Source organism: Elephas maximus, chromosome 8 (assembly GCF_024166365.1).
Source record: "Elephas maximus indicus isolate mEleMax1 chromosome 8, mEleMax1 primary haplotype, whole genome shotgun sequence".
Lineage (NCBI taxonomy): Eukaryota > Metazoa > Chordata > Mammalia > Proboscidea > Elephantidae > Elephas > Elephas maximus.
In genome coordinates this window covers 7,688,639-7,759,333 of record NC_064826.1, presented here as the reverse complement: position 1 = coordinate 7,759,333, position 70,695 = coordinate 7,688,639, and the positions used below count along the sequence as shown (strand labels likewise).

Here is a 70,695-nt window from a genome sequence, read left to right as displayed (position 1 = left end):
TCCAGAGCTTGTCCCTGCCATGCGCCTCCTGTGCGCTGTGGTCCTGGCTGTCCTGGGGGCAGGTGCGTCCTGGGCAGGACCCTCTCCTCTCCTATGACTTCCAGGTCATTCCCCAGCCTTTCCCTTTGGCACCAGCTTTGGTCTCTGTCCCCACAGGGCACACGGAAGCTGGCATCACCCAGAACCCGAGACACAAAATCACCAGGACAGGAGGGAACGTGACCCTGCAATGTACCCAGAACATGGACCACAACGCCATGTACTGGTACCGACAAGACCCGGGACTGGGGCTGAGGCTGATCCACTACTCTGCCGGTTTTGGTGAGGCTGAAAATGGTGACATCCCCGAGGATTACAGCGTCTCCAGATCAAAAAAGGAGCACTTCCCCCTCACGCTGGGGTCGGCCGCCCCCTCGCAGACAGCTGTGTACTTCTGCGCCAGCAGTTACTCCACAGTGCTGCAGGGTCACATCAGCCCCTCACAAAAAAGGCTCACGAGGCCCCCTTAGCGGGCTCAGACCTGGGGCCTCAGAGCTGGAGTGAAAGGTGCGGGGCGCACTGTTCCTGCTGAGGTCCACTGTCAGCCAGCCTAGACCTGGGGATGGGACTCAGTCACGTGTCTCTGGGCTAGCAGCAATCACACAGAGCTGCAATGTGTCCTGCCCCGGGGCCCCTCACCTGACACGCATGCTCCCCACAAAGGAAAGGGAGTTTGAGACTACAGTGTCCAGTTAATGAAAGTAGACTTATTTTAGTGAGCATGGAACACCTGGGGGTTCTTCTAGCAGTGAAATGAGGAGCTGAAACCCCTGTAACAGCCTTGTGGGTTCTGGAAGCATCAGGAGACGCTCTAGAGCATGTTACACACCACTGTTTCTGGACGAGGAGCCTGAGTCTCCTTCCACAAGGAAGAGGAGAGGAACCTTTTCTGTGGCATGGAGACTGGAACAGAAGGGCTTTGCCATGGGTCCTGGGGAGAGTCCTTCATGGAGATGAGAGAACTCAGGGGACATTGGTCTCTGACAGGCAAAAGGAATAGAAGCTCCGGACTCAGACACTGACCCAGGCATCACTTCGTCTCCTGTGTCCCTGGATACCCCAGTGACTTCAAGCTCGTCCATGCCCAGCCGAGTCAGCCCCCAGTGCCCACCCTGCCTAAGGATGGGGATGCTGAGCAGTGTGGCCAGGAAGGTGGAGGGGCCATGGAAGGCAGGAACACATAGACCATGGGATCGTCCTCAGTCAGGCATTTGAGGTGCTGGAGGTGGGTCACAGTGAACATGCCTGGCAAACGAGGAGAGTGGTGAGGGAAAAGAGGCACTTAGAGCTGTGTGTGTCTCATTTCCAGACAGTCCGGGGGCTCTGGGCCAGCACCCATGAGGTGATGTTTTCAAAAAGGAGCTTGTACATATTCAAATCCGTTGTCAAAGTGTGTTATAATCTGATCTCGTTTCTGGAGGCCTTGGAGACTGATGAGACAGTGACATGACCTGCATTCTGTGGGGAAGGATGTCTCCCTCCTCTGCTCATGAGCACAAAAACTCTGACCCAACAAACCCTCCAGGTATACAGGACCCACCATGGGCTCCCGGGTCACCTACTGGGTGGCCCTCTGGCTCCTGGGGGCAGGTGAGTCCCTGGACGCCAAGTATTTCCAGTGTGTATATGTGTGCATGTGTGTCTATGCATGGGGGGCATGCGTGAGTGTGTGTGTGAGTGGTATGTACGGTGTGTATATTTGCTGTGTGTGTCTGTCTGTGTGGCGATTCCCATCATTGTCCCCATTCTGTTCCCAGCATCTGTCTCCTCAGGTCACATAGATGCCAGAGTCTTCAAGGCCCCTGGCACAGTGTCACAAAGAGAGGCAAGGCCATAGCCCTCAGGGACACAAGTGCCTTTACTGGTACTGACAGAACCTGGCATTTTTGATGTAGTTCCAAAACAAGGAGGGAGCAGACACGTCAGGGATGCCTGAGGCTCAGTTCTCAGTGGTGAAGTCTGACGGGAAGTCTTCCACGCTGAGGACCCAGGCTGTGGAGCCAGGGGACTCGACCGTGTACCTCTGTGCCAGCAGCTTAGCCACAGCGTGGCATGGCCACCTCCTTCCTGTGCACAAACCACGTACATCTCCTCTCTCCTTGCTGCTCCTAGAGCCTGAGCAGAGCCTTCCTCTGTCCTCCACTCCCCAGGGAAAGCAGTAGACTAGGACAGCAGCTGACCTTTGTGTAGGAGGCCAGACCACAGGAGAACTCCTGAAGTGCTGTGGCTATTGGCTGGTGGATAGAAATCATTAGACAGTAACAGAAATGCCTGCTCAGCCCTCAGCTGATCTGTGTTTACTCGAGTTACCTTGATGGGCTCCTGTGTGTGGTGGTGGTAAGGGCTTCTTGGTATATCTTCAGTAATGGAGAGAAAAAGAAACCCTACTCTCAAGTGCTGGGGTTTTTTTTTTCCCCTATTTTAGACTAGGTACTATTTCCTTCTATCCCCAGGTCTATCCCTCTCCCTTTCAGGACATGGTTTTAAGGGAAGAAAATCCCAGTTAGATGATAACTGTCAGACATGCCATAGGATTTAAATAGAATGAGTAGATTAGGGATGTTAAACATGGTAAGTTGAAGGAATAGAGTTAGGGAGTTTAGGCTGGGTTCTCTAGAGGAGCAAAACCAGTGAAGTGTATGTATAAATATATATAGAAAGATTTATTTCAAGGAAATGGCTCACACAATTGTGGAGGCTGGCAAGTCCCAAATCCATTGGTCAGGTGTCAGGCTGAAGGCTTCTCCACGAACCAGAGGTCAATCATGAGACGAGTACAGGATCGAGAGAGAGAGAATGTGCTTTTCCAGAACATCCACATACATTGGATGCAGGCCACACCCCCAGGGAAACTGCCCTTCCAACTGATTGGCTGCTCACATCAGATCACAAAACAGAGAATGATTAAATAACATCTGCCAAACCATGAGAACCATGGCCTAGCCAAGTTGACAGATAACATTAAGCGTCACGTAGGTCTAGGAGCAGTGTTGGGATTGGGGTTAGAGGATGTTGATTGTAAAGCTTGAAGAATCTTCTGGAATATGCACCCTGCCATGTATGCAGAGGTCCCTGAGTGGGGCACAAGTTTATGCTCAACTACTAATTGAAACTTTGGTGGTTCTAATCCGTCCAATAGAACCCCAGAAGAAAGGGTTGCAGAGCTGCTTCCATAGAGGTTACACCCTGTGGAGCTCAGTTCTACTCAGTAACACGTGAGGTCTTCAGAAGCTGAAATCAACGACAATGCTTAGATGTCTGGTTTTCAATATGCAAACACTTCCCAGTAATTTTGGGGCCAGTGCCCAATAACCAAAACCCAACGCCATCGAGTTGATTCCGACTCACAGCGACCCTATACGCCAGAGTAGAACTGCCCCATAGAGTTTCCAAGGAGCGCCTGGCGGATTAGAACTGCCAGCCCTTCGGTTAGCAGCTGTAGCACTTAACCACTAAGCCACAATGATGGTGATTCCCATTTTCGGCCACAAGATGGCACTGTGGCGCTACTGAGAATTCGGAGTCCTGGGTGGTGCACATAAGCTGCCCAGGAGGTGAAGGGTTAACAAAAACTTCATTGATCCAATATTAGGCAGGTGTTTGAGGCTTTTGGAAACCCTGGTTGCATAGTGGTTAAGAGCTCTGGCTGCAAACGAAAAGACTGGCAGTTGGAATCTTCCAGGTGCTCTTTGGAAACCCTGTGGGGCAGTTCTACTCTGGCCTATAGGGTCCCTAAGATTCCAAAAGGACTGGAGAGCAATGGGTTTGGTTTCGGTTTTGTTTTGAGGCTCTCAGTCACTGCCAGGATACCTACAGCCCTGTGGGAGGTGTTAAAAAAAAAAAAAAAAAGCCCCTCTAATTCCTAATGAGAACCACAGAGGGAGAACTGTGGGTCCACAGCCTTGATGCCAGGGGGAGGTGCAAGGAGAGGAAGATGAGAAATCCTGGGGTGGGGTCTATCCTGAAATCAGAGCTCTGCCCCTCAGCTTGTCCTTCCTGCAATCAGAGGGGCCTAAGCCTGATACCCTGCAGGAAGGCTGATCCAACTGTCTACTGGAGGAGGGGCTCTAAGGAAGAGGAGGAGGAGGAAGGAGGGAAAAGAGGAGAAGAAACACAGGAGGAAGAACCACCTCTGTCCCCTATCAGACAAAAATGCTCTGGTGGGAAAACAGAAGTCAATTGCAAACTATAACAGCTACAAGGGAACAAACTCCCCAGGGGAAATGTTAATACATGGAGCACACAGCAGCACTCGACCTGGAGATAAAAAAAAAAAAAACCCAAACCGGCAGCCCTTGAGTTGATTCTGACTCACAGCCACAAGCTGGTAGAATTATCAGCCAGAGACTGTAAGCTAAGTCTCTACCAAGCACCTGTGGGCATAGGGCAGGTTTTGAAGGGTTCTGAAAGTATCTCAAGGGTCGATTAAGGAAGGAACTGAAATAACCATTTCTTTTTTTTTTTTTTTTTTGGCTTGAGCTAAAACCCATGAGCTCTTCCCATTTTTTCTTATAAAAGATAACAAAGTAATATCGGGCATTAAGTTTCTTCTCCTCCAGCACACATAGTTCCTGGCACTTTACAGGTGGACACCCACACCCCAGAGCCAGTTGTCTTAACATGGATGAATGAACTCCAGGACTAGGAGGTCCAGAGGTGGGCTTCCCAGGGAACAAAGGCACATGCAGGAAGATTGTGGGTGTCCGTACCCATCTCCCCAGGCCACAGTTGTTTTTAGGTGCCCTCGAGTCTGCTCTGACTCATACCAACCCTATATACCACAGAAGGAAGCACTGCGTGGTCCTGTTGCAAGCTCACAATTGTTACGCTTGAGCCCATTGTTGCAGCCACTGTGTCAGTCCATCTCATTGAGGGTCTTCTTTTCTACTGACCCTGTACTTTACCAAGCATAATATCCTTCTCAGGGACCGACCCTTCCTGGCAACATGTGCAAAGCATGTAAGATGCAGTCTCACCATTCCTGCTTCTAAGGAGCATTCTGGTTGTACTTCTCAGATACATTCGTTCATTCTTTTGGCAGTCCACGGTATAGTCAATATTCTTCGCCAGCACCACAATTCGAAGGCATCATTCTTCTTCAGTCTTCCCTATCAATTGTTCAACTTTCTCATGAGCATCATGTAATTGAAAATACCATGGCTTGGGACAGGCCCACCTTAGTCTTCAAGGTGACATCTTTGCTTTTCAACACTTTAAAGAGGTCTTTTGCAGCAGATTTGCCCAGTGCAATGCGTCTTTTGGTTTCTCGACTGCTGCTTTCATGGCTGTTCATTGTGGATCCAAGTAAAATGAAATCCTTGACAACTTCAATCTTTTCTCCGTTTATCATGATGTTGTTCATTGGTTCAGTTGTGAGGATGTTTGTTTTCTTTATGTTGAGGTGTAATCCATTCTGAAGGCTGTGGTCTTTGATCTTCATCAGTAAGTGCTTCAAGTCCTCTTCACTTTCAGCAAGCAAGGTTGTGACCTCTGCGGAATGCAGGTTGTTAATGAGTCTTCCTACAATCCTGATGCCCCGTTCTTCTTCATATAGTCCAGTTTCTTGGATTATTTGCTCAGATTGAATAGGTATGGTGAAAGGGTACAACCCTGACAAAAACCTTTCCTAAATGAAACCACACAGTGTCCCCTTGTTCTGTCTGGAAAACTGCCTCTTGATCTGTGTTCAGTGTCCTCATTAGCACAATTAAGTGTTCTGGAATTCCCATTCTTCACAATGTTAACCGTAGTTTGTTATGACCCACACAGTCAAATGCCTTTACCTAGTCAATAAAACGCAGATAAACATCCTTCTGGTATCCATCTGCAATCAGCAATGATATCCCTGGTCCCATGTCCTCTTCTGGATCCGGCTTGTATTTCTGACATTTCCCTGTAGATACACTGCTGCATCCGCTTGGAATGATCTTCAGGAAAATTTTCCTCGCTTGTGGTATTAATGATGTTGTTCAATAATTTCCACATTAGATTGGATCACTTCTCTTGAGAATAGGAATAAATATGGATCTCTTCTGGTCAGTTGGCCAGGTAGCTGTCTTCCACATTTCTTGGCAGAGACGAGTAAGCAATTCCAGAGCTGCATCCATTCGTGGAAACATGTCAGTTGATATTCTGTCAATTACCGGAGCCTTGTTTTTGCCAATACCTTCAGTGTGGCTTGGACTCCTTCCTTCAGTACCATCGGTTCCTGATCATATGGGACCTCCTAAAATGGTTGAATGCAGACAAATTCTTTTTGCTGTATGACTCTGTGTATCACTTCCATCTTCTTTTGAAGCTTCCCGTGGCGTTTAATATTTTCTCCATAGAATCCTTCACTATTGCAACTTGAGCCCTGAATTTTTTCTTCAGTTCTTTCCGCTTGAGAAATGCTGAGCGTATTCTTCCCTTTTAGTTTTCTATCTCAGCTCTTTGCACATGTCATTATAATATTTTACGTTTTCTTCTTCAGGCGCCCTTTGAAATCTGTTCAGTTCTTTCACTACATCAATTCTTCCTTTTGCTTTAGCTGCTCAAATTTCAAAAGCAAGTTTCCGAGTTTCTGCTGACATCCATTCTGGCCTTTTCCTTCTTTCCTGTCTTTTTAATGACCTCTTGCTTTCTTCAGGTATGATATCTTTGATGCCATTCCACAGCTCCTTTAGTCTTTGGCCATTAGCGTTCAATGCTTCAAATCTATTCTTGAGATGGTCCCTAAATTCAGGCTGGATATACTCAAAGTCATACTTTGGCTCTTGTCTACTTGTTCTAAATTTCTTCATTTTCAACTTGAACTTGCATAAGAGGAATTGATAGCTTATTGCACCTCGGGCCCTGGCCTTTATCTGACTGATGACATTGAGCTTTTTTCCATCATCTCTTTCCACAGATGTAGTTGATTTGATTCCTGTGTATTCCATCTGGAGAAGTCCATGTGTATAGTTGCCGTTTAGGTGATGAAAAAAGTTATTTTCATTGAAGAAGTCGTGGGTCTTGCAAAATGCCATCATGCGATCTTCGGCATCATTTCTATACCCAAGGCCATGTTTTCCAACTACCGATCCATCTTCTTTGTTGCCAACTTTCCCATTGCAATCATCGATAATTATCAATGCCTCTTGATTGCATGTATGATCAAATACAGACTGCAGAAACTGGTAAAAATCTTCAATTTCTTCAGTTTTGTACTTAGTGGTTGGTGCCTCTATTTGAATAATAGTTGTAATCACTAGGCTCCTTTGTAGAAGTATGGATATTATCCTATCACTTACAGCGTTGTACTTAGGGGTAGATCTTGAAACATTCTTTTTGACAATGAATGCAGCAGCATTTCTCTTCAAGTTGTCGTTCTCTGCATAGTAGACCGTAGGATTGTCTGGTTGAAAATGGCCAATACCAGTCCATTTAGGCTCACTAATACCTGGGATATTGGTGTTTATGCCTTCCATTTCATTTTTCACCATTTCCAACTTTCCAAGATTCATAATTCGTACATTCCACTTTCTGATTATTAATGGATGTTTGCAGCTCTTTCTTTTCTTTTTAAGTTGTGCCGAGTCAACAAATGAAGGTCCTGAAAGCTTGACTCCATCCATGTTATTAAGGTCGACTCTGCTTTGAGGAGGCGGCTCTTTCCCAGTAGTCTTTTGAGTGCCTTTCAACCTGAGGAGCTCAACTTCCGTCACTATATCAGACAATGTTCCGCTGCTATTCATGAGGTTTTCACAGGCTGATTCTTTTCAGAAGTAGACTGCTTCTTCCTAGTCTGGATGCTCAGCTGAAACCTGTCCACCACAGGTGACCCTGCTGGTATCTGAATACCAGTGGCATAACTTGGGTTTATTGTTTTTGCTACAAGGGGTTTGAAAGCAAAGAGCTGGCCTCTGACTCCAGCTTCTGAGTCTTCTCTGACAGACTGCATCATGCTGTTATCACCAAGATCCTAGTACACCTGGTAGCAAAAGGAGAAATGACACCATTAGCATGTGCCCTGGGCCTGAGACATAGGTAGGTGGCTGCATCCCAAGACCTACAGGAGACACAAACTCTGCTTCTCTGCTATAAAGTGAGGTCCGCACTCTAAAAATGCCTCTGATAGTTTCTACTCCATTGGGTTGGGGGTTTACCCTTCTCTTCTGTGCAGTAACAGAGATAGGCGCTTTGGGCACCCCTTTTCTAGGCACAGGCATACCTCTTTCTCCAAAACTGACTCTCCTAGGAGCCCTGTTGCAGGTCCTGACTGGGATCTCACTTGTCCTCCACATGAGGTTGTGAATTAAAAGGTTAATCTCACTCTCCATCTGGAAACTCTTTTCTTCCCCAACTCCAATGATGAATTGATTCTGGTTCAGCTCTTGCATCCTTGACTCTGCTTTTTTTAACATCTTTTGAGGACTCCTTGGGAGTGGGGTTTAGTCCTGTTGTTGTGAGTGGTCATTCATCCAGCTCTGACTCAGGACAACCTTAGGTGCAACAGAACAAAACATTGCCTGGTCCTGTGCTGCCTTCAATGTGGCTTTCCATGAGGGATGCCGAGGAGCCCTGGTGGCACAGTGGTTAAGTGCTCAACTGCTAAACAATATCTTGACCGTTCGAACCCACTAGCTACTCCATGGGGGAAAGATGTAGCAAACTGCTTCTTCAAAGATTGTAGACTTTGAAATCCTATGGAGGCAATTCTGCCCTGTCCTGTGCAGTAGCTATGAGTCGGAATTGGGTCAACATCAACAGGTTTGGTATTTATGCCTATTTCGTTTATCTTCTCACTTTCAATGTCATGCATGAATCCTTGGTTTTTTTTTTTTTTTTCTTTTTCTCAGTCTTCAGGTATTACCTATGCGAGGGTGATTTTGAGTTGCGTACTTCCGTTCAGATCTCTGATCTGCAGAACATCATGTGAACTTTCCAGCTAACGTCCTCACCCTGCATTCCACGGACCCACTGAGTCAGCACAGGCACTGCACCCTCTCCATTCTGCACAGAGAGCCTCTCAGCAGAGCACAGTAATGTGCTCATTCATTTGATCAATGTGTTTGCTCACTGACTAGAAAATGAGCGTGGTACTAAACATGCCCCAAGGCCCTTACAAGGAGCTTTGGTGGAGCAGTGGTTACAGTGCTTGGCTGCTAACCCAAAGGTCTGTGGTTTGAACATATAAGCCTTTCCTTCTATAAAGATTGCACCCTTGGAAACCTTAAGGGCTGTTCTACTCTGTCCTGTACAGTTGGTATGAGTCAGAATAGGCTCAATGGCAATTCTTTTTTTTTTTTTTTTTGGCTATGTCAGCAGAAAGGCAGAGTCTTAGCTGTGTCCAGAAGTCCACATGGGAGTCCTGTGGGGGTGCTGTGGGACCACTGATCCCCAAAGTCGGGGGCGGGGCTGACAGAGGGCTGCCTGTCAAGGGAGGGTTAAGGAGAATCTTCTGTGGTCTTTTCATCAGCTAGAGGCTGGATGGCAGAGACATAGAGAGGCTAAGGTGCAGGTGTTCTGTCCCAGTGGGAAGCCATGAACATCAGCCTTAGGGAGACTCTGAACTGCCAGAAGGGAAAAAAGCAGGGCTGTGCTGGGCCGCCTGGATGCCCTGTTAGGGACCGGCAGAGGAAGAAGAGCACAAAGGCCCTGGGGACAGACAGGTGGCCTGGAGCCTCAGGCCTGGACGCATCGTGCAGTCCACCTGCTATGAGAGCCCAGGGATAGGGGCTGGGGTTCTAGGAAAACTGGACGAGGGCTGGCAGGGAGGATGGGTGCCCTAGCCAGTTCGGACAGTGGTGTCAGGGAGGTGACGTCACAGCTGCATCTCCAATCATAAGAGGGGCACTAGCTCCAGGAAGGGGGCCAAAACCCTGGAAGGGAGACACCACCTGTTCTACCTGTCCTGCCATGGTCTCCAGGTTTCTTTGCTGGGTGGCTCTCTGTCTGCTGGGAGCAGGTGAGTACAGGGCACCGGTGGGAAGGTGCCCATCTGCCTTTATCACCCCTAAAGTTCAAGAACACAAGGAGGCTGCAGCCGGGCCCCCTGCACTCTGTCTTCAGCTTCTATCCCCCTACCCCACACAGGCCCAGTGGGTTCCGGTGTCACCCAGACCCCAAGACACCTGATCAAAGCACCAGGACAGCAGGTGACACTGAGCTGTTCCCCCCATTCTGGACACCTCTCTGTGTTCTGGTAGAAACAGGCCTGGGGCCAGAGCCCCCAGTTCCTCCTTCAATACTATGACGGGAAAGAGAGAGAAAGGCAATATTCCTCATCAATTCTCAGGCCAACAGTTCCCTGACTACCACTCAGAGCTAAACCTGAGTGAGCTGGAGGTGGGGGACTCAGCCATGTTCCTCTGTGCCAGCAGCTTGCACAGCCCTGCAGAGCCCCCTCCAACCTGTTCACAAAGCCCTCTGCCTGGCTCAGGAAGTGAGAGAGCAAGGGCACCCCTCAGGCTGAGCTCAGGGATGCTAAGCTGGGGGCTCCCCAAGCGCTCTTTGCTGTGCTCATACCTGTAACCTGTGTCAGTGCTGACAGAAGTGTGCTGAGGAAGGACTGTGTGACGGTTTGTTCAGCTACAGAACTACAACTGACAGAGGTGAGGCCACTCTCCTGCAGGCAGAGGTCACAAACAGCAGAACAAGAGGCACACTGGCCTCCGTTCCTCTGGCACCTGTGGGCCCCCCGACCCCACTCTGCAGAGCTATTCCTGCCTTCATTTCTCCTTTCCAGGCCCAGCTGTGCAGGAGCAGGAAGGTCATAGGTCATGCACCACATGGAATTGTCGTGCCTCTCCCCTGACAACTTCAGGGCAGAGATCCCCCGTGATTCCTACAGGTGACAAGAGAGAAAGATACACCTTTCTGCCCTGGAGCCATCATTCAGTCCCAGGCTTGTGCCATCTTCCATGAAGGCTGTCCCTGGGTGGTACAAACAATGACAGAGCTCAGCTGCTGACAGAAAGGTTGGAGGTTCCAGTCCATTCAGGGGTAACTCAAAAGAAAGGCCTGGCTATCTCCTTCTGAAAAATCATCCACTGAGAACCCAAAGGAGCACAGTTACACTCTGACATGCATGGAGTCGGCACAAGTTGGAGTTGACTCAATAGTACATGGTTTTGTTGGGTTTCTGTGAGTGGGGAGATTCCAGCAGTGCCTTCCTAGATGCACACGGGAGGGGGCCGGGTGGCAGATTTGCTAAAGAATCTTCCTGTTCACGGTGCAGCCTACCAGGAGAGAAAGGACGTAAAGAATTGGCATTCGTTAGTCATTTTACGTTATTTGTCCCACACTTTAGTGCCCTTTACTTTGTACAAGATTTGGAATCACATGAAATAGGAAAGGGAACTTAAAATGACATAGGCCTCTTTCTTGTTTGGGGGTTCCAGGGTCTCCAATGCTAAAGGTACAATATTGACCTTAAACATCTGCCTGTTTCTGTGGAAACTTCTGTCTCATGAGTCACAGGCCAATTACAGAATGCAGGTGGTCAGGGCACTACTGTGCATGCAGGGTCCAGCTCTGCTCCCTGGAGAAGGTTCCAGAAGAAAACACTCATGGGCAATTTCACCAGTTACGAGCTGTTTTCAAGTTGAGTCTGACTCATAGCGACCCCATGTGTGTCAGAGTAGAACTGCTCTATGGGGTTTTCAAAGGCTGACTTTCCAGAAGCAGATCGCCAGGCCTTACTTGTGGGGCACCTCTGGGTGCACTCAAACCTCCAACCTTTTGCTTAGTTGCTGAGGGTGTTAACCATTTGCACCCCCAGGGACTCTGTCCAATGATTAGCAACCTTAATTCCCTCTACAGCCTTAATCCCCCCACCATGAAATCTAATAAACTCACAGGCTTCAGGGATTCGGACGTGCACATGTTTGGGGACCATTCTTCTGCCGACCACATCCAGGAAGCAGGTGCCCTGATGTATCTAGCTAGGTGTGGGCAGGTGTCCCTGCAGTCAGTGAATGGATAAGGAACTGAGTGAAACCTTCCTGAGTGCTGGTTGAAGAGGTGCCCTGGGATCTGGAGCCCTGACTCCAGAGAGGGTCTTTGCAGGTGGAAGGAGGTTAACAGGAGGGTGGGCAACCAAGCAAATGAGGAAAGGACTCTTGGAGGAATATCTGGGACACATGAATGATAAATGGCACCAGGAAGCCCTAAAGATCTCCCCTGACCTCTGGACTGCAGGGGTAGTTAGGTAAACAAAAGCCAGTGAGTCAAGGAGGAATTCCACAAACTGTTTACCGGAAGCCAGGAGACTCATCTCCTCATAAGACTTGTACAAATCAGAGGACTGCATTCCTCCCACTCTGAGCTGCTGGATGCATGTTTGTTTTTGACTTGAGGTTTGGGAAGGGAGCGGGCGTGACCACTGGGGCAGGCTGCTTTGGGGTCAGGCTGAGAAAGGAGGGTGATATCTCAGAGGACCTCTCCAGAGTCCGTTCCTGCCATGCGTCTCCTGTGCACTGTGGTCCTGCCTGTCCTGGGGGCAGGTGGGTCCTGGGCAGGATCCTCCCCTATCCTGGAATTTCCCAATCCTGCCCCAGGCTTTTCCTGTGGCCTCAGCACCAGCTTTGGTCTCTATCCCTACAGGGCACATGGATGCTGCAGTCACCCAGACTCTGAGGCACCAGATCACAAGGACAGGAGGGAATGTGACTCTGTAGTGTGCCCAGGACATGAACTACTACTCCATGTACTGGTACCGACAAGACCTGGGACTGGGCCTGCGTCTGATCCACTACTCTACCGAAGTTGATGATACCAACAAAAGTGACATCCCAGATGGGTACAGTGTCTCCAGATCATACAAGGAGTACTTTCCCCTCACGGCGAAGTCAGCGGTCCCCTCACAGACAGCCCTGTACTCCTGGGCCAGCAGTGCCTCCACAGTACTGCACAGCCACCCGAGCCCCACCCCAGGAGGCCATTACAGCCTACTCAGCCTGGGGACCTCAGAGTTGGGGTGGCAAGTGCAAGGACATCTGTACCTGCTGAGGTCCACGTCCAGGCCCCTCTCAGCCAGCCAGGACCTAGTGATGGGAAAAGCACAGAGCTGCATTGCATTCTGCCCCTGAGCCTCTCACCTGGCTCCCAAATGCTAGGCCTTCTCCAACCCTGCTCCCATGCTTCCCCTGACGGAAAGGGAGTTTGTAACTATATAAAAAAAAAAATACTGTCCAGTTAATGAAAGTGGACATATTTTAGTAACCATGGAACACCTGGGTGTTCTCCTAGCAGTGAAATGAGGAGTTGAACCCCCTCTAAGAGCCCCACGAGTTCTGGAAGCACAGGGAGATGCTCTAGAGCATATTACACACTGGTGTTTCTGGATGATGAGGCTGAGTCTTCTTCCATAAAGAGCATGAGAGGAGCCCTTTCTGTGGCACGGAGACTTGAGTGGCAGGGCTTTGCTGTGGGCCGTGGGGACAGAGTCCTTCATAGAGATGAGAGAACACAGGTGATGTAGGTCTTTGACCAGAAGAAGGCTTAGGAGCTCCAGACTCAAACACTGGCCCAAGCAGCACTTCCTCTCCTGTGCTCCTGGATACGCCAGTGACTTCAAACTCGTCCCGGCCCAGCCAAGTCAGCCCCCAGTGCCCGCTTTACCTAAGGATGGAGATTCTGAGCGTGTGGCCAGGAGGATGCATGTACTGTGGCATACACGGACACCTGGCCCATGGGATCGTCCTTGGTCGGGCATTTGAGGTGCTTGAGGTGCGTCACAATGAACGTGCCTGGCAGACGGGGCAAGTGGTAAGAGAGAAGATGTGCTTATAGACATGGTGTGGGGTCTCCCTGTCCAGACAGCCCAGGAGCCCTGGTTTAGCACCCATGGGACCATGTTTTTCAAAAGGAGCTTATACATATTCAAATCGGTCATCCATCCATATGTGTTATAATATGATCCCATGATCCTGAGGTTGCGGGGACTGATGAGACAGTAACATCGTCTGCCTTTTGGGGAAAAGGACACTCCCTCCTCTGCTCATGTTCACAAAGACCCTGAACCAGGAAATCCCACGGTCTTGTCTGACCCACCATGTCCTCCAGGCTCCCCTGTTGGATGGCCCTCTGCCTCCCGGGGGCAGGTGAGCCCTTGCATGCCAGGTAGTTCTAGAGTGTGGGTAGAGTATGTGTGAGTGTGTGTATGTGAACATATATGGTGTGTGTATGTCTGTCTGTCTGTTTGATGATTCCCTTCACTGTCCCCATCCTTTTCCCAGCGTCTGTCTCCTCAGGTCACATTTTGCTGCAGTTTTGCAGGCTCCCAGGCACACGGTCATAAAGAGAGACCAGGCCATAGCCCTCAGAAGTGATCCAGTTGTGGGACACAACCGCCTTTACTGGTACCAACAGGCCCTGGGCAGAGCCTGGTGCTTTGAAACAATGTTTGAAACAGTGATGCAGTAGACAAGTGGGGATGCCTGAGGCTCAGTTCTCCCTGGAGAGGATTGATGGGTCCTCCTCCACACTGAGGATACAGCCTGTAGAGCCAGGGGACTCGAACATGTACCTCTGTGCCAGCATCTTAGCCAAAGCACGGCATGGCCACCTCCTTCCTGTGCACAAACCACATATTCCTCCTCTCTCCTTTCCACTCCTAGAAGACTGAGCAGAGCCTTCTTCTGTCTTCCACTCCCCAGGAAAAACAGTAGACTAGGACATCGGCTGACCTTTGTGTAGGAGGAGGCCCGACCACAGGTGAACTCCTGAAGTGCTGTGGCTCTAGGTGGGTGGATGGAAATCATTAGATGGTAACAGAATTGTCTGCTCAGTCTTCTGCTGAGCTGGTTTAGTCGAGTTACCTTGATGTCTCACGTGTGGCCAGGGTAGGGCATTTTTGTGTGTCTTCAGTAATGGACGTAGAAAGAAATCCTACTCTCAAGTTCTGTGTTTTTCTTCCTGTTTTAGAGTAGATATTATTTCCTTCTATCCCCAGGTCTATCCCTCTCCCTTTCAGAACATGGTTTTAAGGGAAGAAAATCCCAGTTAGACGATAACTGTCATATATGCCATAGGATTTAAGTAGAATAGGTAGAATAGGGATGTTAAAAAACATGGTAACTTGAAGGAATAGAGTTAGGGTGCTTTAGGCTGGGTTTTCTAGAGGAGCAAAACCAGTGAAGCGTGTGTATAAATTCATACAGAAAGGTTTATTTTGAGGAAAGGTCTCATACAATTGTGGAGGCTGGCAAGTCCCAAATCCACCAGTCAGGTGTGAAGCAGGAGGCTTCCCCGACTCACGTGGTTGCAGGAGGTGGTGAATCCAAAATCTGCAGGGTAGGTGGCAGGTTGTTGGCTTCTGCAGGAAGTGGAGGTCAATCATGAGATAAGTGCAGGATCGAGAGAGAGAAGGAGCTTTGCCAGAACATCCATGTATATTGGATGCAGGCCACACCCCCAGGGAAACTGCCCTTCCAACTGATTGGCTGTTCCATTCAGATCACAAAATGAAGGATAATTACATAACTTCTGCCAAACCACTGAGAACTAGGGTCTAGCCAAGTTGACACATAACATCAACCACCACATTGGGTTAGGACTGGTGTCGGGATTGGGGTTAGAGGATGCTGATTGTAAAGCTTGCACAATGTTCTGGAATATGCACCCTGCAAACTATGCAGAGGTCCCTGGGTGGCACACAAGTTTATGCTCAACTACCAACAGAAAGGTTGGAGGTTCAAATCCATCCAATAGAACCACAGAAGGAAGGGCTGAAAATCTGCTTCCATAGAGATCACAGTCAAGAAAACCCTGTGGAGCTCAGTTCTACACAGTAACACATGAGTTCTTTACAAGTTGGAATCAAAGGCAATGGTTTGGTGTTTGGTTTTGAATATGCAGATACTTCCCAGCATCCCTTGGGCCAGAGCAGAAGGGATAAACTATGATGATGCTTCCCTTTTTGGACAAAAGATGGTGCTGTGGTACCACTGAAATCTCGGGGTCCTGGGTGGGTCCAGATGTGCTGCCCAAGAGGGGAAGGGTTAAGGAAAACTTCACTGATCCAATATTAGGCAGGTGTTTGAGGCTCTCAGTTAATGCCAGGCAACCTACAGCACTGTGGGAAGTGGGAGGTCCCTCAAATTGCTAACAAGAACCACAGGGGGAGAACTGTGGGCCCACAGCCTTAATGCCAGAGGGAGGTACAAAGAGAGGAAGATGAGAAACCATAGGTTGGGTCTACCCTGAACTCAGTGCACTGGGCCTCACCCTGTCACTGCTGCAGTCACCGGGGCCTGGGCCTGATACCCTGGGTGAAGGTTAATCCAACTCTCCATTGGAAGAGGGGCTCTAAGGAAGAAGAGAAGGAGGAAGGAGAGAAAGAGGAGAAGAAATAGAGGAGGAAGAACCACCACTGTCCCCTATTAGACAAAAATTCTCTGGAGGGAAAACAAATGTCAGTTGCAAACTCTAACACCTACAAGGATGCAAACCGCCCAGGAGAAATGTTAATAGATGGAGCAGACAGCAGCCTTGACCTGGAAATAATCAGCTAGGAGAATTATCACCCAGAGACTGTCACCTAAGTCTCCACCAAGCACCTAAAATGGTTCAATGTTGACAAATTATTTTTCATGTAGTGACTCTGTATATTCCTTCCATCTTTTTTTGATGCTTCCTGTGTCATTTCATATTTTCCCCATAGAATCCTTCACTATTGCAACTTGAGGCTTGAGTTTTTCTTCAGTTCTTTCAGCTTGAGAAATGCCAAGTGTGTTCTTCCCTTTGGTTTACAATTTCTAGCTCTTCACACATGTCATTATAATACCTTAGTTTGTCTTCTGAAGCGACCCTTTGAAATCTTCTGTTCTGTTCTTTTTACTTCAGCAATTCTTCCTTTTTCTCTAGCTGCTCGACATTCAAGAGCAAGTTTCAGAGTCTCTGCTGACATTTGTTTTGGTCTTTTCCTTCTTTGCTGTCTTTTTAATGACCTCTTGCTTTCTTCAAGTATGATGTCTTTGTTTCATTCCACAACTCCTCTGGTCTTTGGTCATTAGTGTTTGACTCATCAAATCTATTCTTGAGATGGTGTCTAAATGCAGGTGGGATATACTCAAGGTTGTACTTTGGCTCTTGTCGACTTGTTCTAATTTTCTTCAGTTTCCATTTGAATTTGTATAAGAGCAGTTGATAACCTCTTCTACAGTCGGCTCCTGGCCTTGTTCTGACTGATGATATTGGGCTTTTCCATCATCTCTTTCCCCAGATGTAGTCAATTTGATTCCTGTGTATTCCATCTGGTGAAGTCCATGTGTATAGTTGCCGTTTATGTAGAAGAAAAAAGATATTTGCCATGAAGAAGTCATTGGTCTTCCAAAATTCTATCATGTAATCTCTGGCATCATTTCTATCACCAAGCCCATATTTTCCAACTCCAATCCTTCTTCTTTGTTTCCAACTTTCACATTCCAATCACCGGTAAGTATCAATGCATCGTGGTTGCATGTTCGATCAATTTCAGACTGCAAAAGCCGGTAAAAATCTTCAATTTCTTCATCTTTGGCCTTACTGGTTGGTGCGTAAATTTCAATAATTGTATTAACTGGTCTTCCTTGTAGGTGCATGGATATTTTCCTATCATTGACAGTGTTGTCCTTCAGGATAGATCTCGAAATGTTCTTTTTGACAATGAATGCAACAGCGTTCCTCTTCAAGTTGTCATTCTTGACATAGTGGACCGTATGATTGTGTGATTCGCATTGGTCAAAATCAGTCCATTTCAGCTCACTAATGCCTAGGATGTTGATGTTTATGCCTACCATTTCATTTTTGACTGACCATTTCCAATTTTCCTACATTCATACTTTGTACATTCCAGGTTCTGATTATTAATGGATGTTTGCAGCTGTTTCTTCTCATTTTGAGTAGTGCCATATTAGCAGATGAAAGTCCCGAAAGTTTGACTCCACCCACGTTATTAAGGTCAACTCTACTTTGAGGAGGCAGCTCTTCCCCACTAGTCTTTTGAGTGCCATCTAACTCGAGAGGCTCATCTTCTGGCAGTATATCAGACAGTGTTCCATGGCTATTCCAAAGGCTTTCACTGGGGGATTCTTGTCAGAATAGACCGCTTCTTCCTAGTTTGTCTTAACCTGGAAGCTCAGCTGAAACCTGTCCACCATGGGTGACCCTGCTGATATCTGAATACCAGTGGCATAGCTGCGGTTTATTTTGTGTGCTACGAGGGATTTTAAAGCAAAGAGTTGGCTTCTGACTCTAGCTTCTGAGTTTTCCCTCACAGTCTGCATCACACTGTTATCACCAAGATCCTAGGACAGCAAAAGCTGCTAGCAAAAGCAGAAGCGATGCCATTAGCACGTGCCTGGGCCTGAGACACAGGTAGGTGGCTGCATCCCAAGACCTACAGGAGGCACAAACGCTGCTTCTCTGCTATAAAGTAAGGTCCACACGCTAAAAATGCCTCTGATAGTTTCTACTCCATTAGCTTGGGGGGTTCACCCTTCTCTTCTGTGCAGTAACAGAGGTAGAGTGCTGTGTTCACCTCTTTTCTAGGCACACACATCCATTTTTCTCCCAATCCGACTCCTAGGAGCCTTGTTGCAGGTCCTGCCTGTATTCGTTCTCCCTTGTCTTCCACAGGAGGTTGTGAATTAACACGTTAATCTCACTCCCCTCCTGGAAACTCCTTTCTTCCCCAACTCCAATGATGAGTTGACTCTGGTTAGGCTCTTGTATCTCTGACTTGGTTCTTTTCAGTGTCCTTTGAGGACCGCTTTAGTCCTGTTGTTGTGAGTGGTCATTGAGTCGGCTCTGACTTAGGACTAACCTTACGTCCAACAGAACGAAACTTTGCCTGGTCTTGTGCTGTCTTTCAATGTGGGTTTTTATTAGGAATGTTGAGGAGCCCTGGTGGTACAGTGATTAAGCGCTCGGCTCCTAACCAAAAGCTTAACTATTAGAACGTACCAGCTGCTTCACAGGAGAAAGACGTAACAATTTACTTCCTCAAAGATTACAGTCTTGGAAATCCTGTGGGGGAATTCTGCCCTGTCCTGTGGGGTAGCCATTAGTCGGCATTGAATCAACAGAAACAGGATTTTTTTTTTTTTTAATTAGGGATGCCTACTCAATTCATTTGTCTTTTCACTTTCAATGTTGTGCATGAATTATTGTTTATTTTCTCAATCTTCAGCTATTACCTATGTAAGGGTGATTTTCGGTTGCGTAGTTCCGTTCAGATCTCTGATCTGCAGAACATCGTGTCAGCTTTCCAGCTGAACATCCTCACCCTGCATTCTATGGACCCACAGACTCAGCATGTGCTCTGCACTTGCGCCTTTCTGCTCGGGGAGCCTCTCAGGAGAGTCTGGTGTTACATATTCAAATCATTCATCTAAGTGTGTTATAATATGGTCACATGATCCCGAGGCCATGGGGTCTGATGAGACAGTGATATCACCTGCTTTGTGGGCAAAGGGACACCCCCTTCTCTGCTCATGCGCACAAAATCCCAGGCCCAGCAAACTCTCCAGTCCTGCCCGACCCACCATGGAGTCCAGGCTCCTTTGCTGGGCAGCCATCTGCCTCCTGGTGGCAAGTGAGTCCCTGGACACCAAGTAGTTCCAGTGTGTGTGTGTGTGCACATGGGGGTATGTGTGAGTGTGCATGTGTGTGTGGTACATATGGTGTGTGCTTTCATGGGCTGTGAGTGTGAGGTATATGTGTGTCATGCGTGTGAGCGTTGTGTGTGATGTCTGTGGGGAGTGTGTTTGTGTAGTGTATGTGATGAGTTTTATGTCCGTGTCCATGGTGTGTGTGTTGTGTGTATGCGTGTGTGTGTGGTGTGTGTCCCTATAGGGTGTGTATGTGTGCATGTGTGGTTTGTGTGTGGCTGTATGCGGTGAGTGTATGTGTGGTATGTGTGATATGTGTGTCAGTCTGTCTGTGTGCTGATTCTCATCACTGTTCCCATTCTGTCCCAAGCATCTGTCTCCTCAGGTCAAACAGGTGCTGGAGTCTCCCAGGCCCCCAAGCACAGGGTCACAAAGAAGGGCCAGGCTGTAGCTCTCACGTGTGATCCAATTTCTGGTCATGTTGGCCTTTTCTGGTACCGACAGACCCTGGGGCAGGGCCTGGTGCTCCTGACTTATTTTCAGAATGAAAAGGAAGCAGACAAATCGGGGATGGCTGACGATCGGTTCTCTGCGGAGAGGCCTGAGGGGTCGTCTTCCACGCTGAGGATCCAGCCTGTGGAGCCCGGGGACTCGGCCTTGTACCTCTGTGCCAGCAGCTTAGACACAGCGTGGCATGGCTACCTCCTTCCTATGCACAAACCACATACTCCTCCTCTCTCCTTGCTTCTCCTAGATGCCTGAGCAGAGTCTTCCTCTGTCCTCCACTCCCCAGGGAAAGCAGTAGACTAGGACATTAGCTGACCTTTCTGTAGGAGGAAGCCAGACCACAGGAGAACTCCTGAAGCTCTTTGGCTGTAGGTGGGTGGATGGAAATCATTAGAAGATGGCAGAAATATCTGCCCAACCCTCTGCTGATTTCTGTTTACTGGGGTTACTTTGATGATCTCCTGTGTGTGGCAGACGACAGGGATTTTTTGTATATCTTCAGTAACGGAGAGAAAAGGATTTCCTTCTACTTCAAGTGCTGGGTTTTTCTTCCTATTTTAGACTAGGTAATTATTTCCTTCTATCCCTCATTCTATTTTTCTCCCTTTCAGAATGCGGTTGTAAGGGAGAAAATCCCAGTTAGTTGATAACTGTCAGATATGCCACAGGAGTTAAGTAGAATGAGCTTGGGGTAGTAAACATAGTAACTCGAAGGAATAGAGTTTGGGTGTTTTCGGCTCGTTCTCTGGATGAACAAAACCAGTGATGGGTATATATAAAGACATATGGAAAGATTTATTTCAAGAAAAGGGCTCACACAATTGTGGAGGCTGGCAAGTCCCAAATCCAAAGACTGATCTCTCCTGACAAAAACTCGAACTTATGTGTGGCATAGTCTCTCCATCGTTTCTTCTAAGGAACATTCTGGTTGTACTTCTTCCAAGACAGATTTGCTTGTTCTTTTGACAGTGCAGGGTATATTCAATATTCTCTGTCAATGCCACATTCAGCAGAATGTTACAGGTTTTGTTAAAAATACTGTAACTGCTGTTTGTTGTTTTTTTGTTTTGTTTTGTTAAAAAGGGTTGTTCCTTTTTTAAAGACAAAATATATTCTCCATGCCTCATTCTCACCTGTACGAGTAGGGACCTTGGTGGTTCAAGTGGTTTTCATTCAGCTACTAACCTGAAGGTTGTTAGTTTGAACCCACCCAGTGATATGGTGATGATCTGGTCATCTGCTTGTGTAAAGATTCCTTCCAAGAAAACCCTATGGAGCAGTTCTACTGTGTAACACATGAAGTCACCATGTGTCATAATTGACTCACTGGCAATGAGTTTGGTTGTTTTCATTTATTTGCTTGTTTGCTTAGGTCTATCAGTCAGGATCCTGGCAGGATTGAGGAAAAGCAATGAAGGGACTATTTGAAAAGTTGTGGTCGGGTTAGACAGGGGAAGAAGAAGTAGCCTAGAGGGCTAGCACAGGTGTGTGTTTCCTACCTGTGTTGGTGTGAAGGAAGGAGAAGATGGTGTGGTTTCCCTGGCAGCTGAGCGTTGTGGCTTTGGGAGAAGGCTGCCTGTTAGGAAAGATGGCCTTAGAGGAGAAAAGTAACCAATATAAAATGAAGCCCCACAAGAAGTGAGCCAGCCAGCCAGGGAAAGAGATAGTATAATCATTTCCACTTCTAATTAGGGTGACCATATGTCTTGGTTTGCTCTGAACAGGCCTGGTTTTAGCATTGAAAGTCCCCTAACCCAAGAAACCCTTTAGTCCATAACCCAGGTTTCTTGGTCATCCTGCCACCTTCTCCTTTCCTGCCATTATCTCCCTTCAGCCTCACTCAGCCATGAGGAAGAGGAGAAAGGACCAGGGGGTCGGCCTCCCATAGCACCAATTTGGTGGGTATGGGCGAGCCAGCACAAACCACTCAGAGCCCACTGCATGGGGGGCTGAGGGAAGCAAGCCCCGAGGGCCTAGTCTGTGCTGAATGGTAGAGTCACAGAGGCCTTTCTGGGGAATCTGCACCCCTCAAGCTCACACATCCTGGCCCCTGGTTTGCACTTGATTACTAACCTAAAGTTCAGTGGTTTGAACTTACCCAGGGTGCCGCCGAAGAAAGGTCTGTCAATCACCTTTGTAAAGAATGTTCCTGTTATTTGTGGTTGGGTGGGTTCCAAATCATAGTTACCCCAAGTCTACAGAGCAGAACAGCTCCAGAGGGTTTTCAAGACAGTACATAACTTTTCAGAAACAAATCACCAGGCCTGTCTTCTGAGGTGTCTGTGGGTGGGTTAGAATCACCCACCTCTAGGTTAGTGTCTATGAGCAAACTGTGTCACTTAGGGACCTTTTCTAGATGTTTGAATGGATGGGTGGGTGGATGGATGGATGGATGGATGGATGGATGGATGGATGGATGGATGGATGGATGGATGGATGGATGGATGGATGGGGGGGTGGATGGGTGGGGGGGTGGATGGGAGGGGGCGTGGGGGGTGGGGGGGTGGATGGGTGGGTGTGTGGATGGGTGGGTGTGTGGATGGATGGATGGATGGGTGTGTGGATGGATGGTTGGCTAGGTGGTTGGGTGGTAGGTAGAGAGGTATGTAGATAGGAGATAGAGAGAGAGATAATAGACAGACAGATAGATAGATACATGGATACACAGATACATAGATAGCTGTGGTTGAGTAGATTCTGACTCATGGTGACCCCATGTGTGCAAAGTAGAACTGCTTCATAGAGTTTTCAAGGCTGTGACCTTTTGGAAGCAGGGCCTCTCTGGGTGGATTTAAACTGACATCATTTTGGCTGGTAATCAAGCCCTTAGGTGTTTGTGCGACCAAGGGACTCCTTCTGTAAAGACCACAGCCACAAAAACCCTCTGGAGCAGTTCTAGTCTGCACACCTAGGGTATCCATAGTTGGAATAGATTCAGTGGCTATGGGTTTGGTTTTTTTAATTTAGACTTCTTTGGACTTAATTATGTGGCCCACATCCTAGTTCGCCATGCAGGGCTGGACGACTGCCTGGGACAGGTAGTCTAAACACAAACCTGGTTGAGACCAGCACTGGGAGATGAGTTTAGTCAGGGATCCTCCCTCACAGCAGGGCACAGGCCTCTGACTCTAGAGTGGAGGACTTCAGGCTTTCATGGGAGGAGGAGTGGAAAGTGGAACAGGGGCAGTCGGAGAAGCAAAGCCTCAGAGACACACCAGAAATGCTGTGTGTGTACTTGGCCCCCACTATAAAAAATTATTCAGATGATGCAGGAGTCTGTGGAATGGCGAGGCACTGGAAGCCTCAGCCTGCAGGGACAATGGCATCAGACAGGAGTGTCACAGGGCGTCCTCCAATCAGGAAAAAGAGGCTGAGGACACCAGCTCTCACCCCCAGAGGTCCAAGGCCCCATTGAGCTGTGATATTTCCCATGCCTGGCTGGCCCTGGGCTCCTGACTCTGCTGCTCAGTGCTCAGAGCTGTTTTGCCTTCTGGGGGCAGATGAGTCCTGTGAACAGTTGGTCTCTGCACTCAGAGCTGGGCCTCCCCTGGAGGTGCACCATCAGCTGCTCCTGCACTCACCTCTGCCACTTTCCCCACAGGCCCAGTGAGTTCTGGAGTCACACCCTTCCCCAGTCCCAGAGATATCTGATCAAAGCACCAGGACAGCAGGTGATGCTGAGCTGTTCCCCCCTCTCTGGGTACCTCTCTATATCCTGGTATCAACAAGTGCAGGGACAGGGCCCCAGTTTCTACTTTAGCATTACAGCAAGAAAGAGAGAAAGAAAAGTAACACTTCAGACCAGTTCTCACGCCAACAGTTCCCTGACTTCTTCTCAGAGCTGAATCTGAGTGCCCTTGATAGGTGGGACTTGGTCGTGTTCCTCTGCCAGCAGCTTGCACAGCCCTGCAGAGGCCCAGCTACTCTGTGCACAAAGCCCTCTGCCAGCTCAGGAAGTGACCATAAAAGAGCAGGCAGACTTCCCCAAGCAGCTGATTACAAGCGTACAATATTTATATAACTGTTAATATTTGGTTTATTAGCAAACACGCACTTTATCAACTCTACTCCACTTAGGACTCAAGCAGTCATCTTGGCTGCAGTGTGCTGGGCATCACTGGGCTTTTTAGGACCTTCCTGAACAATTACTAATAAAGCTCACACTGACCCTGAAGAGGGCACTGTTGTTGCCTCATCTTCAAGTGAGAACACTGGTTTGTTGAGCTGACTCCCTAGCATCCACATGGGGCAGGATGCCCCCTTAGCCCAGAGCTGTGGGATATTAAGCCCACTTTCTCTAGCACCACATCTTTTATTTTCTGCTTTAACATAGAGAAATTCATTTTCTCACAGTCTAGTAGGCTAGAAGTCCAAATTCAGGGCATCAGCTTCAGGGCAAGGCCCTCTGTCTGTAGTCTCTGCAGGAAGGCCCCTTTCGTCAATCTCCCTGGACTAGGAGCTTCTCTGTGCAGGAACCCCAGGTACAAAGGATGCACTCTGCTCCCAGTGCTTCTTCCTTGTCAAACAACACATCGTAAAACATGTACATTAAAAGAGGGCCTCGTCTGTGGTTGTACACTATTTCTATATAAAAATCATTCATCCTAGATCAACCTTGCTGGGTGATCGTACTCTGGAGGTTTGGGGAGGACCATTTTATTTAAAATACTCACCCAAATCACTGAAAGTACCCTAATGATTTAACCTGAGCGTCTAAAAGACAGAAATACTTGGAGAGTTGAAAACATAGGAGAAGTTGTTTCATACTGGAAATAATAATGAGCTCAAAGGTCCAAACTGTCTTGGGAGGAGGTCAAAGACAGCACACCCTCTTGGGAGAAATGTCCAAATTTCACTTATTCTGGGATATGCCCTTGTGTACACTGAGGAGGCCCTGAGCCAAGAGCCCGGCTGGGACAATGACATCACTGAGCAATTCCAAGAGAGCCCAGGTCCCATTTTCTCAGCACACTGCCTGACGAGACCCTCCTCTCCCTTCCCTGGGCCCCGACCAGCCATGCGCTCCAGGCTCCTCTGCTGCACGGCCTCTGCCTCCTGGGTGCAGCTGAGCCTTCAGACCACCAAGTAATCCCATTGTTTGTGTGTGGATGTGGGTGTGTATCTGTGCGGAAGTGTGGTGTATGCATGTGGATACATGTTTGAGATATGTGGTATATGGTGTGTGCATGTGTATAATCTATGAACATGTGTGTATGTGTGCAGTATGTGGTGAATGTGTGTGCCTGTGTGTCCCATATGGCGTGTGGTGCGTGCATGTGGGTGTTGTATGCATGTGTGTGATGTGTGCATGTATGTGGTGTGTGCCCAAGGTTCGACACCCCGATCCCTCCCATGTCCATAGCTGGAGATCCAGGTGTTGAGTCATCTGTAAATGAAGGAAACTTTTGCTTTGTAAATGGGCTCGGATGCAGCTGTGTGCCAGAGAACATCTTCCGCTCTGGTGAAGTTTAGGTCCAGGATCAAGTTTGGGGCCAAGGTTCTTCAGATTCCGCACATGGACCAAGATCTTGGTTTGTATACGTGTAGGATTTCAGTGCCAAATTCAGGTGTGGTCAGGCCAAGCCTCAGTTAGAAACCACGGCTTGGCAGGCTACAAGGGATGGGGAAACTCTGGAGGAGTGGGTGATGTCTCTGCGGCAGCTTCAACATCACAAAATGATCCTATCAGGGAAAAGGGGTGCAGACCATTAGAGTGCTAGGCCTAGGACACCCCACCCTGAGTGGGAAACACTGCCCACCCTGCCTGGCCCGCCATAAGCTCCAGGCTCATCTGCTGAGGGAACCTCTGCCTCCTGGGGGCAGGTGAGTGCTGGCCACAGGTGGGAAGGCATCAGCCTGCCTTTACCATCCCCGAAGTTCAAGCCCAATCATGAGGATGGCTGCAGCCAGGCCCCCTGCACTCTGTCCTCAGCTTCTTCCGTGTCCCCCCTTATACAGGCCCAATGGGTTCTGGAGTCACCCAGTGCCTGAGACACCTGAGCAAAGCATAAGGACAGCAGGTGATGCTGAGCTGTTCCCCCCTCTCTGGGGACCTTTCTGTGTACTGGTACCAGAAGACCCAGGGCAAGGGCCCTCAGTGCCTCCTAGAATATTGACAGGAAAGAGAGAGACAAAGGTGACATCCGGCATAAGTTCTCAGGCCAACTGACTACCTGACTACCACTCGGAGCTGAACCTGAGTGCCCTGGAGCGTGGGGGACTTGGCTGTGTTCCTCTGTGTCAGCAACTTGCACAGCCCTGCAGAGCACTGGCCTCCGTGTACACAAAGCCCTCTGCCCAGCTTAGGAAGTGATGGTGAGAGTGAGGGCGGCATCCAGGCTGAGCTCAGGACAGCTGAGCCGAGGGCTCCCCAGATTCTATTTGCTCATCCCTGTAACCTGTGTCACTGCTGACAGAAGTGTGTTGAGGAAGGACTGTGTTACAGTTTGTTCAGCTGCAGAACCACTACTGACACGGGTGAAGGTACTCTCCTGCAGGCAGAGGTCACAAATAGCAAAGTGAAGAAGCACACTGGGCTCCATTCCTCTGGCATCTGTGGGCCGCAGATCCCCCTGCAGAACTATCCCTGCTTCAGCTTCTCCTCTTCAGGCCCAGGTGTGCAGGAGCAGGAAGGTCATAGGTCATGCACCACGTGGGATTATCAAGCTGCCTCCCTGACAACTTCAGGGCAGAGACCTGCATGGATCCTACAGGTGACAAGAGAAAAGGCGCACCTTTCTGCAGTGGAGCCGTCGTTCATACCCAGACTGTGTGCCTTTTTTGATGAAGGTTGTCACTGGGAGGTGCAAGCAGTGACCACACTCAGCTGCTAACCAGAAGGTTAGAGGCTCCAGTCCACTCAGAGCTACGTCAAAACAAAGGCCTGGCAATCTACTTCTGCAAAAGCATCTACTGAAAACCCTATGGAGCACAGTTATACTCTGACACATATGGAGTCACCGTGAGTTGGAGTTGTCTCAGTGGCAGCTGGTTTTGTTGGGTTTTGTGTGAGCTGGGGGGTTCCAGTGGAGTCTTCCCTGTTGCACACAGAGAGGAAGGGGGGTTTGCTAAGGAGCCTTCCTGTTCATGGTGCAGCCTACCAGGAGAGAAAGGACATAAAGGGTTGGAATTCGTTAGTCCATTTCCTTTATTTAACCCACATTTTTGTGCCCTCTACTTTGTACAAGATTTGGGATCACATGAAATAAGAAACTTAAAATGAAAGTAACTCTGTATCTTGCCTCGGGAGCTCCAGGGTCTACAATCCTAAATGTCCAATATCGATCCTAAACATCTACCTGTTCCTGTGGAAATTTCTGTCTCATGAGTCACAGGGAATTACAGAATGCAGGGGGTCAGGGCACTACTGTGCATGCAGGGTGCAGCTCTGCTCCCTGGAGAAGGTTCCAGAAGGAAACACACATGGACAATTTTATCAGTATCTGGCTGCATCCGAGTAGACTGTGACTTACAGCAACCCCATCTGAGTCAGAGTAGAACGTCTCCACGGGGTTTGCAGTCGCTGAATTTCATAAGCAAATCTCCAGGCCTTACTTTGGAGGCACCTCTGGGTGGACTTAAACCTCCAACCTTTTGGTTAGCGGCTGAGTGTGTTAACCCTTTGCACCACCAGGACCTCAGTCCACTGATTAGCAACCTTAATTCAATCTACAGCCTTATTCCCCCACTGTGAAGTCTAATACTCTTACAGGCTCCAGGGCTTCGGATGTGCACATCTTTGGGGAACTTTCTCCTCCCGACCACGCCCAAGAAGCAGGTGCCCGGATGTATCTAGCTAGGTGTGGGCAGGTATCCCACCAGTCGGGGAATGGATAAGGAACTGAGTGAAACCTTCCTGAGTGCTGGTTGAAGAGGTGCCCTGGGATCTGGAGCCCTGACTCCAGAGAGGGTCTTTGCAGGTGGAAGGAGGTTAACAGGAGGGTGGGAAACCAAGCAAAAGAGAAAAGGACTCTTGAAGGAATATCTGGGACACATGAGTCATAAATGGCACCAGGAAGCCCCAAAGATCTCCCCTGGCATTCTGGACTGCAGGGTTAGTTAGGTAAATAAAAGCCAGTGAGTCAAGGAGGAAATCCACAAACTGTTTTGTGGGAAGCCAGGAAAGACTCATCTCCTCACTAGATTTGTGCAAATCAGAGGACTGCATTCCTCCCACTCTGAGCTGCTGGCTGCATGTTTGTTTTTTACCTGAAGTTTCCAGGGGGTAGGGGAGGGGGCGTGGCCACTGGGGCAGGCTGCTCTGGGGCCAGGCTGGACAGGAGGGTGACATCTCAGAAGGGCCCTTCCAGAGTTGGTTCCTGCCATGCGCCTCCTGTGCACTGTGGTCCTGGCTGTCCTGGGGGCAGGTGTGTCCTGGGCAGGAGCCTCCCCTCTCCTGGGATTTCCCAATCCTGCCCCAGCTTTTCCCTGTGCCCTCGGCACCAGCTTTGGTCTCTGTCCCCACAGGGCACACGGATGCTGGCATGACGCAGACCCCAAGGCACACGATCACAAGGACAGGAGGGAATGTTACCCTGCAATGCACCCAGGACATGAACCAGAACTCCATGTACTGGTACCGACAAGACCCGGGACTGGGCCTGCGGCTGATCCCCTACTCTAATGGTGTTCCTGATACCTACAAAGGCGATGTCCCCGAGGGGTACAGTGTCTCCAGATCAAACACGAAGGACTTCCCCCTCACGGTGGGGTCGGCCGTCCCGTCGCAGACAGCTGTGTACTTCTGTGCCAGCAGTGTCTCCACAGTGCTGCACAGCCACCTCAGCCCCTCACAAAAAGGGTTCAGGAAACCCATGCAGCCCGCTCAGCCTGGGGACCTTGGAGCTGGGGTGGCAGGCGCAGGGGCCTCTGTTGCTGCTGAGGTCCAGCTTAAGGCACTCTCAGCCAGCCAGGACCTAATGATGGGACTCAGCTGTGTGTCTCTGGGCTAGCAGCAATCACACAGAGCTGCAGTGTGTCCTGTCCCTGAGACCCTTGCCTGGCTCCCAAATGCTCGACCTTTGCCAGCCCTGCTCCCCCTGAAGGAAAGTGAGTTTGTAACTACAGTGTCCTATTAATGAAAGTGGACGTATTTTAGTGACTATGGAACACCTGGGCATTCCCCTAGCAGTGGAGTGAGGAGTTGAACCCCCTGTAACAGCCTCGTGGGTTCTGGAAGCATGGGGAGATGCTCTAGGGCATATCACACACCGGTGTTTCTGGACTAAGTCTCCTTCCATAAAGGCTAAGTCTCCTTCCATAAAGAAGTGGAGAGGAACTCTTTCTGTGGCACGGAGACTTGAGTGGCAGGGCTTTGGCATGGGACGTGGAGACATAGTCTCTCACAGAGAGAAGAGAATGCAGGGGACATGGGTCTTTGACTGGGGCAGTGGGCCAGGACCCCTGTGGTGATTTTTTTAAAGAGCGCTTACCCGCTGCAGTAGAGTGGATTCCGACTCATAGCGACCCTATAAGACAGAGTAGAACTGCCCCATATGGTTTGCAAGGAGCGCCTGGTGGATTCGAGCTGCTGACCTTTTGGTTAGCAGCCGTAGCTCTTAACCACTATGCTGCCAGGGTTTCCAAAGGGAGCTTATACATGTTCAAATCAGTCATGCAAGTGTGTTATAATGTGGACACATGTTCCTGAGGCCACGGGAACTGATGAGACTGTGGGGAAAGGGACACTTCCTCCTCTGCTCCTGTGCACAAAACCCTGCCCCAGCAAATCCTCCAGTCCTGCCCAACCCACCATGGGCTCCAGGCTCCACCGCTGGGTGGCCCTCTGCTTCCTGGGGGCAGGTGAGTCCCTGGACACCAAGTAGTTCCAGTGTGTGGTGCGTGCGTGTGCATGCATGGGGGCGTGTGTGAGTGTGCATGTGTGCTTGTATGTGGTGCGTGTGTGTGGTATGAGTGTGTGGTGTGTGTGGTGTGAGTGATGTCTGTGTTTATGTGGTGTATGCGTTGAGTGTGTATATGGTATGTGTGTTATGTTCATGTGTATGGTGTATGTGTTGTGTGTGTGTGTGTGCCTGTATGGTATGTGTGCATGCACAATATATGTGGTGTGTATGTCTGTGTGCATGTGTGGTTTGTGTGTGGCTGTATGTGGTTAGTGTATGTGTGGGGTGTGTGATGTGTGTGTGTGTGTCTGTGTGGTGATTCCCGTCATTGTTCCCATTCTGTTCCCAGCACATGTCTCCTCAGGTCACAGAGGTGCTGGACTCTCCCAGGCCCCCAAGCACAGGGTCACAAAGAGGGGCCAGACAGTAGCCCTCAGGTGTGATCCAATTTCTGGTCATGCTGGCCTTTTCTGGTACCGACAGATCCGGGGGCAGGGCCTGGTGCTCCTGACTTATTTCCAGAATAAAGATGAAGCAGACAAATCGGGGATGCCTGAGGATCGGTTCTCAGTGGAGAAGCTTGAGGGGTCATCTTCCATGCTGAGGATCCAGGCTGTGGAACCGGGGGACTTGGCCGTGTACCTCTGTGCCAGCAGCTTAGCCACAGCGTGGCATGGCCACCTCTTTCCTGTGCACAAACCACATACTCTTCCTCTCCTTGCCTCTCCTAGAAGCCTGAGCAGAGCCTTCCTCTGTCCTCCACTCCCCAGGGAAAGCAGTAGACAAGGACATCAGCTGACCTTTGTGTAGGAGGAGGCAGGACCACAGGAGAACTCCTGAAGCACTGTGGTTATAGGTGGAGAGAAGGAAATCATTAGAAGGAGACAGAAATGTCTGCCCAGTGCTATACTGATCTGTATTTACTGGGGTTACCTTGATGGTCTCCCTTGTGTGGCGGGGGTAGGGCTTTTTTGTATATCTTCAGTAACGGAGATGAAAGAACCTCCTACTTCAAGTGCTGAGTTTTTCTTCCCATTTTAGAGAAGATATTATTTCCTTCTATCCCTCACTCTATTTCTCTTCCTTTCAGAACATAGCTGAAAGGGAGAAAGTCCCAGTTAGATGACAACTGTCAGATATGCTACAGGAGTTAAGTAGAATGAGCTTAGAATAGTAAACATAATAACTCAAAGGAATAGAGTTTGGGTGTTTCACGCTGGCTCCTCTAGATGAGCAAAACCAGTGAGGGGTATATATAAAGACATATGTTGTTGTTGTTAGGTGCCGTCGAGTTGGTTCCGACTCATAGCGACCCTATGCACAACAGAACGAAACACTGCCAGGTCCTGAGCCATCCTTACAATTGTTGTTATGCTTTAGCTCATTGTTGCATCCACTGTGTCAATCCACCTCTTTGAGTGTCTTCCTCTTTTCCACTGACCTGTACTCTGTCAAACATGATGTCCTTCTCTAGGGACTGATCCCTCAGGACATGTCTAAAGTATGTGAGATGCAGTCTCGCCATCCTTACTTCTAAGGAGCATATTGAAAGACATAAAGAAAGATTTATTTCAAGAAAGTGGCTCACACAACTGCGGAGGCTGGCAAGTCCCAAATCCACAGGTCAGGTGTCAGGCTAGAGGCTTCTCCTGACTCACGTGGTTGCAGGAGCTGGTGAATCCAAAATCTGCAGGTCATGCGGCAGGCTGAAATTTCTCCAGGAACTGGAGGTCAACCATGAGATGAGTGCAGGATTGAGAGAGAGAGTATGAGATTTGCCGGAACAACCACATACATTGGATGCAGGCCACACCCCCAAGGAAATTGTTCTCCCACCTGATTAGCTGCTCACATCAGATCACAAAATGGAGGATGATTACATAATATCTGCCAAACCATAAGATCCATGGTCTAGACAAGCTGACACAGAACGTTAACCATCACATAGGGTTAGGACTAGTGCTGGGATTTGGGTTCAAGAAAATTGATTGCAAAACTTCCAGAATATCCTGGAATATGCACTCTGCTGCCTACGCAGAAGCCCCTGGGTGGCAGACGAGTTTGTGCTCCACTACTAACCGGAAGGTTGGCAGTTCAAAACCACCCACCGCAATCAGGGAAGAAAGGGCTGGATATCTGCTTCCACAGAGATTACAGTCAAGAAAACCTTGTGGAGCTCAGTTTTACTCTGTAACACACGGGTCCCTTGTAATTCAGAAGCTAAGTCAATGGTTTGGTGTTTGGTTTTGAATATGCAGACAGTTCCTAGAGTCTCTTGGGCCAGAGCAGAAGGGATAAAACTTGATGGGGCTTCCCTTTTTGGTCTCAAGATGGCACTGTGGTACCACTGAGGTCTAGGGGGCTGGCGGGGGGGGGTCTGGGGGAGCTGCCCAGGAGGGGAAGGGTTAAGAAAAACTTCACCACATCCCATATTAGGCAGGGTTTTGGAGCTCTCAGTCACTGCCAGGCTACCTATAGCTCTGCAGGAGGTGGGTGGTCCCTCTAATTGCTAATGAGACCCACCGTGGGAGATCTGTGGGCCCACAGCCTTCATCCCAGGGGCAAGTGCAAAGAGAGGAGGATGAGAAGCCCTGGGATGGGGTCTACCCTGAACTCAGTGCACTGTGCCTTACCCTATTGTTCCTGCAGTCAGAGCGCCTTGGGCCTGGGACCCTGGGGGAAAGCTACCCAAATGTCCATTGGAGAAGGGGCTCTGAGGAAGAGGAGGATTAGGAAGGAGAGGAGGAGGAGAAGGAGGGAAAAGGAGAGGAGAAGAAAGTGGAGGAAGAGAAGGAGAAGAAGGAAGAAAAAGAGGAGCAAGAGAAAGATGAGAAGAAGAGGTGTTAGGAGGAGGAAGAGAAGGTGGAGAAAAAAGAGAAGGAGGGGGAGGAAGAAAGAACAGGAGAATGGGGCTCCGTAGAGGAGGAAGAGGAGAGCATTGGTCTGGGTGGTATGTACGTGCTTGTGCATGTGTGGGCACGTGCATGTCTGTGTGTACATGTTTGTGTGCCTGTGACTTTGCATGTGTGCATGTGTGTGCATGTGATAGAGAGACTGCAGATAGCACTTCATGCTACATCATCAATTTCAAATATTCTGGGCATCTGAGTAAAGTAGAGAGCAGTCGCTCCCAACCTGAAATTTATGGCTCATTTTGTTTCCAAGGGATAGGAGCAAAGTAGGATGCCATTGAGCAGCTTTAAGCTCCCCGGGTGATTTGGGATTTTACAACTCTTAAATAATTACATAAGTCACTTTAGTATTATTGGGTGGCTGTTGTCCTTGTTTTAACTTCTGTGATATTCACCCCTGATACACGGAGACCCAATGAAGAACAGAATGAAACTCTTCCCGGTCTTGCACCATCCACCTGATGGGGTGAGGATTGGAATGTCATGATTGCCACGATTTTCATTGTCTGATTTTCAGAAGCAGAACACCAGCCCTTTCCTCTTATTCCATCTTAGTCTGGACTCCTCTAAAATCTGCTCAGCTTTACAGCAACACACTGGCCTCCAATGACAGATGGGTGGTGGTTGAGCATGAGGTGAACTGGCAGGGAATTGAAGCTGGGTCTCCTACATGGAAGGTAAGAGTTCTGTCTCTGAACCATCACCACCCCCTAGCAAACAAAAACTCTCTGAAAGAAAAAAATGTCAATCGCAAACTATAAAACCCACAAAGAAACAAACCACTCAGGGGAAATGTTAATAGATGCCCCAGACAGCAGCACTGGACCTGGAGATAATCAGCTAGTAGAATTATCAGCCAGAGACTGTAAGCTAAGTCTCTACCAAGTACCTGTGGGCATAGGGCGGGCTTTGGAGGGTTCTGAAGCTGTCTCAAGGGTAGATTAAGAAAGGAACTGAAATAACCATTGCTTTGGGTTGCATTAAAACCCATGCTGTTGTTGTTGTTAGGTGCCGTAGAGTCGATTCCAACTCATAGCGACCCTATGCAAAACAGAATGAAACACTGCCCAGTCCTGCACCATCCTTACAATTGTTGTTGAGCTCATTATTGCAGCCGCTGGGTCAATCCACCTCGTTGAGGGTCTTCCTCTTTTCCACTGACCCTGTACTCTGCCAAGCATGATGTCCTTCTCCAGGGACTGATCCCTCCTGACAACATGCCCAAAGTATGTAAGATGCAGTCTCACCATCCTTGCCTCTAAGGAGCATTCTGGCTGCACTTCTTCCAAGACAGATCTTTTCGTTCTTCCGGCAGTCCATGGTATATTCAATATTCTTCGCCAACGCCACAATTCAAAGGCATCAACTCTTCTTCAGTCTTCCTTATTCATTGTCCAGCTTTTACATGCGTATGATGTGATAGAAAATACCATGGCTGGGGTCAGGTGCACCTTAGTCTTCAGGGTGACATCTTTGCTCTTCAACGCTTTGAAGAGGTCCTTTGTGCCAGATTTACCCAATGCAATGTGTCTTTTGATTTCTTCCCTGATGCTTCTGTGGCTGTTGATTGTGGATCCAAGTAAAATGAAATCGTTGACAACTTCTATCTTTTCTCCGTTTATCATGATGGTGCTCATTGGTCCAGTTGTGAGGATTTGTTTTCTTTATGTTGAGGTGTAATCCATACTGAAGGCTGTGGTCTTTGATCTTCATCAGTAAGTGCTTCAAGTCCTCTTCACTTTCAGCAAGCAAGGTTGTGTTATCTGCATAGCGCAGGTTGTTAATAAATCTTCCTCCAATTCTGATGCCCCATTCTTCTTCATATAGTCCAGCTTCTCGGATTATTTGTTCAGCATACAGATTAAATAGGTGTGGTGAAAGAATACAACCCTGATGCACACCTTTCCTGACTTCAAACCAATCAGTATCCCCTTGTTCTGTCTGAACAACTGCCTCTTGATCTATGTAAAGGTTCCTCATGAGCACAATTAAGTGTTCTGGAATTCCCGTTCTTCCCAATTTTATCCATAGTTTGTTATGATCCACACAGTCGAATGCCTTTGCATACTCAATAAAACACAGGTAAACATCCTTCTGGTATTCTCTGCTTTTAGCCAGGATCCATCTGACATCAGCAATGATAGCCCTGGTTCTGCGTCCTCTTCTGAAACTGGCCTGTATTTCTGGCAGTTCCCTGTCGAGATACTGCTACAACCATTTTTTAATGATCTTTAGCAAAATTTTGCTTTTGTGTGATATTAATGATATTGTCCTATAATTTTCACATTGGTTCGATCACCTTTCTTGGGAATAGGCATAAACATGGATCTCTTCCAGTCAGTTGGCCAGGAAGCTGTCTTCCATATTTCTTGGCATAGGCGAGTGAGCACCTCCAGCACTGCATCTGTTTGTTGAAACATCTCAATTGACATTCCATCGATTCCTGGAGCCTTGTTTTTTGCCAATGCCTTCAGAGCAGCTTGGACTTCTTCCTTCAATACCATCAGTTCTTGATCATATGGCATCTCTTGAAATGGTTGAATATCGACTAATTCTTTTTGGTATAATGACTCTGTGTATTCTGTCCATCTTCTTTTGATGCTTCCTGCATCGTTTAATATTTTCCCCATGGAATCCTTCACTATTGCAACTCGAGGCTTGAGTTTTTTCTTCAGTTCTTTCCGTTTGAGAAACACCGAGCGTGTTCTTCCATTTTAGTTTTCCATCTCCAGCTCTTTGCACATGTCATTATAATACTCTACTTTGTCTTCTCGAGAGGCCCTTTGAAATCTTCTGCTCAGTTCTTTTACTGCATCAATTCTTCCTTTTGCTTTAGCTGCTCGACGCTCAAGAGCAAGTTTCAGAGTCTCCTCTGACATCCATCTTGGTCTTTTCCTTCTTTCCTGTCTTTTCAGTGACCTCTTGCTTTCTTCATAGGTGATGTCCTTGATGTCATTCCACAACTCGTCTGGTCTTCGGTCACTAGTGTTCAGTGCATCAAATCTATTCTTGAGAAGGTCTCTAAATTCAGGTGGGATATACTCAAGGTCATATTTTGGCTCTCGTGGACTTGCTCTGATTTTTTCCAGTTTCAGCTTGAACTTGCATATGAGCAATTGATGGTCTATTCCACAGTAGGCCCCGGGCCTTGTTCTGACTGATGATATTATGCTTTTCCATTGTCTCTTTCCACGGATGTAGTCAATTTGACTTCTATGTGTTCCAGCTGGCGAGGTCCATGTGTATACTCGCCGTTTATGTTGGTGAAAGAAGGTATTTGCAATGAAGAAGTCATTGGTCTTGCAAAATTCTATCATTCGCTCTCTGGCATTTTTTCTATCACCAAGGCCATATTTTCCAACTACTGATCCTTCTTTGTTTCTAACTTTCACATTCCAATTGCCAGTAATTATCATGGGTTAAAACCCATGAGCTCCTCCAATTTCTTCTTATAAAAGTTGGCAAAGTGATACTGAGCATTAACTTTCTTCTCCTCTAACCCACATCCCTCCTTTGCACCTTGCGGGTGGATGCCCACACCCAAGAGCCCGTTTTCTTACATGGATGAACAAGCTTCAAGACTGGGAGATCCAGAGGTGGGCTTCCCAGGGTGCAAAGCCACATGCAGCAAGATCGTAGGTGCCCGTACCCAGCATCCGAGGTCACAGATTGGGGAGGAAATCCAGTCAGCATATGGCCACTCCGCTAAAAGCCAATGACAATGTGGAGAAACTGCTGACCACTTGGCCAAATTATGAAGTCAACGGTGCATGCAATGATTTCAACAGCCTTTGAAGTCATTTTTTGTCTGTTTTGAAGTTTTTGTGTTAAAAATTTTTTGTAGATGCAAGATTTAAAATGGCTTTCTTGGGCCAAGAGCTAAACAAGAATTAGTCTTAATGCCATTTAGCTGAAGCAGCAACTTTATCCAGAATCAAACTTAGGAAGTTTTCCTTATCTGCATGAGTTAGCAATACTTAACCAGCATGGGTTAGCAACACTCATCTAGTCAAGACAAAACAACTGAGCATTCAGTGATAACTTTCCCAAAACAAAAGGATGGGTGGGTGAGTGGATGTATGTATGTATGTATGGATGGATGGATGGGCAGGTGGGAAGTTGGAGGGATGGATGGATGGATGGATGGATGGATGGATGGATGGATGGATGGATGGATGGATGGATGGATGGATGGATGGATGGATGGATGGATGGATGGATGGATGGATGGATGGATGGATGGATGGATGGATGGATGGGTGGGTAGTCAAGTAGATAGAAGACAGAGAGAGAGAGATAATAGACAGACAGATAGACAGATACACGGCCCTATACACAAAGCCCTCTGCCCAGCTTAGGAAGTGATGGTGAGAATGGCGCGGCCTCCAGGCTGAGCTCAGGCCAGCTGAGCCGAGGGCTCCCCAGACTCTCTTTGCTCATCCCTGTAACCTGTGTCACTGCTGACAGAAGTGTGCTGAGGAAGGAGTGTGTGACAGTTTGTTCAACTGCAGAAGCACTACTGACAGAGGTGAAGCCACTGTCCTGTAGGCAGAGGTCACAAACAGCAAAGCGAGGAGGCACACTGGGCTCCATTCCTCAGGTACCTGTGGGCCCTCCGACCCCTCTGTAGAAGTATCCCTGCTTCAGCTTCTCCTTTTCAGGCCCAGATGTGCAGGAGCAGGAAGGTCATAAGTCATGGACCACGTGGGATTATCATGCTGCCTCCCTGACAACTTCAGGGCAGAGACCTGAGTGGATCCTACAGGTGACAAGAGCAATGGTGCACCTTTCTGCACTGGAGCTGTCGTTCATACCCAGACCATGTGCCATTTTTCTTGAAGGCTGTTCCTGCAGGTGCAAACGGTGACCACGCTCAGCTGCTAACCAGAGGGTTAGAGGTTCCAGTCCACTCAGAGCTACGTCAAAACAAAGGCCTGGCAATGTACTTCTGCAAAAACATCTACTGAAAACCCTATGGAGCACGGTTATACTCTGACACACATGGAGTTGGAGCTGACTCAGTGGCAGCTGGTTTTGTTGGGTTTGTGTGAGTGGGGGGGTTCCTGTGGAGTCTTCCCTGTTGCACACAGAGAGGAAGCGGGGTTTGCTAAGGAGTCTTCCTGTTCATGGTGCAGCCTACCAGGAGAGAAAGGACATAAAGGGTTGGAATTTGTTAGTCAATTTCCTTTATTTAACCCATTGTTTTGTGCCCTCTACTTTGTACAAGATTTATTTTTTTACTTTGTACAAGATTTGGGATCACATGAAATAGGAAAGGAAACTTAAAAATGAAAACAAGTATGTTTCTTGTTTGGGGTTCCAGGGTCTACAATCCTAAATGTCCAATATCGATCCTAAACATCTACCTGTTTCTGTGAAACCTTCTGTCTCATGAGTCACAGGGAATTACAGAATGCAGGGGGTCAGGGCACTACTGTGCATGCAGGGTCCAGCTCTGCTCCCTGGAGAAGGTTCCGAGTGAAAAACTCACGGAAAATTTCACCAGTTACCATCCCAGCTGCAGTCAAGTAGATTCTGACTCAGAGCAACTGCACGTGTGTCAGCGTAGAACGTCTCCGCGGGGTTTCCAGTCCCTGACTTTTCATAAGCAGATGGCCAGGCCTTACTTTGGAGGCACCTCTGGGAGCACTCAAACCTCCAACCTTTTGGTTAGCAGCTGAGTGTGTTAACCCTTTGCACCACCAGGAACTCAGTCCACTGATTAGCAACCTTAATTCAACCTGCAGCCTTAACCCCCCGCCATGAAGTCTAATACACTCACAGGCTCCAGGGATTAGGACGTGGACATCTTTGGGGATGGTTCTCCTGCCGACCACACCCAGGAAGCAGGTGTCGTGATGAATCTAGCTAGGTGTGGGCAGGTGTCCCCCCAGTCAGGGAATTGATAAGGAATTGAGTGAAACCTTCCCGAGTGCTGGATGAAGAGGCGCCCTCGGATCTAGAGCTCTGACTCCAGAGCGAGTCCTTGCAGGTGGAAGGAGGTTAACAGGATGGTGGGTGACCGAGCAAATGAGAAAAGGACTCTTGAAGGAGTTCCAGAACACAGGAGTCTTTGTGGCACCAGGAAGCCACAAGGATCTCCCCTGACATTCTGGACTGCAGGGACAGTTAGGTAAATAAAAGCCAGTGAGTCAAGGAGGAATTCCATCCTCAGGGAGAAATTTATACAGAGTTACAAACTATTCTGCACAAAGGCAGGAAAGACTCCTCTACACACAGGACCTGTGCAAATTCAGAGCAGTGCATTCCTCCCAGTCTGGGCTGTTGGCCTGAGTGTTTATTTTGACTGGAGGTTGCAGGGAAAAGGGGCGTGGCCACTGGGACAGGCTGCTCTGGGGCCAGGCTGGGGCAGGAGGGTGACATCTCAGAAGGACCCCTCCAGAGCTTGTCCCTGCCATGCGCCTCCTGTGCGCTGTGGTCCTGGCTCTCCTGGGGGCAGGTGCGTCCTGGGCAGGTCCCTCTCCTCTCCTATGACTTCCGGATCCTTCCCCAGCCTTTGCCTTTGGCACCAACTTTGGTCTCTGTCCCCACAGGGCACACGAATGCTGGCGTCACCCAGAACCCGAGGCACAAAATCGCGAGGACAGGAGGGAACGTGACCCTGGAATGTACCCAGAACATGAACCATGAGTACATGTACTGGTACCGAGAAGACCCGGGACTGGGGCTGAGGCTGATCCACTACTCTGTCCGTGTTGGTGAGGCTGAAAATGGTGACATCCCCGAGGGTTACAGCGTCTCCAGATCAAAAAAGGAGCACTTCCACCTCACGCTGGGGTCGGCCGCCCCCTCGCAGACAGCTGTGTACTTCTGCGCCAGCAGTTACTCCACAGTGCTGCAGGGTCACATCAGCCCCTCAAAAAAAGGGCTCAGGAGGCCCCCATAGCCTGCTCAGACCCAGGGTCTCGGAGCTGGTGTGGAAGGTGCAGGGCCCTCCATTCCTGCTGAGGTCCAGCTCCAGGCCACTCTCAGCCAGCCTAGACCTGGGGATGGGACTCAGTCATGTGTCTCTGGGCTAGCAGCAATCACACAGAGCTGCAGTGTGTCCTGCCCCGGGGCCCCTCACCTGGCACCCATGCTCCCCACGAAGGAAAGGGAGTTTGAAACTACAGTGTCCAGTTAATGAAAGCAGACATACTTTAGTGACCATGGAACACCTGGGGATTCTTCTAGCAGTGAAATGAGGAGCTGAGCCCCCTGTAACAGCCTCGTGGTTTCTGGAAGCATCGGGAGACACTCTAGAGCATGTTACACACCACTATTTCTGGATGAGGAGCCTAAGTCTCCTTCCACAAGGAAGAGGAGAGGAACCTTTTCTGTGGCATGGAGACTTGAACAGCAGGGCTTTGCCATGGGTCGTGGGTAGAGTCCTTCATGGAGATGAGAGAACCCAGGGGACATTGGTCCCTGACAGGCAAAAGGAATAGGAGCTCCGGACTCAGACACTGACCCAGGCATCACTTCGTCTCCTGTGTCCCTGGATACCACAGTGACTTCAAGCTTATCTATGCCTAGCCGAGTCAGCCCCCAGTGCCCACCCTGCCTAAGGTTGGGGATGCTGAGCAGTGTGGCCAGGAGGGTGGAAGGGCCATGGCAGACAGGAACACATGGACCATGGGATCGTCCTCAGTCAGGCATTTGAGGTGCTGGAGGTGGGTCACAGTGAACAAGCCTGGCAGATGAGGAGAGTGGTGAGGGAGAAGGTGCACTTAGAGCTGTGGTGTGAGTCTCCTGTCCAGACAGTCCGGGGGCTCTGGGCTAGCACCCATGAGGTGATGTTTTCAAAAAGGAGCTTGTACATATTCAAATCAGTCATCAAAGTGTGTTATAATATGATCTCATTTCCGGAGAGCTTGGAGACTGATGAGACAGTGACATGACCTGTCTTGTGTGGGGAGGGATGTCTCCCTCCTCTGCTCATGAGCACAAAGACCCTGAACCAACAAACTCTCCAGGTATACAGGACCCACCATGGGCTCCTGGGTCATCTACTGGGTGGCCCTCTGGCTCCTGGGGGCAGGTGAGTTCCTGGACACCAAGTATTTCCAGTGTGTGTATGTGTGCATGTGTGTCTATGCATGGGGGGCATGCATGACTGTGTGTGTGAGTGGTAAGTACAGTGTGTATATTTGGTGTGTGTCTGTGCGGTGATTCCTGTCATTGTCCCCATTCTGTTCCCAGCATCTGTCTCCTCAGGTCACATAGATGCCGGAGTCTCCAAGGCCCCTGGCACAGTGTCACAAAGAGAGGCAAGGCCATAGCCCTCAGGGACAAAACTGCCTTTACTGGTACTGACAGAACCTGGTGTTTTTGATGTAGTTCCAAAACAAGGAGGGAGCAGACACGTCAGGGATGCCTGAGGCTCGGTTCTCAGTGGAGAAGTCTGATGGGATGTCTTCGATGCTGAGGACCCAGGCTATGGAGCCAGGGGACTCGACCATGTACCTCTGTGCCAGCAGCTTAGCCACAGTGTGGCATGGCCACCTCCTTCCTGTGCACAAACCACGTACATCTCCTCTCTCCTTGCCACTCCTAGAAGCCTGAGCAGAGCCTTCCTCTGTCCTCCACTCCCCAGGGAAAGCAGTAGACTAGGACAGCAGTTGACTTTTTTGTAGGAGGAGGCTAGACCAAAGGAGAACTCCTGAAGGGCTGTGGCTTTTGGCCAGTGGATGGAAATCATTAAATGGTAAAAGAAATGCCTACCCAGCCCTTAGCTGATCTGTGTTTATTCTAGTTACCTTGATGGTCTCCTGTGCGTGGTGGTGGTAAGGGCGTCTAGGTATATCTTCAGTAATGGATGAAGAAACCTACTCTCAAGTGCTGGGTTTTTCTTCCTATTTTAGACTAGATATTATTTCCTTCTATCCCCAGGTCTATCCCTCTCCCTTTCAGGACATGGTTTTAAGGGAAGAAAATCCCAGTTAGATGATAACTGTCGGATATGCCATAAGATTTAAGTAGAAGGAGTAGAATAGGGATGTTAAACATGGTAAGTTGAAGGAATAGAGTTAGGGAGTTTAGGCTGGGTTCTCTAGAGGAGCAAAACCAGTGAAGTGTATGTATAAATATATATAGAAGGATTTATTTCGAGGAAATGGCTCACACAATTGTGGAGGCTGGCAAGTCCCAAATCCGTTGGTCAGGTGTCAGGCTGAAGGCTTCTCCAGGAACTGGAGGTCAATCATGAGACGAGTGCAGGATCCAGAGAGAGAACATGCTTTTCCAGAACACCCATATACATTGGATGCAGGTCACACCCCCAGGAAACTGCCCTTCCAACTCATTGGTTGCCCACAAAACAGAGGATGATTAAATAACATCTGCCAAACCATGAGAACCATGGCCTAGCCAAGTTGACAGATAACATTAAGCGTCACGTAGGTCTAGGACTAGTGTTGGGATTGGGGTTAGAGGATGTTGATTGCAAAGCTTGAAGAATCTTCTGGAATATGCACCCTGCCATCTATGCAGAGGTCCCTGAGTGGGGCACAAGTTTATGCTCAACTACTAATTGAAACTTTGATGGTTCTAATCCATCCAATAGAACCACAGAAGAAAGGTTTGCAGATCTGCTTCCATAGAGGTTACACCCTGTGGAGCTCAGTTCTATTCAGTAACACATGAGGTCTTCAGAAGCTGAAATCAACGACAATGGTTAGATGTCTGGTTTTCAATATGCAAACACTTCCCAGTAATTTTGGGGCCAGTGCCCAATAACCAAAACCCAATGCCATCGAGCTGATTCCGACTCACAGCGACCCTATAGGCCAGAGTAGAACTGCCCCATAGAGTTTCCAAGGAGCGCCTGGCGGATTTGAATTGCCAACTCTTTGGTTAGGAGCTGTAGCACTTAACCACTAGACCACCAATGCAGAAGGGATAAACAATGATGATGCTTCCCTTTTTGGGCCACAAGATGGCACTGTGGCGCTACTGAGAATTCAGAGTCCTGGGTGGTGCAGATAAGCTGCCCTGGAGGTGAAGGGTTAAGAAAAACTTCATTGATCCAATATTAGGCAGGTGTTTGAGGCTTTTGGAAACGCTGGTTGCATGGTGGTTAAGAGCTCTGGCTGCAAACCAAAAGTTTGGCAGTTCGAATCTACCAGGTGCTCTTTGGAAACCCTGCGGGGCAGTTCTACTCTGGCCTATAGGGTCCCTAAGTGTCCAAAAGGACTGGAGAGCAATGGGTTTGGTTTTCATTTTGTTTTGAGGCTTTCAGTCACTGCCAGGATACCTACAGCTCTGTGGGAGGTGTTAGGCCTAATGAGAACCACAGTGGGAGAACTGTGGACCCACAGCCTTGATGCCAGAGGGAGGTGCAAAGAGAGGAAGATGAGAAACCCTAGGGTGGGGTCTACCCTGAAATCAGAGCTCTGCCCCTCAGCTTGTCCTTCCTGCAGTCAGAGGGGCCTAAGCCTGATATCCTGGAGGAAGGCTGATCCAACTGTCTACTGGAGGAGGGGCTCTAAGGAAGAGGAGGAGGAGGAAGGAGGGAAAAGAGGAGAAGAAACACAGGAGGAAGAACCACCTCTGTCCCCTATCAGACAAAAATGCTCTGGTGAGAAAACACATGTCAATTGGAAACTCTAACAGCTACAAGGGAGCAAACTACCCAGGGGAAATGTTAATACATGGAGCACACGGCAGCACTGGACCTGGAGATAATCCAAAAGAAAAAACCCAAACCCGTTGCCCTTGAATTGATTCCGACTCACAGCCACCAGCTGGTAGAATTATCAGCCAGAGACTGTAAGCTAAGTCTCTACCAAGCGCCTGTGGGCATAGGGCAGGTTTTGAAGGGTTCTGAAAGTATCTCAAGGGTCGATTAAGGAAGGAACTGAAATAACCATTGCTTTGGCTTGCGCTAAAACCCATGAGCTCTTCCAATTTTTTCTTATAAAAGGTAACAAAGTAATATCGGGCATTAAGTTTCTTCTCCTCCAGCACACATCCGTTCCTGGCACTTTACAGGTGGACACCCACACCCGAGAGCCAGTTTTCTTAACATGGATGAATGAACTCCAGGACTAGGAGGTCCAGAGGTGGGCTTCCCAGGGTACAAAGGCACATGCAGGAAGATTGTGGGTGTCTGTACGCAGCTCCCCAGGTCACAGTTGTTTTTAGGTGCCTTCAAGTCACCTCTAACTCATACCAACCCTATATACCACAGAAGGAAGCACTGCCTGGTCCTGCACCATGCTCCCAATTGTTACGCTTGAGCACATTGTTGCAACCACTGTGTCAGTCCATCTCATTGAGGGTCTTCTTCTTTTCCACTGACCCTGTACTTTACCAAGCATAATATCCTTCTCCAGGGACTGACCCTTCCTGGCAACATGTCCAAAGCATGTAAGATGCAGTCTCACCATTCTTGCTTCTAAGGAGCATTCTGGTTGTACTTCTCATATACATTTGTTCATTCTTTAGGCAGTCCATGGTATAGTCAATATTCTTTGCCAGCACCACAATTCAAAGGCATCATTCTTCTTCAGTCTTCCCTATCAATTGTTCAACTTTCTCATGAGCATCATGTAATTGAAAATACCTTGGCTTGGGTCAGGTCCACCTTAGTCTTCAAGGTGGTATCTTTGCTTTTCAACACTTTAAAGAGGTCTTTTGCAGCAGGTTTGCCCAGTGCAATGTGTCTTTTGATTTCTCGACTGCTGCTTCCATGGCTGTTCATTGTGGATCCAAGTAAAATAAAATCCTTGACAACTTCAATCTTTTCTCCCTTTGTCATGATGTTCTTCATCGGTCCAGTTGTGAGGATCTTTGTTTACTTTATGTTGAGATGTAATCCATTCTGAAGGCTGTGGTCTTTGATCTTCATCAGTAAGTGCTTCAAGTCCTCTTCACTTTCAGCAAGCAAGGTTGTGACATCTGCGTAATGCAGGTTGTTAATGAGTCTTCCTCCAATCCGGATGCCCCGTTCTTCTTCATATAGTCCAGTTTCTTGGATTATTTGCTCAGATTGAATAGGTATGGTGAAAGGGTACAACCCTGACAAGCACCTTTCCGAACTGAAACCCCACAGTGTCCCCTTGTTCTGTCTGGAAAACTGCCTCTTGATCTGTGTACAGTTTCCTCATTAGCACAATTAAGTGTTCTGGAATTCCCATTCTTCACAAAGTTAACCGTAATTTGTCATGACCCACACACTCAAATGCCTTTACCTAGTCAATAAAACACAGATAAACATCCTTCTGGTATCCATCTGCAATCAGCAATGATATCCCTGGCTCCATGTCCTCTTCTGGATCCGGCTTGTATTTCTGACATTTCGCTGTAGATACACTGCTGCATCCGCTTGGAATGATCTTCAGCAAAATTTTGCTTGCTTGTGGTATTAATGATGTTGTTCAATAATTTCCACATTAGATTGGATCACTTTTCTTGAGAATAGGAATAAATATGGATCTGTTCTGGTCAGTTGGCCAGGTAGCTGTCTTCCACATTTCTTGGCAGAGACGAGTAAGCAATTCCAGAGCTGCATCCATTCGTGGAAACATGTCAGTTGATATTCTGTCAATTACCGGAGCCTTTTTTTTGCCAATACCTTTAGTGTGGCTTGGACTCCTTCCTTCAGTACCATCGGTTCCTGATCATGTGGGACCTCCTAAAATGGTTGAATGCAGACAAATTCTTTTTGCTATATGACTCTGTGTATCACTTCCATCTTCTTTTGAAGCTTCCTGTGTCATTTAATATTTTCTCCATAGAATCCTTCACTATTGCAACTTGAGCCTTGAATTTTTTCTTTAGTTCTTTCAGCTTGAGAAATGCTGAGCGTGTTCTTCCCTTTTAGTTTTCTATCTCAGCTCTTTGCACATGTCATTATAATATTTTACGTTTTCTTCTTCAGGCACCCTTTGAAGTCTGTTCAGTTCTTTACCTACATCAATTCTTCCTTTTGCTTTAGCTGCTCAAATTTCAAAAGCAAGTTTCCGAGTTTCTCTGACATCCATTCTGGTCTTTTCCTTCTTTCCTGTCTTTTTAATGACCTCTTGCTTTCTTCATGTATAATATCTTTGATGTCATTCCACAGCTCCTCTGGTCTTTGGTCATTAGCGTTCAATGCTTCAAATCTATTCTTGAGATGGTCCCTAAATTCAGGAGGGATATACTCAAAGTCATACTTTGGCTCTTGTCTACTTGTTCTAAATTTCTTCACTTTCAGCTTGAACTTGCAGAAGAGAAATTGATAGCTTATTGCACCTCGGGCCCTGGCCTTTTTCTGACTGATGATATTGAGCTTTTTTCCATCATCTCTTTCCACAGATGTAGTTGATTTGACTCCTGTGTATTCCATCTGGCAAAGTTCATGTGTATCGTTGCCGTTTAGGTGATGAAAAAAGTTATTTACATTGAAGAAGTCGTCAGTCTTGCAAAATGACATCATGTGATCTTCGGCATCATTTCTATACCCAAGGCCATATTTTCCAACTACCGATCCATCTTCTTTGTTGCCAACTTTCCCATTGCAATCATCAATAATTGTCAATGCATCTTGATTGCCTGTATGATCAAATACAGACTGCAGAAACTGGTAAAAATCTTCAATTTCTTCAGTTTTGTACTTAGTGGGTGATGCCTCTATTTGAATAATAGTCCTAATAACTAGGCTCCTTTGTAGAAATATGGATATTATCCTATCACTGACAGCCTTGTACTTAAGGGTAGATCTTGAAACATTCTTTTTGACAATGAATGCAGCAGCATTTCTCTCAAGTTGTCCTTCCCTGCATAGTAGACCGTAGGATTGTCTGGTTCAAAATGGCCAATACCAGTCCATTTAGGCTCACTAATACCTGGGATATTGGTGTTTATGCCTTCCATTTCATTTTTGACCATTTCCAACTTTCCAAGATTCATAATTCTTACATTCCACTTTCTGATTATTTATGGATGTTTGCAGCTCTTTCTTCTCTTTTTAAGTTGTGCCGAGTCAACAAACGAAGGTCCTGAAAGCTTGACTCCATCCATGTTCTTAAAGCCGACTCTACTTTTTTTTTTTTATTAACTTTTATTAAGCTTCAAGTGAATGTTTACAAATCCAATCAGTCTGTCACATATACGTTTACACACATCTCACTCCCTACTCCCACTTGCTCTCCCCCTCTTGAGTCAGCCCTTCCAGTCTCTCCTTTCGTGACAATTTTGCCAGCTTCCCGCTCTCTCTATCCTCCCATCCCCCCTCCAGACAAGAGTTGCCAACACAATCTCAAGTGTCCACCTGATATAATTAGCTCACTCTTCATCAGCGTCTCTCTCCCACCCGCTGACCAGTCCCTTTCATGTCTGATGAGTTGTCTTCGGGGATGGTTCCTGTCCTGTGCCGACAGAAGGTCTGGGGAGCATGGCCGCCGGGATTCCTCTAGTCTCAGTCAGACCATTAAGTTTGGTCTTTTTATGAGAATTTGGGGTCTGTATCCCACTGATCTCCTGCTCCCTCAGGGGTCCTCTGCTGTGCTCCCTGTCAGGGCAGTCATCGATTGTGGCCAGGCACCAACTAGTTCTTCTGGTCTCAGGATGATGGAGGTCTCTGGTTCATGTGGCCCTTTCTGTCTCTTGGGCTCTTAGTTATCGTGTGACCTTGGTGTTCTTCATTCTCCTTTGATCCAGGTGGGTTGAGACCAATTGATGCATCTTAGATGGCCGCTTGTTAGCATTTAAGACCCCAGACGCCACATTTCAAAGTGGGATGCAGAATGATTTCATAATAGAATTATATTGCCAATTGCCTTAGAAGTCCCCGCAAACCATGTTCCCCAGACCCCCGCCCTTGCTCCGCTGACCTTTGAAGCATTCATTTTATCCCGGAAACTTCTTTGCTTTTGGTCCAGTCCAATTGAGCTGACCTTCCATGTATTGAGTGTTGTCTTTCCCTTCACCTAAAGCAGTTCTTATCTACTGATTAATCAATAAAAAACCCTCTCCCACCCTCACTCCCTCCCGCCCTCGTAACCACAAAAGTATGTGTTCTTCTCAGGTTTACTATTTCTCAAGATCTTATAATAGTGGTCTTATACAATATTTGTCCTTTTGCCTCTGACTCATTTCCCTCAGCATAATGCCTTCCAGGTTCCTCCACGTTATGAAATGTTTCACAGATTCGTCACTGTTCTTTATCGATGCGTAGTATTCCATTGTGTGAATATTCCACAATTTATTTACCCATTCATCCGTTGATGGACACCTTGGTTGCTTCCAGCTTTTTGCTATTGTAAACAGAGCTGCAATAAACATGGGTGTGCATATATCTGTTTGTATGAAGGCTCTTGTATCTCTAGGGTATATTCCTAGGAGTGGGATTTCTGGGTTGTATGGTAGTTCTATTTCTAACTGTTTAAGATAACGCCAGATGGATTTCCAAAGTGGTTGTACCATTTTTCATTCCCACCAGCAGTGTATAAGAGTTCCAATCTCTCCGCAGCCTCTCCAACATTTATTATTTTGTGTTTTTTGGATTAAAGCCAGCCTTGCTGGTGTGAGATGGAATCTCATCGTAGTTTTAATTTGCATTTCTCTAATGGCTAATGATCGAGAGCATTTTCTCATGTATCTGTTGGCTGCCTGAATATCTTCTTTAGTGAAATGTGTGTTCATATCCTTTGCCCACTTTTTGATTGGGTTGTTTGTCTTTTTGTGGTTGAGTTTTGACAGAATCATGTAGATTTTAGAGATCAGGTGCTGGTCGGAGATGTCATAGCTGAAAATTCTTTCCCAGTCTGTAGGTGGTCTTTTTACTCTTTTGGTGAAGTCTTTAGATGAGCATAGGTGTTTGATTTTTAGGAGCTCCCAGTTATCGGGTTTCTCTTCATCATTTTTGGTAATGTTTTGTATTCTGTTTATGCCTTGTATTAGGGCTCCTAGGGTAGTCCCAATTTTTTCTTCCATGATCTTTATCGTTTTAGTCTTTATGTTTAGGTCTTTGATCCACTTGGAGTTAGTTTTTGTGCATGGTGTAAGGTATGGGTCCTGTTTCATTTTTTTGCAAATGGATATCCAGTTATGCCAGCACCATTTGTTAAAAAGGCTATTTTTTCCCCAATTAATTGACACTGGTCCTTTGTCAAATATCAGCTGCTCATACGTGGATGGATCTATGTCTGGGTTCTCAATTCTGTTCCATTGGTCTATGTGCCTGTTGTTGTACCAGTACCAGGCTGTTTTGACTACTGTGGCTGTATAATAGGTTCTGAAATCAGGTAGAGTGAGGCCTCCCACTTTCTTCTTCTTTTTCAGTAGTGCTTTGCTTATCTGGGGGTTCTTTCCCTTCCATATGAAATTGGTTATTTGTTTCTCTATCCCCTTAAAATATGACATTGGAATTTGGATCGGAAGTGCGTTAAATGTATAGATGGCTTTTGGTAGAATAGAAATTTTTACTCTGTTAAGTCTTCCTATCCATGAGCAAGGTATGTTTTTCCACTTTAGTATGTCCTTTTGAATTTCTTGTAGTAGAGCTTTGTAGTTTTCTTTGTATAGGTCTTTTACATCCTTGGTAAGATTTATTCCTAAGTATCTTATCTTCTTGGGGGCTACTGTGAATGGTATTGATTTGGTTATTTCCTCTTCGGTGTTCTTTTTGTTGATGTAGAGGAATCCAAGTGATTTTTGTATGTTTATTTTATAACCTGCGACTCTGCCAAACTCTTCTATTAGTTTCAGTAGTTTTCTGGAGGATTCCTTAGGATTTTCTGTGTATATAATCATGTCATCTGCAAATAGTGATAACTTTACTTCTTCCTTGCCAATCCGGATACCTTTTATTTCTTTGTCTAGCCTAATTGCCCTGGATAGGACTTCAAGTACGATGTTGAATAAGAGCGGTGATAAAGGGCATCCTTGTCTGGCTCCCGTTCTCAAGGGAAATGCTTTCAGGTTCTCTCCATTTAGAGTGATATTGGCTATTGGCTTTGCATAGATGCCCTTTATTATGTTGAGGAATTTTCCTTCAATTCCTATTTTGGTAAGAGTTTTTATCATAAATGGGTGTTCGACTTTGTCAAATGCCTTTTCTGCATCTATTGATAAGATCATGTGGTTTTTGTCTTTTGTTTTATTTATGTGATGGATTACATTAATGGTTTTTCTGATATTAAACCAGCCTTGCATACCTGGTATAAATCCCACTTGATCAGGGTGAATTATTTTTTTGATGTGTTGTTGGACTCTATTGGCTAGAATTTTGTTGAGGATTTTTGCATCAATGTTCATGAGGGATATAGGTCTATAATTTTCCTTTTTTGTAATGTCTTTACCTGGTTTTGGTATCAGGGAGATGGTGGCCTCATAGAATGAGTTGGGTAGTATTCCATCTTTTTCTATGCTTTGGAATACCTTCAGAAGTAGTGGTGTTAACTCTTCTCTGAAAGTTTGGTAGAACTCTGCGGTGAAGCTGTCCGGGCCAGGGCTTTTTTTGTTGGGAGTTTTTTGATTACCGTTTCAATCTCATTTTTTGTTATGGGTCTATTTAGTTGTTCTACTTCTGAATGTGTTAGTTTAGGTAGGTAGTGTTTTTTCCAGGAATTCATCCATTTCTTCTAGGTTTTCAAATTTGTTAGAGTACAATTTTTCATAATAATCTAAAATGATTCTTTTAATTTCATTTGGTTCTGTTGTGATGTGGTCCTTCTCGTTTCTTATTCGGGTTATTTGTTTCCTTTCCTGTATTTCTTTAGTCAGTCTAGCCAATGATTTATCAATTTTGTTAATTTTTTCGAAGAACCAGCTTTTGGCTTTGTTAATTCTTTCAATTGTTTTTCTGTTCTCTAATTCATTTAGTTCAGCTCTAATTTTTATTATTTGCTTTCTTCTGGTGCCTGATGGATTCTTTTATTGCTCAGTTTCTATTTGTTCAAGTTGTAGGGACGGTTCTCTGATTTTGGCTCGTTCTTCTTTTTGTATGTGTGCATTTATCGATATAAATTGGCCCCTGAGCACTGCTTTTGCTGTGTCCCAGAGGTTTTGATAGGAAGTATTTTCATTCTCGTTGCTTTCTATGAATTTCCTTATTCCCTCCTTGATGTCTTCTATAACCCAGTCTTTTTTCAGGAGGGTATTTTTCATTTTCCAAGTATTTGATTTCTTTTCCCTAGTTTTTCTGTTATTGATCTCTAGTTTTATTGCCTTGTGGTCTGAGAAGATGCTTTGTAATATTTCGATGTTTTGGATTCTGCAAAGGTTTGTTTTATGACCTAATATGTGGTCTATTCTAGAGAATGTTCCATGTGCACTAGAAAAAAAAGTATATTTTGCAGCAGTTGGGTGGAGAGTTCTGTATAAGTCAATGAGGTCAAGTTGGTTGATTGTTGTAATTAGATCTTCCGTGTCTCTATTGAGCTTCTTACTGGATGTCCTGTCCTTCTCCGAAAGTGGTGTGTTGAAGTCTCCTACTATAATTGTGGAGGTATCTATCTCACTTTTCAATTCTGTTAAAATTTGATTTATGTATCTCGCAGCCCTGTCATTGGGTGCATAGATATTTAATATGGTTATGTCTTCCTGATCAATTGTCCCTTTTATCATTATATAGTGTCCTTCTTTATCCTTTGTGGCAGATTTAAGTCTAAAGTCTATTTTGTCAGAAATTAATATTGCTACTCCTCTTCTTTTTTGCTTATTGTTTGCTTGATATACTTTTTTCCATCCTTTGAATTTTAGTTTGTTTGTGTCTCTAAGTCTAAGGTGTGTCTCTTGTAGGCAGCATATAGATGGATCGTGTTTCTTTATCCAGTCTGTGACTCTCTGTCTCTTTATTGGTGCATTTAGTCCATTTACATTCAGGGTAATTATAGATAAATAAGTTTTTAGTGCTGTCATTTTGATGCCTTTTTATGTGTGTTGTTGACAATTTCATTTTTCCACATACTTTTTTGTGCTGAGGCGTTTTTCTTAGTCAATTGTGAGATCCTCATTTTCGTAGTGCTTGACTTTATGTTAGTTGAGTCGTTACGTTTTTCTTGGTTTTTATCTTGAGTTATAGAGTTGTTATACCTTTTTGTGGTTACCTTATTATTTACCCCTATTTTTCTAAGTAAAAACCTAACTTGTATTGTTCTATATCGCCTTGTATCACTCTTCATATGGCCGTTCAATGCCTCCTGTATTTAGTCCCTCTTTTTGATTATTGTGATCTTTTACCTATTGACTTCCATGATTCCCTGTTATGTGTATTTTTTTTTTGAATTAATCTTAATTTGTTTGTTTTTGTGATTTCTCTATTTGAGTTGATATCAGGACGTTCTGTTTTGTGACCTTGTGTTGTGCTGATATCTGATATTATTGGTTCTCTGACCAAACAATATCCTTTAGTATTTCTTGTAGCTTTGGTTTGGTTTTTGCAAATTCTCTAAACTTGTGTTTATCTGTAAATATCTTAATTTCGCCTTCATATTTGAGAGAGAGTTTTGCTGGATATGTGATCCTTGGCTGGCAGTTTTTCTCCTTCAGTGTTCTGTATATGTTGTCCCATTCCCTTCTTGCCTGCATGGTTTCTGCTGAGTAGTCTGAACTTATTCTTATTGATTCTCCCTTGAAGGAAACCTTTCTTTTCTTCCTGGCTGCTTTTAAAATTTTCTGTTTATCTTTGGTTTTGGTGAGTTTGATGATAATATGTCTTGGTGTTTTTCTTTTTGGATCAATCTTAAATGGGGTTCGATGAGCATCTTGGATAGATATCCTTTCGTCTTTCATGATGTCAGGGAAGTTTTCTGTCAGGAGTTCTTCAACTATTTTCTCTGTGTTTTCTGTCCCCCCCTCCCTGTTCTGGGACTCCAATCACTCGCAAGTTATCCTTCTTGATAGAGTCCCACATGATTCTTAGGGTTTCTTCATTTTTTTAAATTCTTTTCTCTGATTTTTTTTCAGCTATGTTGGTGTTGATTCCCTGGTCCTCCAGATGTCCCAGTCTGCATTCTAATTGCTCGAGTCTGCTCCTCTGACTTCCTGTTGCGTTGTCAAATTCTGTTATTTTATTGTTAATCTTTTGGATTTCTACATGCTGTCTCTCTATGGATTCTTGCAACTTATTAATTTTTCCACTATGTTCTTGAATAATCTTTTTGAGTTCTTCAACAGTTTTATCGGTGTGTTCCTTGGCTTTTTCTGCAGTTATCCTAATTTCATTTGTGATATCTTTAAGCATTCTGTAAATTAGTTTTTTATATTCTGTATCTGATAATTCCAGGATTGTATCTTCATTAGGGAAAGATTTTGATTCTTTTGTTTGGGGGGTTGGAGAAGCTGTCATGGTCTGCTTCTTTAAGTGGTTTGATATGGATTGTTGTCTCCGAGCCATCACTGGGAAACTAGTTTTTCCAGAAAATTCGCTAAAAAAAAAATGCAGTCAGATCCCTATCAGAGTTCTCCCTCTGGCTCAGGCTATTCGGATGTTAATGAAGCCGCCTGGGGAGGGTGGGGGAGGGAACAGAGAGATAGGAGAGTAGCACCTCAGAATATAGCCAGAGTTGCTTGTCTTGCTTGGAATGACTATTATATCTGAGATTCCCGTGGGGCGCGTCGCCTACGTGTGCTGGCTGTGTGGAGATTGTCCCCGGCGGGTCTGGCCCGCTGGAGTCACGGTCAGATCCTCCGCTTCCAGCCCCACGCCCAGTGTCAAGGCTCCCCTACTGGGAGGGTGCACTCTCGACTCCAAAATCAGTCGCTGTGTCCTGGGGACTTCTCGTCCCTCCAGCCGCGTGGCCGTGCCGCCCCTGCGAACCAGTTGGGACCCCTCCCGGGGTTAGTTCAGATGGGTGGGGCAGCTCCCCGTGATTGTGCAAGCTCCCCTTGCTCGTGCCGTACCTGCGTCCAGTCCAAATCCCGGCAGGACGGTTCCCCGGCTGGGATGCTGCTCTCCCCGTTGCAAGACCGGGCAGTGCCTCCCGGGGATTTTTCCTACCGGCTGCGTCCCGCGCCGCCTGCGGAACCGGCTGGTCCCCCTCCCGGGGTTAGTTCAGGGGGGTGGAGCAGCTCTCTCTGCTTGTGCCGTACCTGACTGGTGCGCTGGCTCCAGGCTCTGAACACAATCGCTGCTTCCCCGTATTAGTTCTTTCTCCGTCTCTAAATCTGTGTTTGTTGTTCAGGGTTCATAGATTGTTATGTATGTGATCGATTCACTTGTTTTTCCGTGTCTTTGTTGTAAGAGGGATCCGAGGTAGCGTCTACCTAGTCTGCCATCTTGGCTCCGCCTCCTGCGACTCTACTTTAAGGAGTTGGCTCTTCCGCAGTAGTCTTCTTAGTGCCTTTCAGCCTGAGGAGTTCATCTTCCGTCACTATATCAGACAATGTTCCGCTGCTATTCATGAGGTTTTCACAGGCTGATTCTTTTCAGAAGTAGACTGCTGCTTCCTTTTCTGGATGCTCAGCTGAAACCTGTCCACCACAGGTGACCCCGCTGGTATCTGAATACCAGTGGCATAACTTGGGTTTATTGTTTATGCTACAAGGGGTTTGAAAGCAAAGAGTTGGCCTCTGACTCCAGCTTCTGAGTCTTCTCTGACAGACTGCAGCATGCTGTTATCACCAAGATCCTAGTAGACCTAGTAGCAAAAGGAGAAATGACACCATTAGCATGTGCCCTGGGCCTGAGACATAGGTAGGTGGCTGCATCCCAAGAGCTACAGGAGACACAAACTCTGCTTCTCTGCTATAAAGTGAGGTCCGCACTCTAAAAATGCTTTCGATAGTTTCTACTCCATTGGGTTGGGGGTTTACCCTTCTCTTCTGTGCAGTAACAGAGGTAGGCGCTATGGGCACCCCTTTTCTAGGCAGGGGCGTACCTCTTTATCCAAAACTGACTCTTCTAGGAGCCCTGTTGCAGATCCTGACTGGGATCTCACTTGTCCTCCACATGAGGTTGTGAATTAAAATGTTAATCTCACTCCCCTTCCAGAAAGTCTTTTCTTCCCCAACTCCAATGATGGATTGATTCTGATTCAGCTCTTGCATCCTTGACTCTGCTTTTTTTAACATCTTTTGAGGACTCCTTGGGAGTGGGGTTTAGTCCTGTTGTTGTGAGTGGTCATTCATCCAGCTCTGACTCAGGACAACCTTAGGTGCAACAGAACAAAACATTGCCTGGTCCTGTGCTGCCTTCAATGTGGCTTTCTATGAGGGATGCCGAGGAGCCCTGGTGGCACAGTGGTTAACTGCTCAGCTGCTAACCAAAAGCTTGACTGTTCAAACCCACCAGCTACTCCATGGGAGAAAGATGTAGCAAACTGCTTCCTCAAAGATTGTAGACTTTGAAATCCTATGGGGGCAATTCTGCCCTGTCGTATACAGTAGCTATGAGTCGGAATTGGGTCAACAGCAACAATATTGGTATTTATGCCTACTCCATTTATCTTCTCACTTTAAATGTCATGCATGAATTGGTTTTTTTTTTTTTTTTCTCTGTCTTCAGGTATTACCTATGTGAGGGTGGTTTTCAGTTGCGTACTTCCGTTCAGATCTCTGATCTGCAGAGCATCATGTGAACTTTCCACCCGAACATCCTCACCCTGCGTTCCACGGACCCACTGAGTCAGCACAGGCACCGCACCCTCTCCATTCTGCACAGAGAGCCTCTCAGCAGAGCACAGTAATGTGCTCATTCATTTCATCAACGTGTTTACTCACTGACTAGAAAATGAGCATGGTACTAACCATGCCCCAAGGCCCTTACAAGGAGTTTTGGTGGAGTAGTGGTTATATTGCTTGGCTGCTAACCCAAAGGTCTGTGATTTGAACATATAAGCTATTCCTTCTGTAAAGATTGCAGCCTTGGAAACCTAAGGGCTGTTCTACTCGGTTATGTACAATTGGTATGAGTCAGAACAGGCTCAATGGCGATTTTTTTTTTTTTGGCTATGTCAGCAGAAAGGCAGAGTCTTAGCTGTGTCCAGAAGTCCACATGGGAGTGCTATGGGGGTGCTGTGGGACCACTGATCCCCAATGTTGGCAGTGGGGCTGACAGAGGGCTGCCTGTCAAGGGAGGGTTAAGGAGAATCTTCTGTGGTCCTTTCATCAGCTAGAGGATGGATGGCAGAGACACAGAGAGGCTAAGGTGCACGTGTTCTGTCCCAGTGGGAAGCCGTGAATGTCAGCCTTAGGGAGACTCTGAACTCCCAGAAGGGGAAACAGCAGGGCTGTGGCAGGCTGCTTGGATGCTCTGTTGGGGACCGGCAGAGGAAGAAGAGCAGAGAGGCCCTGGGGACACACAGGTGGCCTGGAGCCTCAGGCCTGGACCCACCCTGCAGTCCATCTGCTTTGAGAGGCCAGGGATAGGGGCTGGGGCCCTAGGACAACTGGGCGAGGGCTGGCAGGGAGGATGGGTGCCCTAGACAGTTGGGACAGTGGTGTCAGGGAGGTGACGTCACAGCTACATCTCCAATCACAAGAGGGGCACTAGCTCCAGGAAGGGGGCCAAAACCCTGGAAGGGAGACACCACCTGTCCTACCGGACCTGCCATGGGCTCCAGGCTCCTCTGCTGGGTGACCATCTGTCTACTGGGGTCAGGTGAGTGCAGGGTACAGGTGGGAAGGTGCCCATCTGCCTTTATCATCCCTGAAGTTCAAGAACACAAGGAGGCTGCAGCCAGGCCCCCTGCACTCTGTCTTCAGCTTCTTTCCCCCTACCCACACAGGCCCAGTGGGTTCCGGAGTCACCCAGACCCCAAGACACCTGATCAAAGCACCAGGACAGCAGGTGACGCTGAGCTGTTCCCCCCATTCTGGACACCTCTCTGTGTACTGGTACAAACAGGCCTGGGGCCAGGGCCCCCAGTTCCTCCTTCAATATTATGACGGGAAAGAGAGCAAGAAAGGCAATATTCCCCATCGATTCTCAGGCCAACAGGTCCCTGACTACCACTCACAGCTAAACCTGAGTGAGCTGGACGTAGGGGACTCAGCCATGTTCCTCTGTGCCAGCAGCTCGCACAACCCTGCAGAGCCCCTGCCGCCCTGTTCACAAAGCCCTCTGCCTGGCTCAGGAAGTGACAATGAGAGCAAGGGCAGCCCGCAGGCTGAGCTCAGGGCTGCGAAGCTGGGAGCCCCCAGGCGCTCTTTGCTCTGCTCATCCCTGTAACCTGTATCATTGCTGACAGCAGTGTGCTGAAGAAGGACTGTGTGATGGTTTGTTCAGCTGCAGAACCACAACTGACAGAGGTGAGGCCAATCTCCTGCTGGCAGAGATCACAAACAGCAGAACAAGGAGGCACACTGGGCTCTGTTCCTCCGGCACCTGTGGGCCCCCCGACCCCATTCTGCAGAACTGTTCCTGCCTCCATTTCTCCTTTCCAGGCCCAGCTGTGCACGAGCAGGAAGGTCACAGGTCATGCATCACGTGGAATTGTCATGCCTCTCCCCTGACAACTTCAGGGCAGAGATCCCCCATGATTCCTACAGGTGACAAGAGAGAAAGATACACTTTTCTGCCCTGGAGCCATCGTTCAGTCCCAGGCTTGTGCCATCTTTCATGAAGCCTGTCCCTGGGTGGTACAAACAATGACAGAGCTCAGCTGCTAACAGAAAGTTTGGAGGTTCCAGTCCATTCAGAGTTTCCTCAAAAGAAAGGCCTGGCCATCTCCTTCAGAAAAATCATCCACTGAAAACCGTAAGGAGCACAGTTACACTCTGACACACATGGAGTCCGCACGAGTTGGAGATGACTCAACGGTACTTGGTTTTGTTGGGTTTGTGTGAGTGGGGGTGTTCCAGCAGCGTCTTCCTGGATGCACATGTGGGGGGCGGGAGGGCAGATTTGCTAAAGAATCTTCCTGTTCATGGTGCAGCCTACCAGGAGAGAAAGGACGTAAAGGGTTGGCATTCGTTAGTCATTTTACGTTGTTTATCCCACATTTTTGTGCCCTTTACTTTGTACAAGATTTGGGATCACATGAGATAGGAAAGGGAACTTAAAATGATGTAAGCCTGTTTCTTGTTTGGGGTCCCAGGGTCTCCAATGCTAAACGTACAATATCGACCTTAAACATCTGCCTGTTTCTGTGAAACCTTCTGTCTCATGAGTCACAGGCCAATTACGGGATGTAGGTGGTCAGGGCACTACTGTGCATGCAGGGTCCAGCTCTGCTCCCTGGAGAAGGTTCCAGAAGAAAACACTCATGGGCGATTTCTCCAGTTACCAGCTGTTTTCAAGTTGACTCTGACTCATAGCGACCCCATGTGTGTCAGAGCAGAACTGCTCTATGGGGTTTTCAAAGGCTGACTTTCCAGAAGCAGATGGCCAGGCCTTACTTGTGGGACACCTCTGGGTGCACTCAAACCTCCAACCTTTTGGTTAGCAGCTGAGGGTGTTAACCGTTTGCACCACCAGAAACTCTGTCCACTGATTAGCAACCTTAATTCCCTCTACAGCCTTAATCCCCTGCCATGAATTCTAAACTCACAGGACCCAGGGATCGGGACGTGTACATGTTGGGAGCATTCTCCTGCCAGCCACACCCAGGAAGCAGGTACCTGGGTGTTTCTAGCTAGGTGTTGGCAGGTGTCCCACCAGTCAGTAAATGGATAAGGAACTGAGTGAAACCTTTCTGAGTGCTGGTTGAAGAGGTGCCCTGGGATCTGGAGCCCTGACTCCAGAGAGGGTCTTTGCAGGTGGAAGGAGGATAGCAGGAGGGTGGGCAAACAAGCAAATGAGGAAAGGACTCTTGAAGGAATATCTGGACACATGAGTCATAAATGGCACCAGGAAGCCCCAAAGATCTCCTCTGACCTCTGGACTGCAGGGATAGTTAGGTAAATAGACGCCAGTGAGTCAAGGAGGAATTCCACAAACTGTTTGTGATAAGCCAGGAAAGACTCATCATAAAAAAAAGACTTGTACAAATCAGAGGACTGCATTCCTCCCACTCCGAGTTACTGGATGCATGTTTGTTTTTGACTTGAGGTTTGAGGGGAAACGGGCATGGCTACTGGGGCAGGGTGCTCTGGGGCCAGGCTAGGACAGGAGGGTGACATCTCAGAGGACCCTTCCAGAGTCTGTTCCTGATATGCGCCTCCTGTGCACTGTGGTCCTGGCTGTCCTGGGGGCAGGTGGGTCCTGGGCAGGAGCCTCCCCTATCCTGGAATTTCCCAATCCTGCCCCAGGCTTTTCCTGTGGCCTCAGCACCAGCTTTGGTCTCTATCCCTACAGGGCACATGGATGCTGCTGTCACCCAGACCCCGAGGCACCAGATCACAAGGACAGGAGGGAATGTGACTCTGCAGTGTGCCCAGGACATGAAGCACTACTCCATGTACTGGTACCGAGAAGACCCAGGACTGGGCTTGCGGCTGATCCACTACTCTACTGATGTTGATGATACCAACAAAGGTGACATCCCAGATGGGTACAGTGTCTCCAGATGAAACGAGGAGCACTTCCCCCTCACGGTGAAGTCGGCAGTCCCCTCACAGACAGCTGTGTACTTCTGTGCCAGCAGTGCCTCCACAGTACTCAGCCTGGGGACCTCAGAGTTGGGGTGGCTGGTGCAGAGACATCTGTACCTGCTGAGGTCTACCTCCAGGTCCCTCTCAGCCAGCCAGGACCTAGTGATGGGAAAAGCACAGAGCTGCAGTGTATCCCGCCCCGAGCCTCTCACCTGGCTCCCAAATGCTAGGCCTTCTCCAACCCTGCTCCCACGCTTCCCCTGGAGGAAAGGGAGTTTGTAACTATACTATCCATTTAATGAAAGTGGACATATTTTACTCACCATGGAACGCCTGGGTGTTCTCCTACCAGTGAAATGAGTCGTTGAACCCCCTCTAACAGCCCCACGAGTTCTGGAAGCACAGGGAGACACTCTAGAGCATATTACACACTGGTGTTTCTGGATGATGAGGCTGAGTCTCCTTCCATAAAGAGGATGAGAGGAGCCCTTTCTGTGGCACGGAGACTTGAGTGGCAGGGCTTTGCTGTGGGCCTTAGGGACAGAGTCCTTCATAGAGATGAGAGAACACAGGTGATGTAGGTCTTTGACCAGAAGAAGGAATAGGAGCTCCAGACTCAGACACTGGCCCAGGCATCCCTTCCTCAATGTGTCTCTGGATACGCCAGTGACTTCAAGCTTGTCCTGGCCCAGCCGAGTCAGCTCCCAGTGCCCGCTTTACCTGAGGATGGAGATTCTGAGCAGTGTGGCAAGGAGGCCGGATGTACTGTGGCAGACACGGACACCTGGCCCAATGGATCATCCTTGGTCGGGCATTTGAGGTGCTGGAAGTGCGTCACAATGAACGTGCCTGGCAGACGGGCGAGTGGTAAGAGAGAACATATGCTTATAGACAAGGTGTGAGGTCTCCCTGTCCAGACAGCCCTGGAGCCCTGGTTCAGCACCCATGGGGCCATGTTTTTAAAAAGGAGCTTATACATATTCAAATCGGTCATCCATCCATATGTGTTATAATATGATCACATGATCCCGAGGCTGCAGGGAGTGATGAGACAGTGACTTCATCTGCCTTTTGGGGAAAAGGACACACCCTCCTCTGCTCATGTGCACAAAGACCCTGAACCAGGAAATCCCACGGTCTTGTCTGACCCACCATGTCCTCCAGGCTCCCCTGTTGGGTGGCCCTCTGCCTCCTGGGGGCAGGTGAGCCCTTGCATGCCAGGTAGTTCTAGAGTGTGGATGGAGTATGTGTGAGTGTGTGTATGTGAATATATATGGTGTGTGTGTCTGTCTGATGATTCCCATCATTGTCCCCATCCTTTTCCCAGCGTCTGTCTCCTCAGGTCACATTTTGCTGCAGTTTCTCAGGCCCCCAGGCACACAGTCATAAAGAGAGACCAGGCCATAGCCCTCAGAAGTGATCCAGTTGTGGGACACAACCGCCTCTACCGGAGCCAACAGGCCCTGGGGCAGAGCCTGGTGTTTTGAAACAATGTCTGAAACAGTGATGCAGTAGACATGTGGGGATGCCTGAGGCTCAGTTCTCCCTGGAGAGGATTGATGGGTCCTCCTCCACACTGAGGATACAGCCTGTAGAGCCAGGGGACTTGAACGTGTACCTCTGTGCCAGCAGCTTAGCCATAGCATGGCATGGCCACCTCCTTCCTGTGCACAAACCACATATTCCTCCTCTCTCCTTTCCGCTCCTAGAAGACTGAGCAGAGCCTTCCTCTGTCTTCCACTACCCAGGAAAAGCAGTAGACTAGGACATTGGCTGACCTTTGTGTAGGAGGAGGCCCGACCACAGGTGAACTCCTGAAGTGCTGTGGCTGTAGGTGGGTGGATGGAAATCATTAGATGGTAACAGAATTGTCTGCTCAGTCCTCTGCTGAGCTGGTTTAGTCAAGTTACCTTGATGTCTCACGTGTGGCCAGGGTAGGGCATTTTTGTGTGTCTTCAGTAATGGACGTAGAAAGAAATCCTACTCTCAAGTTCTGTGTTTTTCTTCCTGTTTTAAAGTAGATGTTATTTCCTTCTATCCCCAGGTCTATCCCTCTCCCTTTCAGAACATGGTTTTAAGGGGAGAAAATCCCAGTTAGATGATAACTGTCAGATATGCCAAAGGATTTAAGTAGAATAGGTAGAGTAGGGATGTTAAACATGGTAACTGGAAGGAATAGAGTTAGGGTGCTTTAGGCTGGGTTTTCTAGAGGAGCAAAACCAGTGAAGTGTGTGTATAAATTTATATAGAAAGGTTTATTTTGAGGAAAGGTCTCACAGAATTGTGGAGGCTGGCAAGACCCAAATCCACCAGTCAGGTGTGAAGCAGGAGGCTTCCCCTGACTCACGTGGTTGCAGGAGCTGGTGAATCCAAAATCTGCAGGGTAGGTGGCAGGTTGTAGGCTTCTACAGGAAGTGGAGGTCAATCATGAGATAAGTGCAGGATCGAGAGAGAGTAGGAGCTTTGCCAGAACATCCATATATATTGGATGCAGGCCACACACCCAGGGAGACTGCCCTTCCAACTGACTGGCTGCTCCCATCAGATCACAAAATGGAGGATAATTACATAACTTCTGCCAAACCACTGAGAACCATGGTCTAGCCAAGTTGACATATAACATCAACCACCACATCGGGTTAGGACTAGTGTTGGGCTGGGGATTAGAGGATGCTGATTGTAAAGCTTACAGAATGTTCTGAAATATGCACCCTGCCAACTATGCAGAGGTCCCTGGGTGGCACACAAGTTTGTGCTCAACTACTAACTGAAAGGTTGGTGGTTGATATCCATCTAATAGAACCACAGAAGAAAGGGCTGAAAATCTGCTTCCATAGAGATCGCAGTCAAGAAAACCCTGTGGAGCTCAGTTCTACACAGTCACGCATGAGTTCTTCACAAGTTGGAATCAAAGGCAATGGTTTGGGGTTTGGTTTTGAATATGCAGATACTTCCCAGCATCCTTTGGGCCAGAGCAGAAGGGATAAACTATGATGCTGCTTCCCTTTTTGGACAAAAGATGGTGCTGTGGTATCACTGAAATCTCGGGGTCCTGGGTGGGTCCAGATGTGCTGCCCAAGAGCAGAAGGGTTAAGAAGAACTTAACTGATCCAATACTATGCAGGTGTTTCAGGCTCTCAGTTACTGCTAGGCTACCTACAGCCCTGTGGGAGGTGGGAGGTCCCTCAAATTGCTAATGAGAACCACAGTGGAAGAGCTGTGGGCCCACAGTCTTGATGCCGGGGGAGGTACAAAGAGAGGAAGATGAGAAAACATAGGTTGGGGTCTACCCTGAACTCGGTGCACTGGGCCTCACACTGTCACTGCTGCAGTCGCCAGGGCCTGGGCCTGATACCCTGGGTGAAGGTTAATCCAACTCTCCATTGGAGGAGGGGCTCTAAGGAAGAAGAGGAGGAGGAAGGAGAGAAAGAGGAGAAGAAATAGAGGAGGAAGAACCACCACTGTCCCCTATCAGACAAAAATTCTCTGGAGGGAAAACAAATGTCAGTTGCAAACTCTAACACTTACAAGGATGCAAACTGCCCAGGAGAAATGTTAATAGATGGAGCAGACAGCAGCCTTGACCTGGAAATAATCAGTTAGGAGAATTATCACCCAGAGACTGTCAGCGAAGTCTCTACCAAGCACCTAAAATGGTTCAATGTTGACAAATTATTTTTGATATAGTGACTCTGTATATTCCTTCCATCTGTTTTTGATGCTTCCTGTGTCATTTTGTATTTGTCCCATAGAATCCTTCACTATTGCAACTTGAGGCTTGAGTTTTTCTTCAGTTCTTTCAGCTTGAGAAATGCCAGGCGTGTTCTTCCCTTTGGTTTACGATTTCTAGCTCTTCACACATGTCATCATAATACCTTAGTTTGTCTTCTGAAGCCACCCTTTGAAATCTTCTGTTCTCTTCTTTTTACTTCAGCAATTCTTCCTTTTACTCTAGCTGCTCGACATTCAGGAGCACTTTTCGGAGTCTCTGCTGACATCTGTTTTGGTCTTTTCCTTCTTTCCTGTCTTTTTAATGATCTCTTGCTTTCTTCATGTATGATGTCTTTGTTTCATTCCACAACTCCTCTGGTCTTTGGTCATTAGTGTTTGACTCATCAAATCTATTTTTGAGATGGTCTCTAAATGCAGGTGGGATATACTCAAGGTCATACTTTGGCTCTTGTCGACTTGTTCTAATTTTCTTCAGTTTCAATTTAATTTGTATAAGAGCAGTTGATAGCCTCTTCCACAGTCGGGTCCTAGCCTTGTTCTGACTGATGATATTGGGCTTTTCCATCATCTCTTTCCTCAGATGTATTCAATTTGATTCCTGTGTATTCCATCTGACGAAGTCCATGTGCATAGTTGCCATTTATGTAGAAGAAAAAAGGGATTCGCCATGAAGAAGTCATTGGTCTTCCAAAATTCTATCATGCAATCTCTGGTATCATTTCTATCACCAAGCCCATATTTTCCAACTCCAATCCTTCTTCTTTGTTTCCAACTTTCACATTCCAATCACCGGTAAGTATCAATGCATCGTGGTTGCATGTTTGAACAATTTCAGACTGCAGAAGCTGGTAAAAATCTTCAATTTCTTCATCTTTGGCCTTACTGGTTGGTGCGTAAATTTCAATAATTGTATTAACTGGTCTTCCTTGTAGGCGCATGGATATTTTCCTATCATTGGCAGCGTTGTCCTACAGGACAGATCTCGAAATGTTCTTTTTGACAATGAATGCAACAGTGCCCCTCTTCAAATTGTCATTCCGGACATAGTGGACTTTAAGATTGTCTGATTCACATTGGCGAATATCAGTCCATTTCAACTCACTAATGCCTAGGATGTTGATGTTTATGCCTACCATTTCATTTTTGACTGACCATTTCCAATTTTCCTAGATTCATACTTTGTACATTCCAGGTTCCGATTATTAATGGATGCTTGTAGCTGTTTCTTCTCATTTTGAGTAGTGCCATATTAGCAAATGAAAGTCCCGAAAGTTTGACTCCATCCATGTTATTAAGATCAACTCGACTTTGAGGAGGCAGCTCTTCCCCACTAGTCTTTTGAGTGCCATCTAACTTGAGAGGCTCATCTTCTGGCACTATAGCAGACAGTGTTCCATGGCTATTCCAAAGGCTTTCATTGGCGGAGTCTTGTCAGAATAGACCGCTTCTTCCTAGTTTGTCTTAGTCTGTAAGCTCAGCTGAAATCTGTCCACCATGGGTGACCCTGCTGATATCTGAATACCAGTGGCATAGATTAGGTTTATTTTGTATGCTACAAGGGATGTTAAAGCAAAGAGTTGGCTTCTGACTCTAGCTTCTGAGTTTTCCCTCACAGTCCGCATCACACTGTTATCACCAAGATCCTAGGACAGCAAAAGCTGCTAGCAAAAGCAGAAGCGATGCCCTTAGCACGTGCCCTGGGCCTGAGACACAGGTAGGTGGCTGCATCCCAAGACCTACAGGAGGCACAAACGCTGCTTCTCTGCTCTGAAGTGAGGTCCACACGCTAAAAATGCCTCTGATAGTTTCTACTCCATTAGCTTGGGGGTTCACCCTTCTCTTCTGTGCAGTAACAGAGGTAGAGTGCTGTGTTCACCTCTTTTCTAGGCACACACATCCATTTTTCTCCCAATCCGACTCCTAGGAGCCTTGTTGCAGGTCCTGCCTGCGTTCTCACTTGTCTTCCACACTAGGTTGTGAATTAACACGTTAATCTCACTCCCCTCCTGGAAACTCCTTTCTTCCCCAACTCCAATGATGAGTTGATTCTGGTTAGGCTCTTGCATCTCTTACTTGGTTGTTTTCAGTGTCCTTTGAGGACCGCTTTAGTCCTGTTGTTGTGAGTGGTCATTGAGTTGGCTCTGACTTAGGACTAACCTTACGTCCAACAGATCGAAACTTTGCCTGGTCTTGTGCTGTCCTTCAAAGTGGGTTTTTATTAGGAATGTTGAGGAGCCCTGGTGGTACAGTGATTAAGCACTCGGCTGGTAACCAAAAGCTTAACTAACTATTGGAACCTACCAGCTGCTTCACAAGAGAAAGATGTAACAATTTACTTCCTCAAAGATTACAGCCTTGGAAATCCTATGGAGGAATTCTGACCTGTCCTGTGGGGTAGCTATGAGTCGGCATTGAATCAACAGCAACAGGTTTTTTTTTGTTTTATTTTTTAATTAGGGATTCCTACTCAATTCATTTGTCTTTTCACTTTCAATGCCATGCATGAATTATTGTTTTTTTCTCAGTCTTCAGCTATTACCTATGCAAGGGTGATTTTCGGTTGTGTACTTCCATTCAGATCTCTGATCTGCAGAACATCGTGTCAGCTTTCCAGCTCAACATCCTCACCCTGCATTCCACGGACCCACAGACTCAGCAGGTGCACTGAACCTGCACCATTCTGCTCGGGGAGCCTCTCAGGAAGTGCGGTGTTACATATTCAAATCATTCATCTAAGTGTGTTATAATATGGTCACATGATCCCGAGGCCATGGGGACTGATGAGACAGTGATATCACCTGTTTTGTGGGGAAAGGGACACCCCCTTCTCTGCTCATGTGCACAAAACCCCTGGCCCAACAAACTTTCCAATCCTGCCTGACCCACCATGGAGTCCAGGCTCCTCTGCTGGGCAGCCATCTGCCTCCTGGTGGCAGGTGAGTCCCTGGACACCAAGTAGTTCCAGTGTGTGTGTGTGTGTGTGTGTGCACGTGGGGGCATGTGTGAGCGTGCTTGTGTGTGTGGTATATATGGTGCATGCTTTCATGTGGTGTGAGTGTGTGATATATGTGTGTGGTGCATGTGAGTGTTGTGTGTGATGTCTGTGGGGAGTGTGTTTGTGTAGCGTATGTGGTGAGTGTCTATGTGGTGTGTGTGTTGTGTGTATGTGTGTGTGTGTGGTGTTTGTCCCTATATGGTGCGTATGTGTGCATGCATGTGTGGTTTGCATGTGGTGAGTGTTTGTGTGGTGTGTGTGATGTGTGTGTCGGTCTGTCCATGTGCTGATTCTCATCATTATTCCCATTCTGTTCCCAGCGTCTGTCACCTCAGGTCAAACAGGTGCTGGAGTCTCCCAGGCCCCCAAGCACAGGGTCACAAAGAAGGGCCAGGCTGTAGCTCTCACGTGTGATCCAATTTCTGGTCATGCTGTCCTTTACTGGTACCGGCAGACCCTGGGGCAAGGCCTGGTGCTCCTGACTTATTTCCAGAATAAAATTGAAGCAGACAATTCGGGGATGCCTGACGATCGGTTCTCTGCGGGGAGGCCTGAGGGATCGTCTTCCACACTGAGGATACAGCCTGTGGAGCCGGGGGACTCGGCCGTGTACCTCTGTGCCAGCAGCTTAGACACAGCATGGCATGGCCACCTCCTTCCTGTGCACAAACCACATACTCCTCCTCTCTCCTTGCTTCTCCTAGAAGCCTGAGCAGAGCCTTCCTCTATCCTCCACTCCCCAGAGAAAGCAGGAGACTAGGACATCAGCTGACCTTTGTGTAGGAGGAGACCAGACCACAGGAGAACTCCTGAAGTTCTGTGCCTGTTGGCCAGTGGATGGAATTCATTAGAAGGTGACAGAAATATCTGCCCAACCCTCTGCTGATTTGTGTTTACTGGGGTTACTTTGATGGTCTCCTGTGTGTCGAAAGAACAGGGACTTTTTATATATCTTCTTTAAAGGAGACAAAAGGATTTCCTTCTACTTCAAGTGCTGGGTTTTTCTTCCTATTTTAGACTAGATAATTATTTCCTTCTATCCCTCATTCTATTTTTCTCCCTTTCAGAATGTGGTTGTAAGGGAGAAAATCCCAGGTAGTTGATAAGTGTCAGATATGCCACAGGAGTTACGTAGAATCAGCTTGGGATAGTAAACATAGTAACTCGAAGAAATAGAGTTTTGGTGTTTTAGGATCGTTCTCTGGATGAGCAGAACCAGTGATGGGTATATATAAAGACATATGGAAAGATTTATTTCAAGAAGATGGCTAACACAATTGTGGAGGCTGGCAAGTCCCAAATCCACGGGTCAGGTGTCAGGCTGGAGGCTTCTCCTGACTCACGTGGTTGCAAGAGCTGGTGAATCCAAAATCTGCAGGTTATGTGGCAGGCTGAAGGTTTCTCCAGGAACCAGATGTCAACCATGAGATGAGCGCAGGGTCGAGAGAGAGAGTGTGAGCTTTGCCAGAACAACCACATACCTTTATGCAGGCCACACCCCCAAGGAAATTCTCCTCCCACATGATTGGCTGCTCAAATCAGATCACAAAATGGCGGATGATTACATAACTTCTGCCAAACCATGAGAACCATGGCTGAGCCAAGCTGACACATAATGTTAACCACCACATAGGGTTAGGACTAGTGCTGGGATTAGGGTTCAAGAAAATTGATTGCAAAACTTCCAGAATATCCTGGAATATGCACTCTGCCGCCGACGCAGAAGTCCCCGGGTGGCAGACAAGTTTGTGCTCCACTACTAACCGGAATGTCAGCAGTTCAAATCCACCCACTGCAACCAGGGAAGAAAGGGCTGGATATGTGGTTCCATAGAAATTTCAGTCAAGAAAACTCTATGGAGCTCAGTTTTACTCAGTAACACGTGAGGTTGTCATAAGTCAGAGTGTATGTCAATGGTTTGGTGTTTGGTTTTGAATATGCAGAAAGTTCCTGGAATCCCTTGGGCCAGGGCAGAAGGGATAAAGCTTGATGACTCTTCCCTTTTGTGGCTACAAGATGGCACTGTGGTACCACTGAGGTGTAGGGGGCGCTGGGAGGTTCTGGAGGAGCTAACCAGCACTGGAAGGGATAAGGAAAACTTTAAGGCATCCAATATTAGGCAGGTGTTTGAAGCTCTCAGTTATTGCTAGGCTAGCTATAGCTCTGAGAGAGGTGGGAGGTCCCTCTGATAGCTAATGAGACCTACAGTTGGAGATCTGTGGGCCCCCAGCCTTGATGCCATGGGCAAGTGCAACGAGAGGAAGTTAAATACTTTGGGGTGGGGTCTACCCTGAACTCAGTGCACTGAGCCTCACCCTGTCCTTCCTACAGTCAGATGGACCTGGTCCTGAGAACCTGGGGGAAGGCTGACCCAAATGTCCACTGGAGAAGGGGCTGCAAGGAAGAGGAGGGTTAGGAAGGAGAGGAGAAGGAAAAGGAACAGATGAGAAGGAGAAGGAGGAGGAACATGGAGAGAGAAATAGAGGAGGAAGGGAAGAAAGGGGGAGGAGGAAGAAGAGAAGGAGGAAGAAAAGGAGGAACAGAGAAAAAGAGGAGGAGGAAGAGTAACTAAGGAAAGGAAGTGTAGGAGGAGGAATAGAAGGAAGAGGAGTAGAAGGATCTCCAAGAAGGAGCAAGAGGAGAGCATTGGGCTGGAGGTTCCCCCTCAACCTGTCCTGGCATGGGCCCCGAGCTCCTCTGGGTAACCCTTTGTCTGCTGAGAGCAGGTGACCACAGGCCTGGTGGAAACCACTCTCCTGGGCATGCAAAGCCCTGGCTCCCAGCCCTCCCCATCTGCACAAGGTCAAGCAACCTTCCTAACCTTGTCTTCACTATGTCCACCTTTCCAACAGTCCCAAGGATGAGGGAATCCCCCAGATGCCAACATACCACATTACACAGGCAGGGAGGAAGGCGACCTGAGGAGTTCTCAGGACGTGGTCATTTTGCAATGTTCTGTGAGGACAAGACCCAAGACAGGGCCTGCGATGACCACTACTCAGGGAATGTTGGCAGCACTGCAAAGGAGACATCCCAGCTGGGTACCAGGTCTCCTCAGGAAGAGACAGCATTTCCCTGTGACCCTGGGTCAGCGGGCCCCAACCAGATGGGGTTCCTCTGTGCCAGTAGCTCAGCCTCAGAGCCACACAGCCAGCCACTCCCTATGCACAGAGGGCACTCGCTGCGCACGTGGACATCCCTCAGGGGGCCCCATCTCAATCAGGAGGAAACCACCCTACAGAGGCACCAGAGCTCCTCGTGATCTCCCTGCAGTGGAAGCTCAGTCTGTGGGGCTATGGGAACCTCAGTGTCGGTTGGAGTGTGTGTGAACACGGAAGTGTGTTTGTGTGTATGCATGTGTGTGTGTCTGTGTGTGAGAGTGCATTGTCTGAGTGTGTGCAAGTATGTTTTTGTGCATGTGTGAGTGTGTATGTTAGTGTGTGTGCTTGTGCCTGTGAGTGTGTGTGTGTGCATGAGTGTGTGCGTGTGTGTGTGTGAGAGAGAGAATACTATTAACACTTCATTCTATGTCATCAGTCTTTAATACTGTGGGTATCTGAGTTAGGCAGATGGCAGTCACCCCCAATCTGACATTTATCGTTCATTTTCTTCTTAAGGGAGATGAGCAAAGGAGGAGGACACTGAGCAGCTTTAAACCCTCCCGGGTGATCTGGCATTTTCCAACTCTAAAACGATTACATCACGTCACCTGAATCTTAGTACTACTGGGTGGTGGTGTTTGTTGTTGCTTTCAGCTGCTCTCGAGTTCACCCTGACTCATGGCGACCCCATGAACAATGGAACAAAAAGCTGCCCAGACCTGTGCCATCCCCATGATGGGCCATGGATTTGGACCACTGTGATCAGTAGGGCTTTCCTCGGCTGATTTTCAGAAGTAGATCATCAGATCTTTCTTCCCAGTCTGTCTTAGTCTGGAAACTCTGCTGAAGTCTGTTTAGCATCATGGCAGCACACAAGTCTCCACTCACGGATGGGTGGTTTCTGCGCTCGAGGTGCATTGGCTGGGAATCGAACCCAGTTCTCCCACATGGAAGGTGAAAATTCTACCTCTGAACCACTACTGCCTCTATCAAATAACAATTCTCTGGAGAAAAAAAAGTCACTCACAGACTATGAAACCCACAAGGAAGCAAACCACTCAGGGGAAAAGTTAACAGATGCCCCCGACAGCAGCATCGGACCCGGAGATAATCAGCTAGTAGAATTATCAGCCAGAGACTGCAAGCTAAGTCTCTACCAAGCACCTGTGGGCATAGGGGAGGTTTTGGAGGGTTCTGAGGCTGTCTCAAGGGTAGATTAAGGAAGGAACTGAAATAACCATTGCTTTGGATTGCATTAAGACCATGAACTCCTCCATTTTTTTCTTTTAAAAGATGACAGAGTAATATTGGGCATTAAGTTACTTCTCCTCCAGCCCACATCCCTCCTTGGCACTTTGCAGGTGAATGCCCACAACTGAAAGCCAGTTCTTAACACGGATGAATGAGCTCCAAGCCTGGGAGTTCCAGGGGTGGACTTCCCAGGGTGAAAAGCCGCTTGCAACAAGATTGTGGATGCCCACACCCAGCACCCCAGGTCCCAGAGAGGGGAGCAAATCCAGTCACCAAATGAACACTTGGCTAAACGCCAATGGCTACGGGGAGAAACTGCTGACCACTAGGCCAAATTATGAAGTCCAGGGTACATGAAAT

General features: G+C 47.6%; 1 pseudogene and 7 gene segments (V, D, J or C); all 8 read left to right on the top strand.

Annotated features, from left to right (window-relative positions):
• Nucleotides 1–509, top strand: part of LOC126082172 (T cell receptor beta variable 6-5-like) — a 542-nt gene extending 33 nt beyond the window's left edge. The window contains 2 exon segments of the V gene segment in view: nt 1–62; nt 157–509. The exon segment at nt 1–62 is cut by the window's left edge and continues 33 nt beyond it. Coding sequence covers nt 20–62; nt 157–509 — 396 coding nt within the window.
• Nucleotides 510–19,507: 18,998 nt separating this feature from the next.
• Nucleotides 19,508–20,357, top strand: LOC126082171 (T cell receptor beta variable 7-8-like). The segment is given in 2 exon segments: nt 19,508–19,579; nt 19,966–20,357. Coding segments are annotated over 2 exon segments (441 nt in total).
• An 8,049-nt stretch (nt 20,358–28,406) lies between these two features.
• Nucleotides 28,407–29,053, top strand: LOC126082170 (T cell receptor beta variable 6-4-like). The segment is given in 2 exon segments: nt 28,407–28,468; nt 28,569–29,053. Coding segments are annotated over 2 exon segments (528 nt in total).
• Nucleotides 29,054–29,786: 733 nt separating this feature from the next.
• Nucleotides 29,787–32,677, top strand: LOC126082169 (T cell receptor beta variable 7-8-like). The segment is given in 3 exon segments: nt 29,787–29,903; nt 30,309–30,634; nt 32,594–32,677. Coding segments are annotated over 3 exon segments (459 nt in total).
• A 6,563-nt stretch (nt 32,678–39,240) lies between these two features.
• LOC126082168 (T cell receptor beta variable 6-5-like) lies at nt 39,241–39,763 on the top strand. The segment is given in 2 exon segments: nt 39,241–39,316; nt 39,411–39,763. Coding segments are annotated over 2 exon segments (396 nt in total).
• A 16,571-nt stretch (nt 39,764–56,334) lies between these two features.
• On the top strand, nt 56,335–56,953 carry LOC126082167 (T cell receptor beta variable 9-like). The segment is given in 2 exon segments: nt 56,335–56,383; nt 56,511–56,953. Coding segments are annotated over 2 exon segments (492 nt in total).
• Nucleotides 56,954–58,877: 1,924 nt separating this feature from the next.
• On the top strand, nt 58,878–65,656 carry LOC126082166 (T cell receptor beta variable 6-4-like; annotated as a pseudogene).
• Nucleotides 65,657–65,809: 153 nt separating this feature from the next.
• Nucleotides 65,810–66,695, top strand: LOC126082165 (probable non-functional T cell receptor beta variable 7-3). The segment is given in 2 exon segments: nt 65,810–65,924; nt 66,304–66,695. Coding segments are annotated over 2 exon segments (441 nt in total).
• The last annotated feature ends 4,000 nt before the right edge of the window (nt 66,696–70,695 follow it).